At 44.5% G+C, this 72,089-nt stretch overlaps 2 protein-coding genes and 1 long non-coding RNA gene across 7 annotated transcripts in view; 1 reads left to right on the top strand and 2 right to left on the bottom strand.

The window, feature by feature from the left end:
* The window catches only part of tp63 (tumor protein p63), a 45,832-nt gene extending 35,136 nt beyond the window's left edge, over positions 1-10,696 (bottom strand). For 3 of the 5 annotated variants that reach the window (XM_027007718.2, XM_027007720.2, XM_027007725.2), the window contains exons 1-3: positions 10,456-10,696; positions 1,653-1,790; positions 1,334-1,463 (exon numbers count right to left, since the gene is read on the bottom strand). In XM_027007718.2, coding sequence (XP_026863519.1) covers positions 1,334-1,463; positions 1,653-1,790; positions 10,456-10,508 — 321 coding nt within the window. In that variant the 5' untranslated portion in view covers positions 10,509-10,696. The remainder of the gene's footprint in view (positions 1-1,333; positions 1,464-1,652; positions 1,791-10,455) is intronic. The other 2 variants (XM_027007719.2, XM_027007721.2) reach the window with 1 other exon arrangement.
* Positions 10,697-28,664: 17,968 nt separating this feature from the next.
* On the bottom strand, positions 28,665-44,911 carry tprg1 (tumor protein p63 regulated 1). The gene is made up of 6 exons (XM_027007734.2): positions 44,786-44,911; positions 44,123-44,363; positions 43,041-43,132; positions 41,034-41,210; positions 30,697-30,850; positions 28,665-29,871 (listed from the first exon to the last, which is right to left on the bottom strand). The coding sequence occupies exons 2-6, from the start codon at positions 44,360-44,362 to the stop codon at positions 29,677-29,679; spliced, it is 858 nt and encodes a 285-aa protein (XP_026863535.2). The 5' UTR covers position 44,363; positions 44,786-44,911; the 3' UTR covers positions 28,665-29,676.
* LOC113575908 lies at positions 44,375-68,376 on the top strand. The gene is made up of 3 exons (XR_003410453.2): positions 44,375-44,430; positions 47,248-47,343; positions 67,611-68,376. It is a non-coding gene; the product is annotated as an uncharacterized LOC113575908 (long non-coding RNA).
* Positions 68,377-72,089: the final 3,713 nt, after the last annotated feature.

Below are 72,089 nucleotides of genomic sequence, written 5' to 3'. Positions count from 1 at the left end.
TATTGGTCCACATGCAAACATTTCAAATCATCTTTGAATGAACCCAATCAGAAAAGTGGTTGCTAGGCAGCGGAGGCTTTCCTGACAAGGGGAACCCCACAACAAACGCCCCCAGATGTGCACATGGGTGATAACGGCTTTTACTGGAGTTTACCACTGAATTCCCCAGAAACCCAATTATGCACCTCGCTGGTCACACAAAACAAAACAGTTTCGCATGCTGCCTTCAAAGACAGATGATGGCAGGTCTCTGTTCAGTAACGTTTTCTATTCCATTAGCTGCAATCAACTTTAAAAACAGGGTAGGCTGTAAATTAATTTATGTTTTAAAATAATAGCAATACATTCCGAAAAGCAGACAGTAAATGTTTATACACACACACCTATACAAAAATATATATTTATAAAACATATCCTATACATCACTCCCATAATAGATATGAGAGGAACTGTTTTATTTTAGAAAAAGAAAGAAAAAGTGTTCTTGGCCTACATCTGCTTTACAAGTTCATGGGAATTTCTGGCTAAATTCTATATTAGAAAGTGAAAGGAACAGCATTCCTCTCCATTTCCTGTCATGGGTGCCTGAGTACCATTGCATTTTGAAACTTAAAAGTTAAAAAATGTACATTTAGGGGGTTAATGTCTGAGGAAAAGGTATACCTATAAATAATAATGTGAATAAAAGTAATAATAATAATAATAATAAATCTTTCCAACATTAAAGCTAAGCTCTTAATACTTTGACATAGGCTATGTTCATAGCAATACTGCAGATTAATCAAAAAGAATTGTAGGTGTGTTCGAAGTTGAGAAATATTTCACGTTACTATGTAGGACATCGTAATACTCACCAGCACTGATTTCTTCACTTGAGGCACTTTTTTTCAAGCCTCGTGAACAACACCCCTGCTGAATTTCCACCTTCAGTACAAATGCACACCTGCCAAATGTTCAAACAAACACCCAACCACTTCCTGTCTTGTGAAATGTTTAAAAATGCAATAGAGGTATGAATCCCGAGGACACGCTGCAAAGCACTGTGGGAACTCGTGATGCAATATGAGCGGGCACAGCCTCCAATGAGATCACAGGGTTTAACGACGCTGCCTTGGCAAGAAGTAAGGCACAGATCCTTCTGCTTCAACGATGCAGATAAACATATCCGCAAAATTTCTCTCATCATGTAAAGGCCAGAGCGGAAGGGTTTCTCTTTTAAAATGGGCTCGCCATGTCTGGACTGTCACTTGCTGCTCCAGAGTCTGGACTGGCGTGGCTGAGGCGGCGTGACTGAGTTTTGTTTGCGTGGCTTGCGCTGTTGTGCGACACTCACTGTGAGGTGTTCGTCCGACCCGTGCATGGTGATGCAGTCCATGCTGATCTGAATGGTGTTGGATGCAGAGCTGTCTGACGAGCCTTCGGAGAAGTTGAGTTCGATGGGCTGTACTGAATGGAACGCCGACCTGAGGTGAGGCAGAAGAAACAGCTGGGGAATTTTTGAGTGCACGGTACAAGTTTCATTCCTTTCACTGTGTCTCATTCCCCCCCACAATGACTGCCGTGCCCACCAATATGCGCCCCCCCCGCCCCCCCCACACGGCCGGGAGCAAACGGTTGTGCACGTGTTTTTTTGCGGCTGCGGAGGTACGCACTGGTCCAGCATCTCCAGCAGCTGGTTGAAGACATCCTGGCTGAGGATGTCTGTTCCCTGGGAGCTTGGGCTCTGGGACATGGAGGCCAGGAAGGATCCTTCAGCCCACGACAGACAAGCGGCTGGGTCCCTCAGTCTACTGAAAGAAAATTCACACACAAAACACAGCATGTGAAGAACCATGGTACAGGACAAAACAACTCTGGCTCATCTCTGTGTGGTTGAGAAGGCTTTGGAAAATACATGCAGAACCATAACAGAAATTCAGTGTCAAGGCCAGCATCAGTTCAGAGAACGCAAAGCATCTTTTAATCTCGAGTGACAAGGCTCACGGAGCCATGGCTTGTGTAGCCAGAACTGGAGCAGCCAGTGTAACGTCAATTCCAGGCTGGTGATTTATAACAAAGATGAAAGAAAAAAAACATACGGGGGGGTGGTGGAGTATAAGTGTAGGGCAACACTGCTGCTGAGCTTTACTGCTGTGTTTTAATGGCTTGTGGGAGGCACGACGTGTTCTATCAAAATGAAGACTACGATCTGATAAGAGCCAACCGGTCACAGCAGTCAACAACCACTGGGCTGGTGCAAACTCACGAGATGGTCTAGAAACTGTCTGAGGCGCAGTAATGGTGCTGATTTAAGGCACAGCGCTTTCTTCAAGCAGATATTCACCCAACTTCTAATGAGATAAGCCTAGATATCTTACTTACTAGAAGGCCTTTAATAACCAAGCCATCATAATTCTAAAGTATCAGCATCATCATCATCATTTACCTACATGAGGCAAAATTAGCTAACCATTCTCCCATAGCATTCTGATAGAGCTCCATAAACCCTTCATCACCAAACAAAGTTAAGGTGAGATCTTTAAAGACAAAAGAGAGAGTGAGTGTCAGTGCAGACATCCTGACCCCTGCGCTCTTGAAACGTTACACCAAGCGGCAGGCCAGCGACGGGCCAGCGTCTCGGCGTTCCTGCCGAGGAGCTGCGCGTGCTGGGGGCCCGGGAGGTGCGGAATTCCCCCCCGCCGTCTGGATGACAGCAGCAATTCAGGCACTGCTCTGATCTGCAGCACACCACCCCTGTGTCTGCAGCTGAACTGGGCTTGGCAGGGGGCAGAAGATTTGCGTAGGTGTGCGTGTGTGTGTGAAAGAGAGAGAGCGAGAGCGAGAGTCTGTGGCTGAGAATTGCAATGTCAAGTCATAATCTGAGGCTGGCACTTGGGTGTAGGGCTGGAATTTCCCTGCATCCTGTGTGGGAGTGATATTAATACGCTGAGCGACACACACATACCTAATGAATAACTTTGAAGCAGCATGTCAGCTTACCGCAGTCTAGGGATGAAACTCAACTACAGAGGGTTTAAGTCCAGAAATCCTGCAGTCCATTCCCTCCCACAAAGCTCCCGAAACAGATCAGAAATGCCATGCCCTCTTTTCAGCCGAAATAAGTGGAACTGATGACCACTAAACATTTTTGTATAATGTGGCTTTTCACTTAATTTAATGCCTCAGACTCATTTTCAGATAACGCAGATTTATAAAATAAGAAAGGGGGTGGGGGGTAGCTTCGTCTCAGCCCTGGGCCAAGTAAGTGTTCTACACTAGAGCATTGCCTCCTGTCAACTTTACTGCTGATCCTACAAGCACTAAAACAGAGATTTGACTGCCATTGCAACTGTCAAGAACAGCAGCATGGATGGCCCATCTGCTCTGCATTATCAAAACAATAATGAACGTACGATGACTCACACAGAGGACAAGGCATGGTTCTTTAGCAAGCTGTTTGCTGTTTCTGTTTTGTTTTCTAAGATAACATATACTGCAACTTCCTGAGCATCCCTTTAAACATACATAGAACATCCACTTCAAACAAGCCAACATCATAGAGGTAACAGCGGGACTACCCAAACCTTTACATATCTGCACGTGCATTGCAGTGGGGCATGTATACATAGCTGTCCTCTAACCCTTTCTGAAGGACAATGAAATTTCATTGGTCAAGAACATTTCATTCATGCAGGTAATTCAGAGTGATTTATTCATGCAAGGATAAAACCTAAAGGACACAAAAAATGGGAAATAAATATTTTTTATAAAGAAAAATAAATAGCTTCTGGCTGTTTGTTTGTTCCTGGATGTCAGACCACACTCAACCCAGCAGTGACACTGATGCGGGTAAAAATCCCAGACAACACTACTGTCCCTGAAAAACCTGTACCCACACCCATACAACTGCCATGTTAGAACGGTCTTCCAGTCAATCAACATCAATCAACAGCAATGGTCCTGTAACCAGAAACTATCCAGTGATGAACAGGGTAGAGTATGACTGATGAATTGTGAATGCCTACATAATGGGCTACAGTCAGTACAATTATACCCTCATAAAAATGGTGGTCAGTGAGCGTAGAAGCAAACTAGGTGCCAGACTGAACTGCCTTAGCTAAGGTTGCAGTGCTTTTCTGGCTCTGGTCAGTCACCTCATTATGGTCTGAACATATTTGAAATCATAATAGGCACATAAATGAATAATAACAAATCATAATATGCATAATATTTACATAAATGAATTAGATAGATAGATAGATAGATAGATAGATAGATAGATAGATAGATAGATAGATAGATAGATAGATAGATAGATAGATAGATAGATAGATAGATAGATAGATAGATAGATAGATAGATAGACGGACGGAAGGACGGACAGACAGACAGGTAGATATTTATTTATTTGTCTCCCCAAGCGCAACCCCTGCGGGTTGACGAAACAACTGTCGCGGCAGAACGCCAAGAATAGAGTTCTATATTACCATGGTGTGAACCTTGCACACACACACACGCACACACACACACACACACACACACACACACACACACACACACACACACACACACACACACACACACACACACACACAAACATTTCCAGACAATCCTTCTTATTGTACTTATTGCAGCAAAGAATCTTATAGCGTGTGCACGATCTGAACTTGTCAGGATATAGCAGCAACAAGAAATACATGTTCAATTCCTCCTTTTATGCTGTGCCAAAGAGGTGTGGCTCAAGCTTACAAAACTGAATTACCATTAATGCACACTGATTTTCAACCCATGTTAGTATAATATGCAGTCATGGCCGCATCTGAACGTCAGAACAGAATAAATATTAAAGGATAGTCCTAAAACCTGAATTACACCAGAATCAACACTAATATCTAAATGACGAAGACTGACAGGGCAGCTTTAGCAGCACAGTGAGATCCTCTTTTACTTAGAGTTTCCCAAGAGAAGCCCAACAGGAGTTGAGTGTTAAGTGTGGTCAGTCCCTGTTTAAGGTTGAGCCAAAGCAAAGGTATGGTGCTACTCGGCCAACCATGAGAAATAAAGCACTCCTAACGCTCACTGTTTGGTTAATAAACACTGTTTGGTTTAGTGGAGGCACAAATGCCAAACCCAGCCACATGCGTTTTGTACAGTAGGTTAGCTCGGTTACCTAGTTTTTACAGTAGACACGTTAGCTAGGTAACCACAAGTTTATTGGGATTTGCAACTAGCTCAGTTAGATAGCTAACTAACCTAAACTAGTTAATGGTCAGTTAAAATCCGGTAGCGAAGTTAACTAGTCAGTAGTTTTGGAGTGAATGTTGGTTGGTTATTCATTCATTCATTCATTCATTCATTCATTCATTCATTCATTCATTCATTCATGTATTCGTATATTTACTACGGTGACGTAGCTAGCTAGGTTAACTAGCAAGATTTCTAGCAAAAAAGAAAAAAAGCTAAGTACGCTTCTGTTCAAATCACTGAATTCAGTTAGCCAAGATTTTTCAATGTCTGTCCATGTTACTACATTCCCTAACCTGCGTATGTTCCATGTTCCGCTAAAATAGCTGCTCCGGGGAGCCGTTAGCTAGCGCGCTGTGTGTGTGGCGGATGTATAAATGTTTTATACATGTTTTGGACTTTTAATGCTATCTACCGTCACAACGAAAGCATGGCGAACAAAGTCAAACATTTAAGTGTCAAAACAGCACTGGTGCTACCTGGGTTAGTGGTTGCAGAAACACTAATGTGAAGCTAAGTAAGTACTTATGTAACCTAAAGCTATGTAGCTCAGTAAACTAGTAGATATTTGCATGGGTCTGTTGGCTATCAGATTAAGTTCCTCATTTACTGACTCAGGTTACTACCTGCTAAACGTACATAGAAAATGAACAAATTGTTGTTGTTATTATTATTATTATTATTATTATTATTATTATTATTATTATTGTTATTGTTATTGTTATTATTATTATGTGAGGGCAGTCCCTGACCATTTTTAACTAATGCACAGTGAACAGTGAACTAGCAACTTGCTAAACTTAAGGTCACATTCGATACGTTTCTTCATTGTACTGGAATATAGTATGTAGTAAAAATATGTAAATATAAGAAGTGTAGATACTTATTTGGTGCAACTGTTTGTTGGGAAAGCCAATAAATAATTTGGGTATTAAATCGAGATACTAACTTGAGTGATATCATTTAAGTTATTGTAGACAAAGATTTCTGTTTGCCTTTTAAAGTCTGTTTTTAAAAGCAATCTACTCCTAGGTTGTCACTTCATTGGCTCCCAGTAGCTGCATACATCAGATTTAAAACCTTGATGCTTGCCTACAAAGCCAAAAATGGAGCAGACCCTTCATACATGAGGTCAATGGTTAAAGCCCGATCCATACCTCAAGTACTTTGAACCTCAAGTACGGCTCGGCTTGAAATACCTTGCTTCAGGTCTCATGGACGACAAGCAACGAGACTATTTTCTGTCCTGGCTCCAAGATGGTGGAATGAACTCCCACTTGCTGTCTGGACAGCAGAGTCCCTTGCAGTCTTCAAATGCAGACTGAAGACCCATCTGTTTGCAGAATATTTAAAGGACAACTGACTCTGCTCCCATATTCACTGACTAAATTAGTACTTATTGTAGAGTATTGTTTATATTGTTTAACAAACTCTAGCACTTATTGTTATTGAACTTATCATTGTTTAAGATAGATCTTATGTATTTTGTACTTCTAGGTATCAGCATTAATCCTTGTATTTCAACAGTATTCTAGTTCATTGGTATCTTGGACTCTAACCTACTGTACTAGGATATATTCTATGAATAAATGACAAAGCACTTTTGTAAGTCGCTCTGGATAAGAGCGTCTGCTAAATGCCGTAAATGTAAAATGTTGTCACTCTTTTACATTAGTGAACAACCAAATCATAGTGTATAAACAGGTTTAAGCAACTTAAGCAGTGTTTATACTCAAGAAGGCTGGTGTTTCATTTATAGTGCACCGAAATTCTCCTGATTAGCCCTTCATTTGTACTCTGAATCAGCTCTGCCACTTACTATGGTTCCCTGTGCCACAAAATGAAATGATACTTATATGTCATAGGATGTAATGTCTATTAAATGGCATAGGCATTGGGTGTCTCTCACTTATATATAATTGAATTTAATATTGTCAACATTTCAGGGCAGTGAGAGCATGAAGATTATATAGGCCTGTAGCAGGTGCTGAGTAGCTACTCTCTCAGGTCACATATATTTAAGATTTGCTGTTGGAGATCTGAGAGCTTGACTGAACAGCCCTGTGTCATGATATCATCATCCTCAACCCTGGATGGAAAAGAGGGACCAATCAAAGGCGTGGGAGGATGCAAAGGTCCGACAGTAGGAGGAGGAGGAGGAGGAGAGAGGACAGAGCCCATCATATTATCCCCATAATGCGCTGGGAAATGGCCAGAAACGCAGTCCAGCTGACAAGGAGTGTCGGCCAAGAGCGACATCATGGTCCCACAAAAAGGTACAGAACCCACACACAGAAACATCCCAGCCTTCTTCATGCAATCCGTGTGTCAAAGCAGTGTGATTTACAAGTGCAGAAATGACAGACCTTTATGGTCAGGCTCACTATGGTCCACAGATAGCTGCTGCAGTTATAGTGTATGTCATGTATACACACCAAAAGCCAGTGTAAAAGCTGACAGCTGGATCAAATGGTTTTGATAAGACCTTATAATTCTATCAAAACAGGTGCAGCAGCTGTAACCTCCCAGTGATCTGACTGCAGCTGTCTGTGAGTGATAATGCATTAGCGTAAATGGCTGCTCCTGGGCAGTATGTTGTTCTTGCACTGTCACACATTAGGACAAACTACGGTTTCCAGTGAATTTGCCTCCTTTGGGACTGCCACCACAGTCGTCGTCTCAAATTACATCTCATCCTTGGCTTAGGCCATTACCTCCTCTTCTCTCCTCTCCGCACGAGAGAGATCAAAGTTTGGCTGAGAAATGTTTGAAGAGAGTCCTTCAATGCTCTTTAAAAACTTTCTGCTTCAGTTCTGTTTGAATTGGACTATCACTTAGAAAAAGGCTTTAAAACCTCCTTGGAGACAATAGTCATCTCCTCTATTTTTTCATTGTGGTTATTTTCTGCCTTGCTCTGCTGTGTGGTGGGTTTTATCTCTAGTGAGAGCTAGCGTGGGGCTGTGGGCGGCTGGGTGTCTGGTTTCTGAGGGAGTTATGTATTCTGCCTAAGGGGGAAGGTGCACCCTGTCCACTTAAATGCACACCGGGTCTCTCGCAGACGGGACGGGGTTAAAGGTCGCAGCTAAACAGGTCTGCCTATTGTTTCCTGACAGGTCGGGCACATCCAGCGATGAAAATGCAATCAAAACAAACAGAGCCTTGCTGATGGGGTGGGGGTATGGGGGGGGTGTTTGTGGAGGCCTTCTCCAGTGTCTTCATTAATCAAAAGGCAGCCGCTGTTCAAAGAGATCAACCCCCCCCCCCCCCCCCACACACACACCTTTTCCACTGTGCAGAACAGTGGCTTCAGGACAGACATGAAGGCGCAGACAAAGGGAGAGTAGCCTTCGAGGTTTCTCCTCACCGCTGTCGCGTGCTTTCATTGTAAAAGCGTCTGAATGATTTCAGGCGATTGCTGACGTTCACTGAGTCGGTCATGGTGCTTTACTCATAATATATGGTGTTCATCCATCAATGCAGGGTAAAGAAGCCCAACAGGGAAAGTGTAGCCTTTTTCTCAAAGCTAGAAGTCTTATATTTTTCATAGGAGCTAAAAAGCATGTTAACTATTTAATTAAAAAAGATTCCAAATAATTTCTGGTTACAAATATAAATAAAATAAGTAACAATAATTGATCATATTGCTAATAAGTATTAAAACAATCTAATATTATATATATATATATATATATATATATATATATATATATATATATATATATATATATATATATATATATTTTTTTTTTTTTTTTTTTTTCTCTGAGTTTGGGCTCAGAGAAGTTTACGTTTAACGTTTCATGTTAAATTCAGAAGGAAGCAATTTGCTATCTGCACTATATATCTAAAACATATTCAATTAAAAATTAATAATAAGACTATATTCAACGCACTCAATTACTAGGAACTAGACACATTTATTTGACAGGATATAAATCTAAAATAATTAGAAGGCAAAGCATGCCATTTAATGGCAGTGGTATGCTTTATTTTATTTTGAGGAAATTTGCTAAGACTCAGATCAGCTCGTGTGTCTGTTGTTTTCTCTGTTTTCAAGGAGGAGATAAGCCTAACGATGGCAATTGGACTAAATGCTAAAACACCAACTGCAGGTATATACACCTGTGAAAAGGGTCACATACTCTCAGTAGAGTAAACACACAGTGGAGAACGCACCTGTGTCAGTATCATGGGGCTCAGAACAGCGCATAGGAGTAAGTAGGCTCGCATTAAACGTTCATCAAACACTCATTTCTGGTTACAGAATTGCAGATCGTAACCTGTTGTTCACTGTTGGAAGTAGTTTTGTCTGGAATGTGAGAAAACTAACTCGGGCAGCAGCAATGTTTATTCCACTCACATTTTGCTTCATGCTAAAGTTTAAATTAATACTGATATAATTAAAAACTGTTAGCTATTTCAGTGGCTATGACATACAAAGTGTTGTTTCTATAAGGGTAAAAAGGGAATTGAAGCTAACGTTTGATTTCATTTTTTTTTTAAATTATCCTGAAAATAATTTACTCATGAACATTTTTAATGGTAAGATGCAGATATGACAGTGATACTTCAGGTCTCCTTCAGCTCTGGACATCACTGGCCAGTAGAACAGCTGTACCAGGAGGTCCGTTCAGCTCTGCAGCAAATTGTACCGTCCTGTTTGAATAGCAAGCAGCCCTGCATGTTCAGGGTTTCAAGTGTCTAGTCTGACTACCCTAAACCCTGGACACTCCCATACACTTGCATTGTTACCATAAGAACACGCGCCTATAAATATCAGAGCCTAGCAGCAGCTGGGCGTGTGGGAGAGGGGGGAGGGTACATACAACTGTTTTCATCTTCAGATGTGGCCCAACAGTCTCAGGTTAGATAATCATGCCTTCTGTATAACGCATGGAACAAAACTGGAAATGAACCTAGAACAGCAAGATATGGAGTTGCACAAGTTTTGGATGGATTGGTGAGGCAATCCAGTGCAGTTGTTTCCATAGCGCAAGTGAAGATACAAAAAAGGACCAAATATTAATAGCCCTGTGAGCAACGGCCTACAGGGGTTACCAGTCTGTCTTAGTTCTGCTACTGAACGAAATAGCTGCAAAAATAACCGTGTCTTCTGAGTCATCAGAATTCTCGAAACGTGCAAGCGTCGCTAAGCTCAATGACTCAGACCTAGCAGTCGGCCTCGAGCAGAAGTGACAGAGAAGTTGCAGAGAAACACAGGTCTTGTCTTACCGTTGAAAGGTGTGCTCTGGGTAGAACTGGACAGCAGCATAGGGCGATGTCATACTGCCAGAGTGTGGTCTTCTCCAGGGACTTTAAAACTATCAGCCAATGGCACAGGCACATCTAACAAGGCGAAGGAAGAGGTCAGATCTACTGTAAATATTAGAAACGAATAAAAAGACGAGAAAACATTAACAATAAAAGGTAACTTCAGACAGATTAAAGTGCAGGTAGATCAAGTGCACAGGAGTGACTCAAGTGTGGAGGATGTTTTGATTTTGGGTTATTCTTTCTACGTACCACAAGCGGAGGGGCGGCGTCAATTTCAGCATGCTGACCAATCCCTGACAACAACTGGACAGGGTATCGTACTCGCTCAGTTGCTAGGATATTAAGCAACAACCGTCACCCCCCCCACACCTCCCCCCAACCCAAATGTCCCCCACCCACTCCATTCCTGGACCGTGTCCCTAGTGATGGCTCTCAAAGTACTGTACTGAAAAGCTCATTCCAGTACCCATTTGCTGCCTGAAATTTCTTTCCGCAGACCCCAGAGCTGTCAGCCAAGTATTTACAGTTGCATCACTCTAGTTCCTAAAGCACCATCCTGAACTGGCAAGGTGGGAAAAAATCATGTCAAATGGTCTTCAGTGCCTAAGATGCTTTCCTGATCTGTCAGTAGGGCTAAATTCCAGTGCTAAAAGCTTAGCTTCATTCACCTGCCTCTTTCCTTTCGTCGCTGACATACACTTCCGCCTATAGTACTCATCAGGCACACGACCTTGCACTTCCCAATGAACAAGTATATTGTGCTGAGTTTTCCAAATTTAAAGGTTCCCTACTTTGTCTTTATGTGCCACTTTCTTCTTTCTATGTTGCATAGATCTTCTGGAGGGACAACATGGAAAGATACTTCTACATTAGCACGATGTTTTTCAATAGCCTCTAATAAAAGGGCCATATAGAAATTAAGCTCTAAACCCATATATATGAACACAGACATAAACTCAGTATGCCTCTCTGTCTCTGACCCTCTCTGATGCTGTCTTGCTTTACTGTCCAGTGGTGGCGGAAAATGTAGATGCGTTTTGCATTTTTTGTGGAAGGAACAGCGGATGAATCAGAGGGCTAAATTAAAGAACTAGGTCGCAGGGGTGAAAAGATAATAAATAGATGCTGAGTATCCAGGCAACATGAGCCATCATGCAGGACGGTTGTACCTTTCAGAAGCAGACAGTCACTCTAGCGCCCTCTCCCCTCAATGGCCACACCACCCACAATGCACCTGGAGGTCTTGATGATGTCAGCATAGTATACCAACGCAGTGAGCTCAGACTGCAGACCGGCTGTCTTTTTAATAGCCTATTCAGAGGGAAAGTGACGTGGAAAAAAATCCCCCCACGAGGAACCAACCAGCAGTGGCCACCAACCATCCACTTTGCCTCAGCTTGACCCCCTCTTGCCAAGGCAGCGGAGAGCTATTTTAGTGCGAAGCCCTCTCACCCTCCCACCATCGTCCACACCCAGGCAGATAGATGGCCCTACTAACATCTGCAAATTGTGTGTCCTCATGCTGGAAATGCCATTCCTGAATGCAGTTCAACTCAAACAGCAGGCTCTGCTGTGCTGAATCGTGCTATGCCCTAAGCCCCACTCTTAGAACGTGGAAGATTTTCTTCCATCCGCAACAATGGCAAAACACACACTTTAGAGACTTTCAGGGAACAGTGCTAAAAATCGAACTGACGTGACACATGGATAGGAAAAGCCCCACTGAAAGGAAGTGACTACAAGCACTGAAAACAACTGTAATAGTGCAGTTTGTTTCCACTGAAGATGCATGGAACTAATATACAATTAATTCTTAACTATTTCAGCTGTGGTTAGAATGTAATCATTGTATGGATCACTGTAAGGATATTCCCAGTGGCCTTCTCTTGGGAGTTGCTGAATGTTTCAGATTTACCTACACAACTACGTAAATCAAGTGAAACTAAGAAAGAGCTGTTATATATGCATGCAACATTAAATGTAATATGCCACCTTTATGGATGGAACTTATGTAAGTCAAGTAGGCGTTTAGTTCATTCAGGTGACAAAGCAGCTGTGTTCCAAGACGTTAATGTTGAGGACGTGCATGCACGTGCGTTGAACCTTGACAGAAAGACCTCCTGCATCTCCACCTCTGATTCATCCATCTGCATCTCCACCTCTGATTTCTCTGCCTGCATCCATCTCCACCTCTGATTTCTCCATCTCCATCTCCACCTCCTTTAGCCTGCGGATGAGGCCTTACGTGGCTGTCCTTCATGTGCAAGGACAAGCTCCCTTCAGACCACTGACGCAAACCAGGAGCGATTATGGCCGATATCCCTGGCGATACACGAAACCCCTTTACCTCACTGCGCCGTTAACAGTTCTCAGCAGGCAGGCACTGGATGCCAGTCACCCATTCGCTATTACTTCATCCGAGATGCATGCCCTTGTTCAGCGGGCTGGCGGTCACATCAGTGTGCCCGCTGCAAGCTTCAGCCTGCGTTCGTGCCCGCAGCTCTAATGCGCTCGTTATCCCTGCATGGTGAGGATCAGCGAGCGCTCGGGCCCTGAGCCGCAGCGTTAAGCTTGTATTCTCCTGTAATTGAATCAGCCCCGCTCAGCAGACCCTTGTGGCCAGAATCAGTGAGCGCAGCACATGCGGCCTTAAACACATCGTCTTCCCTAATTCATCTTGATGCCCGTGTCTTCCTGTGCACCATTCACTATGACAGTCTTTGGATTACGTACAGGAGGCCACCAAGCAGTTGTCAGAGGGGCAGGTGATGGTGGAGTGCTTGACACTGGCCTGCTTCACAACACAGGGTCAAGAGGACACAATAATGGGATATGCAAAAGGATGCTACTCTTCAGTCCTATGAGGGGTCATATGAGTGTGTCTGTATTCTAGTCTGTGAGTAATTGGGGCGGGGGGTGTCTGGATGAGTCAGAGAGCCCACAGTCCACTGCAGTGCTTGAGAGGCGATAATTCATGGAGCCCTTCATAGCCCTCAGACAACTCCAGAACTGCCTAGCAACTCACCATTGTTTACAGGGGCCAAACTAGTTAAACACGAGGAGAGGAAATTCCTGGTAAAGTGGAGATTGAAATACTTCACTCTTTAGATATGACATGCTCGTTGTAGCATCATGTGTTCAGGCGATAATCAATTCTGCTGTCAGAGTATATATAGGTACACGGTATAACAAGTTACTGAATCACCATGTTAAAAGGGGTGTTAAATCTAAGAGGATGTCAAAAACAATATTATATGTATTATCAAATTTCCCAATCAATAACTCATGCCTGCTGCTAAAAATAATGAGTGATGCTTCAACACAAACAGGGTAGTTATCAACCAGATCAAACTGCAGAAATGCAGAAGGTTGACTTTGCTATAGTACTGAGAAAGTGTAAGGAGGAGTCTTCCTCCTTTGTAACACTGCCATTTGAAGGTTGGATGAACCTGCGACTGCACCTTTTTTGAGGGGATAAACAATCCAGGCACAGTGGTGCATATTTTCCCACGACGTGATTCACACTTTTCTCTCCTCAATTCACTTTTGTCACGGTGACTTCTCCACCTAACACAAATTCATGGGAAAATTTCACATTGCCTACGGCGACCAATAAAAAAACGAAATGCCAGATTTTGGATAATCCTGTAGGACAACTTTTGGTGGGAACCAGATTTGTTTGTGTTCTATTTTTTTTTTGTGACTGTGCTTTGTGTCATCTGACTTGTCAAAAAGGATGAACTGGTTTTGTGAATGACTGCTGAATCATATTAGTCACTCTGGTCATAGCTGTTATTCCACAGACTAAACAGGCTGCTGTTGAAACAAACAAACAAATGAAAGCCTTTTATTTGCGAATGCTATATAAGATATAGAACACTCCGTATTCATGCGCTTTACTGTGTATCATGCAGATTAATATTCATTTAATGTGTACTTTATTTTAACGTGTAATAAGGTTACTTTCATACATTTGTGTAATGTATTTTTATGCATATGCATTTTATTTAAATATAATTTTATGCATATGCATTTTATTTAATTGTAATTTTATACATATATACATATAAATGTTGCTTTATATTTTTGATATTTATATTATATATTTGCATTCATTAGATAACAAAAAAACAAACAAACCAGGGAAACTGGAAATTGGAAATTTTTGTATTCAGTTATGTTCTAGTGCATTTTATTCTAAAATTTAGCAACGCACATTTCTCCTGTTCCGTGGTGAGGGAATGGAAAGTGAAAATGAACCGATGGAGTTCTAGCTGTTCTGTCTCGAATAGTTATTGTTTATATACATATGTATATATATGTATATATATGTATATATATGTATATGTGCAGAAACTTCTTTGCATTAAATAGAAAGCCGGTGAACAGTCATAACAGTAAATTACCTCTGGATTTATACATGCCAACAAACAGTCACTCATTGCCTCACACATAATGCTTTCACTATACAATTAACCCAAAAAACCACAACCTATCAGTTACTGAGAAGCAGTTTTAGAGTAATCTCTCTCTAACTCTTGGCAATATAGCACTGTTTGTGGTTTGTTTAGTCGTTTTCTAGATTTAGCTGGGTCGAACATTTTGTGCATACTGTCTGGATAAACAGTTTTAAATTTTACAGACTTAATTAACACGTCGCTCTTCTGTTACCCAGCGTTCAAAGCAAAGGTCAAGGGCTTCAACATCGACAGCTTAATCGTGGCGTTAAAATGTCACATTTGATTACAACGGCTCATTGTTTGATCATAAAGGCGAATCATAGGCGTATGATTGTGTAGCAGGAATGGAGGACAGCAGAACAGCCTCACTGGGAGAGTACAGTATAGAGTGTGAAGAGACACTTATTTTAACAGCTCCCGTACACATCTGAGCAGGTGTCTCAAGCTCAGCACTTCTGTGAGGTAACCCTATCTTTGATATTCTAACTTTCAGAAAAATAGCCCATGATGTAAAACTTAAGGCCTGGTGTTTAGCAACCGGGAGAGCCGTATCCAGGCAACGGAGTGACAAGTGTGATTGGTCGGCCCCCTCGACCTGTTAAAGTGGATGTATGCGTAGCACATTATGATGTTCAGTGGCATCTCGACGATATTTTATCCCATGTCCGTGAACCAGCTCCTATCCCCGCGTAATCTAAGAGAGGGTCTGAGGTGCCCTTTGTCACTGGATAGGTTTTAAAAATAAAACATGGTGAGATGATATGAACTGATGCTTGAAGCCAAGCTTGCTGAGGGCCACAGAGGCCAATAAGGAATTCTCAATTCAGGAACAAATTGTTGTGGTAATTAATCAAAGCAGTCTTTTTTTTAAAAGACATCTGTCTGTGATATCACAAGAAGCTTATGAGTCTTTGATAGTTGAAATAAAGCACTGATGCGCTGTTGTTCAGTCCAGGCCATATTAAAATACGTGTTTCCCAATAGCTTGAGTATTTATTTACACTGTTCTGTAGATCCTTCGTGAGCTTAAACACAGTTCAGTAGGACGATTGTTGAAGCCGTCTGAATCTGCTTTTCTCACAGTGTCATGTTTTTCTTTTGTATTTTCTGTTTATTCAAGAACTTGTTCTGAATAAAAAAAAGCAGTGTCACATTTGAACACAGCGTTCTACTTCTGGCATGGATGTAGTCAAGCAAATGGATTTTCAAAAATGCTAAATGCTAAAAGTCAATAAGACCTGAGAGAAAGCATGGTTTGCAGCATTTTTGGGACATCTTAAGATAAGCATATCTATACTATGAGTTTCCCATTTTTGAAAAAAGGAGATTTATCAGTTTTGAAAAAAAACAAAAGAAAAAATTGCCCTATTAGAATGTGTGAAAGCCTAAGAAGAAGATACAAGGATTTACTAAGTTTCATACTACTAAAGCTATCTACAAAATCATGTTTGCAATGGGTCAAAGAACACTGAATCTATTCTTCAAGTACTGAGTTTGAAAATTGTAAAATGTTACGCAAATGATGAAAATTAATTTGTGTTATTAATTTAGGTCCCTATTTACATTCAGAATGTTTCACAAATTTTAAACTATGCCCTCAAAGGTCGTATTAGGTAAATATTATTTGTCATTTAGCATGATGGCTGCAATTATGGCATGTTTTCACAGAAATACATGTGCAGCTGGTAGGTCAGCCACTGTGAGGATTACCTCAAGAGTCCATTGTCTCTTTGCACTTTACATTTCGGACATAGTTAAGACAACAGAATGCAGCAGTGTTAATAATTCCTTTACTTCCATTGATTCTCAGCCGGCTCTACTGGCATGAGAGAAGTAAAAGCCATGTCACTTGTAAACGCAATTAGTTTGGATTAAGAAATTTCCAGACACGACAGCGAATGAAATTTCCAGATACGACAGTAAATGAAAAATGATCTGGGGAAGTGGTGTGGCGTATGTATAAATGCATGTGTGCGTAGTGTGTGTCGTGTGGGCCAGGTTCCTAGCATATAACGTCACCTGTCAATCAGCATAGCCAGCTGCTGGCGAAATGTGTGTGTGTGGAAGGAGTCAGGGGTGAAGGTAGAGTTGGTGTGTGGGCTTCCAAACGATGTGAGGCAAGTTGTGAGAATGATGTCTTGTTTTATGCTTTCGACACATTCTTGGTGTGGGCGTCGATTCTTGCCGTACTGAAAACCTTCTCGCATAACCTCTCCTTCATCCAAAAGAGCAGGGCCTTGTTCCTCACATTTGCCAGCTCCATTTACAGATGGAGTTTGCTCGGGCAAACAGAGCCAGGTGCGTTTCTTTGAACAGGGGCCGACTTCTAAATGGGGTACGATGAATTCAGAGTTCAGAGTAATATAGACACGTCAGCTACTGTATTTACACCATGGCTCAGTAACATGGCCTGTTTCACTTGGTAAGCACTTCTATTGGGCTTAGTAGAGCCTAGCTTCCAGCAGACTCTATGATACAAACAGTCCCATTAACATATCTGCTACACACCAGACCATCACACTTTGCACCCAGATATTTCTTATTCTTATTTCCCCCATGGCCAGCTCAGTAACTTTGCAGGCCCATATCATACAGCCCTGTACTAGGTTATGAGATAAGGCAGACAGGGGTGCATTGCCAAAATAAAATGGTCAAATAGCAATACAGGAAAAGCTATGAAATCATAGTTGCATAATGTAATTAAAGTGCTCCCATTCTGCTCTCTTCCTCTCCAACTAGTTGAAACAGTTAACGAAATGGAATTCGTTTTGTTCCGTAGAGTTTTTTTGTCTGATGTCACCAGTACGAGCTTCTTGGTATGGCATGTCACAATGACATCGCTAGATCTGTGATTGGAGCCCTTCACAGTGCCGGTGAGAAGACGGGCTCTTATGCTAGAGGAGTGTAAACATCACCCGTGACCACTGGCACTACCGAGCAACATTACATTAGCTCCTGTGCAGTAAGAAGAGCAAGATATGACTGGCTGCTGCTTAATAAGACAAACAGGACTGTGTGACTCTTTCTGAATTTCATGTTGGGGACCACATGGTATATTTCCTCATTATCTGTGCTCAGAACTACCTGGAGTGTGTAGGCCACATACTACGGTTGGCAGTGAGGAGAGTATAAAGTTATGAGATTGACTTGTTTCCATGCATCACTGTGGAACTGATGACAGCAGCAATAATAATAAAGTGTAAGTATGGACTGAGTGGCAGTCTGTGGTCAGTCACTGGCTTGCCAAAAATGTCAAATGCAACTCTGCTGCGAAAGGCAGACCACTGCCTACGCTGCACGTCGTCAAAGGATACTGCACGATGTGAATGTCATAGCATGTGCGAATTTCTTTGTGTGTGTAGAGTACACACCTGTGTGTGTGTGTGTGTGCGCGCGCGTGTGTGTGTGTGTGTGTGTGTCTGTGTGTGTGTGTGTGTGTGCGCACATGTGTGTTTCAGAGCCTGATGCTCAAAGAATGCCTTATTGGAGGAGAAAGACTTAAAAAGACTATCTGAAGAACATTATAAATAAGTTCAACATCACTGAGACTCAACGCCCATTTAATTCTACAGGGAATTTGTGTTGGGCATTTTACTTACTTTTTTTATCCTACATCAAAGCTCAAGCAACACAAACAGGTAAACTAACTCTCCACTATTAAAAAAACAAAACAATTAAGCAATACAGTCATGCTAATAACATCCACCATATTATCACTGTACATTGTATTGTAGGCTTCCTCACTGGGTTCAGGCAAAATTCATTCTAATTCTGATTGAAATTCAAAATACTGTATTGTCATACAGAATGTTACCAAATGGGCCACATGGTTCATAATTTGAGCTGTGAACATGAGGCCCAGTGAACAGGGCATCATGGAGGACATCCTGTCCTGGGGCTTCCACCCTCAAGGCTCAGAGGACAAATCAGAGGCCGATAGCACCCAAAACGTGAACCTGCACCTCCTCCATCTTCAGATCCTGCACTCACCTGCACCATCCGGGGTAGGATCTGCGGCCCCGGGGTTGGTCTCCGAGGCGGTACACAGTGGGTCTGTTGCAAGCCAGTTTTGATTTGACTGGTGCCAGAGTCCCACTGCTCACGAGCACAAGGAAGCATCTGCATTTTCTGATGTTTACTGGACTGCCAGAAACGAGAACGTAATCAAGTCAAGCAAGCAAGAAATGGAGGGAAGTGAGAGAGATGAGTATGCGTGCGCACACGTATGAGAGAGAAAGAGAAAGAGAAAGCAGCGTGTGCACGTGCGTTGAGTGAGTGTGTGTGTGTGAGAGAGAGAAAGGTTTTGTTAAAATGCACCTAATGCACTAATTCTTACACATGTGAAATGTGTGTGAAAATTCGTGCATTAGGTGTATTTTATGAAAACCTTATGAAAGTGTGTAGTTTGAGCAGCAGAACAGATTTGCACGGTCTTCTAAGACTGTGGATCTTCGCTGGTCTCTCTTTCTTAGTCAGCAGCAGTGTCTGTGCTGGATGTCTGTGGGGTCGATTCCAAAGAAGAAAACTGCTATCCCAGCGACTAGCTGAGCCCCCTAAGTGTATATGCAGCTAGATGCCACAGAAACCCTGCAATAGTGGCTCAGAGCCATTACAACGATGGTCCAAAAGAGAGGGTGTTATTTAAGAAGAGGGAATTCCAGTGACTACAGTGCAGGTTGAAAGTAGGTGATATGACAACCAAGTCAGAAAACAGATTACTTACACATAGGAGTGTCAGACAATCTCTTCAAAAATGTGTGTGTGTGTGTGTGTGTGTGTGTTTGTGTGTGTATATATATATATATATATATATATATATATATATATATATATATATATATATATATATATATATATATATATAGAGAGAGAGAGAGAGAGAGAGAGAGAGAGAGAGAGAGAGAGAGAGATAAATGCCTATAAAAATGCCTTGTGTGACTCAGGAATGACTGAAGAAATGGTTGAGTTGAATGCACTGAATGCAAATACATTCATGCTTTTATGAAATCTCCTTACACCATCAGCTGTATTGTTCAGTTACTTTGGAAACTAAGTGGTTCTCCGTGCATCATGATCCAGGCACTGGGTCAAGAAATAAAATGCCGTGACGCAACAGTCTAAACAAGAGTCCTCATTCGTGCAAAAGTTGGTCCTCCCAGCATTGACTACGACAGAAAGGGCCATCAACCCTGAAGGTGCACTCTGCCAGAACTCTCCTGCTATCTCTGGGAGAAAAGGGCCACGCGCACTGACCACAAGCATCATGCACACGCACCCAGGCACAGTCCGCTGATTATGCACCAGCCGGCTGTAGCAACAACACAAAACACCCGCAAACATAGACTTGCATGAATAGAACTTGGCCCTGGATTTAATAAAACATAACTGTTCTCTAACTACATGTCAAGATCTAATCTAACCTGGTTGGCAATTCCAGAGTGATTGCTCTAGAGCACTGGCAGTGCTTCACGTTGGGTGTAAAGTGATAGGCGTACGCAGCCAGCACAGTGTGTGTGTGTGTGTGTGTGTGTGTGTGTGTGTGGGAGCAGTGCACGCTCCCCGCGCCTGGTTGCACTGCGGCTGCTGTGAGAAGGGGAGAGAGAGAGCAGGCGATGAGATCCGGGCAGACGGGAGGGGACCTCACGTGTCATCGTACGGTGGCCCCCACGGCGATCGGTGCGGCGTGCAGCAACCGTCCCGCCTGCCATTGTGCTCCTCGCCGCGAGAGAAAAACAAGCTGTCAATCAAGCACGTCTGCATTTCAGCAGGCCTTGTCACACTCGGCAGAGTCGTCTTAAAAGCGCCAGGACCGGCCGAGCACCGGCAAGAAAGCAGGACACATAAATGGGCTTCTCTGTCAGAGGTCTAAACCTTTGCTCTGAATCTGTCTGTTTTAAGGTTCCGGTTTTAATGTGGGTCAGTTCAAATCAAGTTCAAGTTCAGATAGTTCAGTTAGTTTCGTAGTGGTGCTTTTTTTGTTCTCCCCCTAAATTGGGGACATTCATGTCCTAAGGAGATTGATTTTGATTTCTCGATGAACTTAGCATCTTATGTTCAAGTCCGAAAGCCTGCAGTGAGCTAGTTCGCTGTCACTGCTACCTATGTTTCTGCCAGTCTTCAAAACCTCTGCTAAAACCCTGCTGGCAAACGAGCCTGCCACAATCATTCTGGCCCTCTTGGCCAAACCCTGGTCACCTAGTACCACAGTCCTCCACTAGGTGGCAGGTCTCTTGCTGAGTGACAAGAGCCGACAATAATCGCCCACCCCCACCGCTTACAGATGTGATTCTTCATTCTCTCTGCACCACCAAGGCCATTCATGCTAACGATGAGACTACTGTCTATCCTCCCAGTTTGCGATGTCTCAATGTGTGTTGCAATATGTCCCCCGCCTGATGAACCTCACCTTGCACTCCTGCCTTGTTGCCCCCGATTGTGCTGAAAAAATACTTACAGAGTGCCCCGAGTAAAGCCTGTCTGGGGCGAGGAGGGAGGGCAGTCGAGTGGCTCCCGTCCACCTGGGTGTTAGCACCCGACTGCGGGTCAGCACCCAAGTACGGGTCAGCACCCGACTGACATCTGGTGAAACCATAAGCCCACAGCTGTTGCCTGTCCCCTGACGTCTCCCTTGCGGACATCTGTGGGTGACATGCCGGCCATTTCGAGGAGGGTATATTTGCGTGATTGGCAAAGGGTTGCCAGGGACACAGTGGCAGAAAGGGGGCGACCAAAAAGGCAGGGTATGGAAAGAGAAGGACCAGAGGAGGGGGCGGAGCACTCTGGTATGTGCCGGGTTGACGAGGTCAGGGCGCAGCGAGAGGGAGAGAGAGAGTGGTTATGGGGGAGGGAGAGCAGGGGGATACATGTGTTGTGTTGGGCAGACATGGCTTGCAGGGAAAGCGAGCGAGGGCCATCGTAAGCAACGACCTCCCAGACCCTCGCTACACTTGCAGAGGTCAAGCCGGGAGAGGCTGGAGGGCTGGAGGAGGTGAACGCAGGGCCGTCGGGGTGTGGCGGGCGCGCACTCCGGCGTTCCTCCAGCTCACACTCAGGCTGACCTCGTTCATAAACTGTTCCACTTGTCAGGAGAGGGCCGAGCCCCTCGGGGCCCTTGGAGCGCAGGGACAGCCGCTGCTTGCGCCGAGGGCACTCAACGCCGAATAGCTGCCCTTAGCCGTTAGGTTTTATTACCATCACTTATGGGTCACATTGATTTGTTTTCTTTTGTGCGCACGCTGCGGCTGCGCTCGCAGACAGCCGTGTCGTAGGTGGTGAAGGAAGCAGGGAGATGAGAGATTGGGTTTTGCTCTCATTTCCAGGGGAGCAAAGAGAACATTCTTGAATGGTGAGCTTCTCCAGAAGAAGGGAGTAGTGTATTAGTGTCAGGAATAAGTGACAAAGTGAAAGAGAGTAACTGCTTGTTTAAATACTTGAGGGCAGAGAGCTTGTCAGCTTCTTGCTGACTAAACAGAACCTGCTGCAGGATTGCATTGCACAGGATTGCATTACATTGCTTCGGATAAAGGTATGCATCGCCCCCTGTTGGCAAACAAACACAAGCATGAAAACTGACTGGGGCACCTGACATGGTTAAAAGTTGCAAAGATGCCCCGCATATGTGCAGGTGCGAGGCGCGGAACGACAGTCATAAATTAAACGTATTTATGGAAGCGAGAGATACACGGCCTCTATATTTACCCCACAGTACATCTGCAAAAATGTTCGAGATCACTCCGGAATGCTCCGGAATGTGTTTCCATTGCAATCTGCTTGTTAGTTGCAGAATCCCAGGCACTCCAAGCAGCCCGGCATGTAGGGGTTTTTTTGGTGGGTGCATTTCCAAGGCTTGTATTACACTTGCGAAGGGGGGGGGGGGGTTGGGTGGAGGAAGGGAGATGGCTGGGAGTAACAGGAGGGATGGAGGGAGCGTGAACTGAACACACCTCTAGGGCTTAAGAAGGGCCCCTGAGAAGCATCTGCTCTTAGTCTTTCTGATAGGCCCCCTAAAGCCGCCTGTCATCAGGCCTGCCTCCCAACCCACGCCACCCCCCAGCTACTGCAGCCCGGCAGGGTTTCTGTCTCTTTTTTGTTTTTATTATTAACCCCCTTCCAATTCCCTAATCACAAAGCACACACACAAAAATCCCATGTCCATATAAAAAGATTTGATAAGTAAAACAAGTGAAATATGGAACTTTTCGAACGTGTTGTTGAAGATGGACATTAAAATGGTAAGTGCTTTTCTGTAATCATAGCAATAGTAAGGCTATAAATGGGACTGCAGATAAAACTAGACTCCTTGCATGATTTAGCTCTCAAGAAAAAGGGTGTCTGGGAGTGAGTGTGGGAGCGTGCATGAGGAAAGGAAGTGCAAACACCCATATTTGCCTTAATGTTATAGATGAGAATGATTTCTGCAGAACACAGCTACAGTTCTGACAAATAACAAACACCTCTCAAGCTTAGAGGAGATCTTTATCTAACCAAGGTGTTTTTTTTTCTTTTTTGCTCTTTTCCCGTTTTCGACCCCCACCTTAATCGACAGGTTACGCAAGCCTCCCATGATTCATGCGATCGGTTATCTCCTATTCCTAGTATGGATTACAGGAAGATTTCAGCAAAGCAAAATGAGACGGAACTGTTTCAGTTCATTTCACAGCTGCTGTTCCCCATATTACTTCCTTGTTGTAATAACGGGAAAAATTCTCTCCGTGACAAAATAAACCACACAAATAAAATTCCTGTTCCTAAACCCACCTGGCACCCAGTAGATAAAAAAACACTTTATTTACTTGGTTCATTCAAGTAAAAAAGGTCTTTGGAGGAGGAAATGCACACGGCAAGGGTTAGATAAACTATTTTTGAGTTTGCTGGATGTAGCATATGTGAACACACTTCTGCCTGCTGGCTTCTCAGTGTAATTTCGTTGTTGTAAACATTGGTCTAAGCTAAGACAGCTGTGTTGCTAGTTGAGTATGCCTTATCGCCTGCACTCATCTGTGGTAACTACTGCCAGTTTACAAGTTTACAGATTTCTATCATCCTTTCACACAGTGAAATGGATGTTTTTTCCACCTTAGTAAACTTGCTTGCTTTTTTTTTTTTCTTTTGGGTTATTATCTTCAAAACAAAGGAGCAGTTGCTATGGGACCATAACGAAGATACTGAAAAAAAGGCCCGTCATTCTTCTGAGATCAATCAAAAGAACTTGCTCTTAAAAAAAAAAAACCCCCCAAAAAACCCTAAAGAAAATAAAACATGGCTACCATTTCACGGTGACCACATTTTCGCCATAGCTATTGTTTTCCTCCAGCAGAATCCAGGGTGTGTTCTCTCTCGCCGCTGCATTCTGCATAGCTGGGAAGCTTGGCAGGCTTGTGCCCTGTCCAGGAGTCCTGCAGCTTTCCAAGTTCAGCACCACACTCCAGACACAACACCGACAGCTGGGGCAGATTCTGCCAACGAGGAGTAAAGAAAAACAAAATATCGCACCACACACACAGAGTTGGTTCCTTACACACGGCTGCATGACTGACAGATGGAAAGAGTTGAAAGGCAAAGAAAAGGAGAGGTGTCTGTGGGAGGGGTCATTAGGGGTAATAAATGGCACTGGGCAAGTCTAGCTGGCAACCTGCATTCTGCCAACAGGTGCACCATGTTTACTGAATGAACAAGTTACACCAGGAGATGCTGAAGGGACAGCGTGGCACAGGGCCGACCCAAGGACGAGTCCATATTCGAACCTCTGACCCTACCCCCCTTCCCCGAACATTGTCCCCTTGACCCTTCCTGTATGGCTGGCGTTAGGAGTCAGGCCCACTTCAGCCTTTGGCAGGCAGGATTGTTGGAGGTATGCTCAGTTGTTAAACTGATCCAATGACCGACAAAACCGCAGAGTGGCCCGCGGTGTGTGATTCTTTGCTGGGTCTACGTACCATGGAGCCTTCCCTCCAGCACTTCAGCACGCTGTCTCCAGCCAGGGCTCCGAAGAGGCAGGGGCCGTGCGCCATGCAGGGCTGGCGGGCGGCCCCTGCGCTGGGTCTAGGGTTACTCGCCCCAGGCATGCTGCGCAGCTCTGGTGTTCGTCGGGTCACTGGGGTCATGGGCGTTCTGAGACTTTTCTCAAAGCCCCTCCACCCATGTCCCACCATGCCAGTCAAATTCCTCTCCAGGGCGATGAGGAGCCTTCACTTCGGATCACAACAAACTCGGCAAAGCGCCTGTCTGGAGAGACGCAATTTCCCCTTCCACTAAAGCTTAAGAGGTGAGACAGGATGTCTGCAAGCGACAGGATAGTCAGACATGGCCCGCATTTGTCCAGGACCCAAGAACTGAAAGAAATTTGAATGTGTGTTCAACTTTGAATACCACAACTGCCATTGAGAATACCACATCCACTAATGAGAGTAACACATGTAACATTGAGAATACCACTTCTACTATTAAGAATACCACATCTAACATAAAAATGACCACATCTACCACTGAGAATACCACATCTAACATTAAAATGACCACATCTACCACTGAGAATACCACATCTAACATTAAAATGACCACATCTACCACTGAGAATACCACATCTACTAATGAGAATACCACATCTAACATTAAAATGACCACATCTACCACTGAGAATACCAGGTATACCTTTGATAATACCACATCTACCACTGAGAATACCACATCTACTAATGAGAATACCACATCTAACATTAAAATGACCACATCTACCACTGAGAATACCAGGTATACCTTTGATAATACCACATCTGCCACTGAGAATACCACAAATGAACAGGAACAGAAACTGGAGAAACCAATAAGATACTTGTTATTAGTGATGCAGATGAAAAGATGAACGAGAGGGCAAAGAACAAACAATAGCTGCATTTTTCTGGTAAGCTGATCCAGTAAACAATCAACTAATCTGTAAAAAGAAAAATGTAGAGGAAAGAATGATGTCAGAAGCCACCCTTCTGCGTGCCAGGTCGTCTTAACCCACCTCCTAAGCAGCTTGGAAAAAAAGGGAGAAAGAGAGAGAGAGAGTAATAGAGAAGGAGAGGAAGAAGGTAAAAAAAAAAAAATCAGTCAACCTGCAATGGTATTTGAGTTTAAATGATTGGCCGTAGGAGGGGCTAGAGGTAGCAATTTGTAACCTTAGGCGGTGTTTTACTGTCTCAGAGAGGAATGCGGGGAGAAGCACTTTTGGTATGGGTCCTCAGGATGATTAATCGAACACCGCAGCGCTGAATCTCGCCCAGGAAGTAACACCCCACGTATCCGTTCAGGCATTACCACGGAGGCTAAGAGGTTTAACGTGTGCGAACCAACCGGTGCATTGCTTTTGGATGTCCACATGTAGAAGGTACATCCAGTACATGTGGATTTTCTAAGCAAGTGTATAAACAAGTAAAAGAAATGTTTAAATGTGGTATTGGCTTTAAGATAAAATTATCAATCTTAGTAATATAAAATACAATATATGTCAGAACAACTGGTTTTCTAGAGATAAAATGTATTTATTAAGGGAGGAAAAAAAATCTAAGAGTTAAATAATTAAAATTCATGTTAGTCTGGAACAACCTGAACTATTCAGAGAGAAGTTTTATAAACCATGCAGAGAATTTCCAGAAAATGCCTGTGACCATTAAACTACCATGTTGAAGTCTTTATCTGTGTTAAAGATACTGAAAGTTAGTTGAATATAAATTGCCATCCATAGATGATGCTAGTGTTGGATGCCTAATTTCTTAAGCTGGATAGCAACAAGCTCTTCATAATGGTGAAGCACATCTGTAGTAGTGCCTTGGGGTTACACTCGAGCTGCTCATCCTTGGCTCTACCCGACAACCGAAACAGAACAATTCCTGTTGCTTCCATTGAAACGTCCAAAAAAATCACAACAGTGCAATTACAGAGACGGCACAAGCCTGCTGACAAAGGCCATGAGAAGGAAGAACATGAATCAGAGCCTGGCCGTGGTGAAAGAAGTGAGTTCCCATTCACGCAAAGCAAGAGCGAAACTGTCCACCGCAGGATAACATTTTTAAACCCATCCTCAGAGTGCCATGGTCATGTGTTCCCATCCTGAAGGCATCCAGTCCTCCCTGTTTGGCTAACAGCTCTCTGTATGGGACATGGGGGAGCGAAAGACAACAAACTGTGCAGTTAAAGGGATCTTTTAGTGGAAAAGGCTAACAGACAACTGCCAGTGAAAGCTAGCAGGACATAAGACGCAAAGATCCCAACCACGGACCACCACAGCACCTGATCACTGTTCGTCCCACTGGCTGGCAGGTCGCCCAGCTTCTTCTGCGCAAAAGCGCCTCTATGAGTTGGAGCTCAACAGCAAACACGCACCTCACTGCCTGCAGAGCGCTGCCATTCCTGATCCTGGATTATGAGATGCCTCCCTGCTCTAGCCAGAGCTGCATAAACCCTTAGGGAACTGTGACACATACAAAATAAAAGGCCCTTTATCCTACTTTTTACACCAAAGTTTATGAAGCAGATAAAACAACGAAGCTGTGCTTCTGGTGAAGGGTTGCTAAGGAGATTTCAACCAGCCTCTTTCTCTGCCCCAGTCCTGTAGAATCACAGATCTGCACAGTTTAGGCTCCCCTGGCTCTAACAACTGGCAATTTGTTAAATGAAATGCATTAGAGGAGAGAACAATACCAGACAATGCACCTTACTTACTACGAGAGAGATGGTAGACGAGGTAGGTCACATATGTTCAGACCGGGTCGAGATGTAAGCACTCGTAACAAGGTGGCAGTTTGTCAGTATATCAGCCTACTAAAGGGTTAGTAAATATAAGCCAGGGCTGGCATCTGAACCCTACGAGAGCCGCCCTAGAACCATCCCTGTAGTCTCTGCTGATTGTCTGCTCATCACTACATTTGGATATGCAGGATATCTGGCAATATCCTAATAAACACAGGAAAGAAAGAAACATTACAGTGGTTGCTAGACGGAGTGATGACGCTTACGACTACACTACAGACGCTACACCAAAGCAGCAGGGCTTTCAGTTTGGGTGTGTGTGGCAGGTAGAGTAGGCCACATGCATGTAAACCGATGCCGTGGGAGGCAGCTGAATGGGAGGAATGCACACATTTGCAGGGTGTCTGGCCTGAAATCTGGTAGCAGTGCACATTAACAGGGCACCATTGTGTGGAGTCCATAACATAATCAGATAAACAGGAGCTTAACACAACATGCAGCAGGCCAGGCGTATGGTGAACATACCTTCAGTCAGGATCCTTTTCACCCGCTGAGCCAGGAGAGCACCGCTTTCACACTCACACACACACACACACACACACACACGGACTGAAATACTGGGAAAAATCATAGCTTTTTTTTTTTTTTTAATATCTGAGCCATGTGCTACCAAGCAAAATAGTCAAGATTTATAAAAATGTATCCGTTCTAATTCATATTTTAAAAGTGAAAACTTGCTGGAAGAGAAACGTGATTCATTTGAAGCTGGTTGTTCTGTAGAAGCTGAGAAACTGTTTCATTCCCTGCATCTGCCAAGGAATCACACATGAGTGAAATCCACCAACCACGATGGAATTCAGTAATGATTACTGCTCCGAGATGACACAGCTCCATTATGTGACAGCGTGTTAGAGTGCAATATGAGCTCAATAGAAACTTACATTTTTTTTTAAATAAAAGGGCTAGAAAATACAAGACAATGATACACCATTATTTTAATAAAATGATATGTATGGCTTGAACAAGAACACCATGCCCATATAAGCGTTAAAAGCATTATTAGAAAACATTTAAAAATTTTTAAGAGTCACAATCAGCACCGCTAACAAATAAAAAACCAAGACTATGACTCCCTAAGCTGTGTGTCCACACTGAGGAGGACTTTACTTAACGTGGCCTCTTCAGGGAGGCAACTGTGCTGTGCCGACAGCAAGCTGCAGTTTCAGATTCGGGGGAATTCCAGCGCTCAACTGTTCTAACACACAGCAAACCATCAAACAAATATGACATGCGCACCTCCACGCTTCAGAGCGCTTGTATGGAGCATGGCCTGGGGTGGGGGGGCTTGTTGACAGAGCGGTTATAGTGGAGAAGAAATGGGAAGATGCTGGAACGTGAGTAATAAACTGCCATCATAAAGACTCCCCGTCCACGGGCCCCCGTCACACTCGCGAGGGATTCAACCTGCGGCTGCCGCTGATGGTAGAGCACGGCGCAAAAGGGCCAGTGACGACATGGACAGTCGGGATTTTTAGAAACCTTCTTGCGGACGGGTTGAGAAGAGATGTTACAGTTGTCTTGTGCAATGAGTCATGTCAAGGAAATGACAGCGTATGAAAGTCAGACTGATTATAAAGAACATTCTGATGACAAAATAAAAAGAAATAAAAAAAAACACTTATTTCAACAAAAAAATCAAAAAGCACACAGCTTAACAATAACCTTATTCACACTGAAGTGGATAATGACACAATTTAAAGGTGTCAGTAATCACACTGCTTTTATTATGTGAGATCTTAAAGCACCTTGTGTCCAGAAACCTAAACAAAGTATCCACCAATGTAATCAAAAAATTCCAAACAAAATGATAAAATCATTTCAAAACTAGCATAATGATCTTCAATTGTCCATGTGATTACAAATCATTTGTGTTCGGGGCTCCGGTTCTGTCTCCGTCAGAGCAGAGTGTGGTGCCGGAGCTGATCTCCGTTCAGAAACCGATGTTGCCCCTAGCCAAGCAGTAACCCAGCTTGTTCTGGTTTCCTATGACAGACATGACCCCCACGTAGGCCTCGATGACAAGGGGCTGGTTCAGAACCAGAACCCCGTTGGCTTTTCCTGGTACTGGATTTTCAGCATGAACCTTCTGTGCCACCATGGCCAGCTGCTCCCTGAAGCTGTGGATCTGAGAGGGGAAAGTGGACCAAAGAGAATTAAAGCTCAGTGCAATCGGAGCCCTCGCCTCTGGTGGCTCTGACCTGACTGCACTGCACATTTAGAAAAGAGATGGACTGCTTTTGAAAGCAAAATAAGTTTCAACGGTCAAATCCTTAATTTCTTCCAAAAGTACCCATTCAAGTCAATTCTCATTGTATGCATTATCTCTCTCTCTCTGTCTCCCCCCCCCAACCTGCTGCTCACCTCTATGGGCGTGATGGTATGTGTGGAATGGGATAGGGGCCAGGAGGGTTGACACCTTGCCTCTCTAAATGAGTGGTTATGTGATCTACAGGGTTACTGGTACCGAGGCCCCCACCCCCACCCACAGCCATCGTGACCTGCTAAAGAAGTGTGATCAATGCAAACCCCCCCACCCTAACCCCACCCTAACCCCACCCCAGCCCGAAGCCAGACTCACAGGGTCATGGGGCTGACAAACTGTTACTTGGTTTATATGCTGAAAAAGATAATCATCTCATCTCAGCCTTTTGCTTGGGTCATTTTGAAAGGTCCTTGGAGCTAAAAGATTACATAAAAAAAAAAAGAAAAGAAAAAAGTTCGCATTTAACTCTCCAGACATGCCTATTTATTGTAAATAAATTTAATCCCTTAAAAATAGTAACAAAGGATATTCATGTGGGGCAAATATGACTAACGTCTTCCACAGGCAATTTTCAAAGGAACGGTAAGGATGAAGATCGAGTAGTCTGTGAAAACATCTCCACTCATGTAAGTGGGTCCACCTCTGAGTCATCGTCCTGCTTGGCGCGGCACAGTTAATTTATCTCACCTCACACATTCTGGCCAGCCTGTCATTGGCATTGTAGACCGGGTGGTAGGTCAGGGTGGTGTAGGGGTAGTCCAAAGCGAACGGGTTCCAGCGAGACATGAAAGAGGGCTCCCGGAGTCTGTCCCAAAAGATCCGCACACCCTCTCCATCTCGCCTGAAACAGAGGGAGAGACAGCGCACGGCACTTCAGCACACATCCATCTACGTGAACAAGAGCAAAGTGTCCTGGCTGAGTGACAGCAAATCACTCATAACTGAACAGTACTGGTTTATATCTGGGGAAACCGAGTATGATCTCACTGTTAAAAGGGCTTTATTCTTTCTGGGGCGTTTTGTGGGAGTTTTGGGGGCATATTCTAAATGTAATGTTTGAAACATGCTGATCCTCGCTAAACAGACTCTAATATTGGGAAAGTGTGTGATGTTTAATATTTCTAGCATTGAATGTGTTTATTTTGCCCATAGTGTCGACAAGTGCATATCATATAAAGGTGATTAATTAATAGATTTTGATATCAACTGTATATTTTTGGAGGACTGAAAATAAAACAAAAGAATATCCAAAAAAACCCCCATAAAACAAAACAGTAAGTAACAGAAGTCATTTAAAGAGAATCACACAGATGCAGCTTCACTGAGGCTTTTGGCAACAACTGCCCTGGCACTAATGCACATGCCCAGCGTCTGAGTTGGACATAATTCGGGTTGAACAAGTAAACCATGTGCCACAGCCTGCATGCCGGCGTTCGCCATCAGCCCGCACTGACCGCGCTCACTTGTGTCTGCAAATAGGTCAGCTTGACCTCCCGAACCCCTCCGTTCCTGTCCAGCAGTGCTCCCTTGCTGCCGGACCCGGGCTCCTCTCCTCTGTAGGTCATCTTCTTTTTGTCCAGGCCAATCTAATGTTTACTAAGCTTAAAGGCATTTCCCCGCGTTTGTCAGATTTTCTTTCACTCCGCGCCATTTGCTTTTCTCTTAAGTAAGTAAACAGATTTTAATGAAACCCCCAGAGGCCATGTCTTTATTTTCCTGGCTGATGAAACCCCACAAGACAACTGAGCGCCTTTCAGATGAGAGCCATCTTAAAAAAAACCCTCTCCACATTCAGGCTTTGAAATGACGCTGGAACTCTTCCATTTTCAGCGAGATCTTTCTGAATGTTTACAAGTTGTTCATCAATCACGCTGGTGAGGGGGTCAGATTTCCATGATGTGGTATAACACACTCCAGCAGCATGGGGCCGGGACACCCTTTGTGCTGCTGATTTTGTATTTGCCCTATTGATGGCGTACTTGAACACTCGTTACATTTTAACACACTGATCCAACAAACACTAGATTAAGGAGAACAGTCGTCAACAATCGTGAGGAACTGTTTATAATATCGCCCTTCATTCACACTCGTTCATTTAGAATTACTTCTCCTGGACATCCTAAAGCCAACTGTCAGTTCCGTGGATGTTTTGTACCTGTTTCTTTGTTTAATGAAGGCGAAACCTGATCAATAGCACTAGTTATTGCACACACATTCGGACTGCAATTTTGGTTCATCAACCCTGCATAGTTTCCTATCAGGTAGTTACCCGATCAGGTAGACCTCTCCAGCCATGTCAGGACCAACCCCCCACCCCCACGCCCTCCAACCCCTGGGCCTCTACCATTAACTGAAACACCTCCTCTGAGGACAGACATGCCCTTCAGTCGTGAGCGGTTGCCAACTGAGCCCGTGTAGTGTCTGAGTGCTATGGGTCACCTCTTGCCCTCCCTCAGACAGACGGGACCCCAGGGAAACCCTGCAGCGTGTAGTGGTATCACTACTAGGAGCTGACAAGCCAGCCACAGGATAGCGAGAGGACTAGGAGTCGGTTGTTTTTAAAGCAGGATGACAAGCATCACTCACTCTCTCTCTCTCTCTCTCTCTCTCTCTCTCTCTCTCTCTCTCTCTCTCTCTCTCTCTCTCTCTCTCTCTCTCTCTCTCTCTCTCTCTCTCTCTCTCTCTCTCTCTCTCTCTCTCTCTCTCTCTCTCTCTCTCTCTCTCTCTCTCCCTCCCTCCTGCCCTGTGTGTCACTCCCCTGCCCTGACACTACGATCCTGGAGGAACTAACAAGAGTAAGAGCTTCCATGCAGCCCCAGGATTTCACCAACATGACTGATGAAATAACACACCGCATGCTCCTCACTGGCTAAGAGACATCCTCTCCTCTTCCTCATTCAACATTAATATTATATAAGCTCGCTTAGAAACAGCGACCTCCTTTAAGCTTCCTAGAACGTAAACCCGGGCAAACGCACGTAAACTGCTTGACCTTAAAAACCTCAGGTACATTTATCTCACCCAAGCAACAGACCGGGTCGTTTTCACCCGTGTTTAACGACGGCGGAGCAGGCGATTTATTTCCCTGCTGTGTCATGCGCTCGTAAGCCTTTTGTTGTGTGCAGCGCACACAGAGCGCAGGCAGGGCGCCAGCCGATCTGTCCAGCCCCTCCTAGACACGGATGAAGATGGATTCGTTGCCGCTGGCGCACAGTGGCCAGCCACCACGAGCCTGCGATGGGCAGGGGGGAAGTCGCAGCCCTGGCAGCCTGGGCCAGGCCAGAACCGACGCCCGTCCCAAACGCGCCTTAAGGGGGAGCTTTCTCCTGCCTGAGCAAAGCCATGGCTCAGGGCTACAGATGGAGCCGGATGGGAGCACGACGTGAGACTCTGCTCCTCCTGCTGTTTACACTGGCGCTTTCAGTGTTGACAATGACTGCTGTAGCGGCTCCACCCTGATGAATAAGCCCACCCCCGCCTCCCCCGTACTGGGAGGAGAAATGGGCGAAAGGTGAGTGGGGAGAGAAGACACAAAGGCCCGCGCAACCGACTGTTAACTTGGCACCGAGGGTTGTGGTACGAGAAAGTTTCCGGTCAAGAGAATGGGAGTGTTCGTTGGAAGTGAATGTGCAAACAAACGTGAAGCAATGTGTGTGTGTGTGTGTGTGTGTGTGTGTGCGTGCATGGTTTTGTGAGATCCAATGCACAACTGCACACGTGGATAAATGATAAGTGTGTAGCCTGAGGGGTGTGTGTGCGCGACTGTGTGTGTGTGTGAAGATTTCCAGATGATTCCAGGTAAGCTATCAGAATAAGAGGGCTAGTTGAGACAGGCTGTACAGGGCTGGGCTGGAGTCCACAGAGCTCTTACACACTCACTGTTTATGGTACAGAACAGCGCTTTCACTGAGCCTGGTCATAAGTCACATGGGCACGTGTGCACGCACACACACACAGAGACTGACTTTCCCTAATGCATACACAGCCTCTCAGTCACACGCTCACACTGACTCTTTTATTCCAATAGTCTGTTGGACTGAGAGGTAAACGGATGACAGAAGGTGGAAGATAAAAGATACAAAGATGGAGAGAAAGGGGGAAAAGAGAAGGTGTGAATGAGCTTCCAGAACCTTCTCCGTATACAGGGTTCATAATCACGTACTGCAAACATTCCTGTTGCCCATAAAACCAAGCTGATATTCCCTTCATCACCCTCGCGCGCACGCACACACACACACACACACACACACACACACACACACGTACACACACACACACACGTACACACACACACACAAACACGCACACACACAAACTCCAGTGTATTCTTAGCTAAGCTTCGGGACGGCGTCTTGAAATTCCTGCAGCGGTTGACTGCTCTCTGTGGGCTGGGGACGAGTAAGTCAACACAGCAGATAAATATCAGCGTTGGGCCGCAGCTGTCACAGCGAGCGGCCCAAGCAGGGTCTGGGCCAGCTAGCAAATTCCCCGATTGCTCAACGGACCCCGGGAGCGAGGTGCGCAGCCACCCCCGTTCGCAGGATGGCCGCAGCCTGGGACTGCGTCCACCTTCGGGCCGCAGAAGCTCGAAGCAGCCCCGTCGTTTTCTTGCGCAAAAACGACGATGCAGCACATTTCAAACACCTTTCCTAGCTCCACTTATTATGCATTTCTGCAAAACCTCGGTTTCACCGTGTCTGGTGTCACGTTTGTGTCGTTGTAAAACGTGCTTCTGGACGTCAGCCTCATGTAACCCGCCACTTCACCTAGTCAGAGTTGGGACATCCCCACCCCAGCACAACAGACACGCTTCAATACCATGAAATGGATGACAAGCAGATGCCTGCTGAAAAGAAGTGGTTAACAAATCCAAACACAAGCAAGGCTAATCCCTCCCTTCCATATCAGGAAGTTGGGAGCATTCAGTGCAGCAGGACGGCGCTTTTGTTGGTTTTTGTTCAAACTCCACCTACACACTTTGTGTGAACAGTACAGATTGACTTCACGGTCAGAAAGAATCCACAAAACTGTCACAGAATGATTCAACAGCTCTGGACATCATCACTGGTACGATATAACGCATGCAGGGTGGCTTCTGGTTACTCTGCAAGCTGCATGAGAAGAAAAGTACAAGTGTATGTATGTAAAACATTGCCCCCTGCTGGCTGAATAGGGAATTGCCACAGTTGCCAAGGCTGTGAACGGCCATGGTTTTTGGAGAAACACTGCAGCATTGGCTGAGTTGGGTTGAACATGCTTTTAGCCAAATCGCAAATGTTCTGAAGCATCAGCAGTGTATGCCACCCAACACCACTGTGTGTACTGTCACCATTTAAAACATTTCTGTCTCACATTTCTGAGGACTTTGTTGGAAAACATGATCTTAACTTAGTGGAGTGAAAACTGATGAGCTGGATGTTTTCAGTGTTCAGCTGGTTCCAACGGTGTTTGTGTGTGTTTGTTGGCACCGAAAGGCCAATTCTTTGGTCCTTGGTGACGAAGGCCATGCAATGCTGAGTACAGTCACTATAAATTTATGTTTACGAAGAACACATTCCATTAGAACACAACACCAGGGGATTCTTGGGTCAAAAAGTTTCTCTGAGTACATAACAGTAGCTTTTCCTAAAAAAGCCACAACTTCACCCATTAGTGCCTGAATCTGCATTCCATTGATAATTACGACGCATAAAAGAATTACACTGTTTTTGCAGAAACAGCAAAAGCAGAACTTTTTTTTTTGCCATCTTGTGCGACTTCACCCAACACCCCCTGCAACGCTCCCAGCTTACTCACTCAGGAGCATACGGGAGAGGTGGAGAGTCCCAGTGCCGGGCGGAGGGGGGAGGCGGAGCCACTGTTTGGAGGGGGGAGGGCTTTCTTGAGTCAGTGCCGGTGGATGTTCAGCCTGCCGCTAATATATGAATCAGGGCAGGCTCCCTGTTCCCATGCTGCACCTGACCTAGCTGGCTGGTCGAATCAAAATGAAACATTCTCATAAAGACCGCAGACCCCATGGAGACGGCAGCTGCTGGTCTGAAAGTGAAATTGAATAAAAGTTGTTAAAACAACCTTACTATATCGCACTGTAACAGCCAAACATCAAACACGCAGCATAATAGAACAGAAACGCAGACTCCGTTATGTGTAGCTAGCATAAGGCCTGTTACTGTCTGATACGCACACTTTAGGAAAGCACACTCTGCGCCTAATACGAGGGGTGGAAGAGAGAGAAAGAGAGAGCCGAGCGTTTCAAACTCAATCTGCTGAAAACCTTTCAGGCAGAACTGAGACTCTCGCAACACGCTCTCCTCAGTAGGCACAAAAGGAGACAGCAGTGATATGCAGGATAACCGGGGGGTAATTACCTCGTCTAGACAGATAGAGAGAAAAGCATTTTTCCAAAACACATCTCTGACTCTCACCCTCCCATCCACTGTCAGACCCTGCTACCTCACGCCCATGCAGTGACTGCCTCCAAACCACAGCGAGACGTTCTCCCAACATTTAAGATATGTTATAGAAGTGTTTCCGGGGGCACTGAAGGATGTGTGGTAAAACCTTACCATAAACCACTGACTGACTAGAGCATGATGGGAGTGCAATCCTAAAGCAACCATTTTGCTTTGCAGTAAACAAATGAGATTAGGGACAGAAACACCACGTGCTTCTTTCATTCTGTGAAGTCACTGAGGTGTAGGTCTGTCACCATGACTCACATGGATACATGCGGAGAAGGAGAACAAACACACACACACACACACACACACACACACACACACACACACACACACACACACACACACACACACACACACTCCCTCGAGTACTACTCATGTATGATTTGCCATTATACTTTACCTGAAAATGAGTAACTAATCAAACAAAACAATTCGCAGCCAACAGCTATAGCAAGCGATTCCTCTCTCCTAATCTCCTTGAGTGAGCATCTCAGAAGAACGGCACGGATAGGACACGGGGACCCATCGGGTTGGCTTAGAAACAGAGCAAGAGAACATACGCACAGAGAGTACGTAGACAGATTAGTTTATACACGCTGACTCACTGCGGAAGGGAGCGGGGAACAAAGAGGCGTTCTAGTCACTGAATTATTCATGTGAGTGAGGTTGGCTGCTGGAATGATGGTGTCACTGTGGAGCTGCAGGTGTTCTACCCAGTCATAAGAGCAGCTATATGTCCTGCACGGGTTATGGCAGTGAGCTCTATACCTGATCAATAACATCATTATGAAGCTTTTATCAATCAGTATGATTGGTAGGGGTTGGATTCTAGGTGTCAGGATAGGGGGTACACAGATCAATAAAGATGATTAGTGTGAGCTGTGAGTTCTGACTGGCTGTGATGTTTTGCAGCCTGAAAGACTTGAGACGAGTGGAATTCACTCGAGAAAGACAGAGTGCAAAAGACACGGAAATAGGAGGAGATGGAGGAGGTGAGAGAGTGCCTACGGTGTGAGGGGAGCGGGAGTAAGAGGGGGAGGTGAGAGTGTGCCTCGGGTGTGAGGGGAGCGGGAGTAAGAGGAGGAGGTGAGAGAGTGCCTCGGGTGTGAGGGGAGCGCGAGTAAGAGGAGGAGGTGAGAGTGTGCCTCGGGTGTGAGGGGAGCGCGAGTAAGAGGAGGAGGTGAGAGAGTGCCTCAGGTGTGAGGGGAGCGCGAGTAAGAGGAGGAGGTGAGAGAGTGCCTCGGGTGTGAGGGGAGCGGGAGTAAGAGGAGGAGGTGAGAGTGTGCCTCGGGTGTGAGGGGAGCGGGAGTAAGAGGAGGAGGTGAGAGAGTGCCTCGGGTGTGAGGGGAGCGCGAGTAAGAGGAGGAGGTGAGAGTGTGCCTTCAGTGTGAGGGGCGCAGGACTAAGAGGAGGAGGTGAGAGAGCGTCTCCAGCACAACGGCAGCTTTTCCTTTCAGCACTTTCGGGTGGCTTCCGCCTGCGTTTTATTTATAATTGAATGTAATGTGTGGAGATAAAGCACTTCACTTCCTAAGCACTTCACGCCACATTACGTTTTATTCATCAAATTAGTCTTACTTGGGTTGGTGTCCCCTGAGCCAGTTTTAAAAGGTTCGGATAAAAGGCCGACATTAATTTCTGCCACTAATCACTTACATAAGTGTGTGGCAGGCCAGCCCATTCACAGACAGCTCCCTCACCCCCTCACTCTGTCTGATAAAAGGCCTCCTCACATCCTAATCCTCGTCCGGCAAAAAGGGGAAGCCACTTAAGAAAAGGAAGGCACTGGTTTTCCTCCGCATGCTCTGACTGGTTGCACCCTTTGCACTGTACCCACTGGCAGCCCTCAGTACTGTTCGGGGCAAATCGCTCAGGACATTCTTCAGCACACATCTCAGTTCTGGGAAGGATGAAATCTACTGCATAGAGAGCACATATGAATCAGGCCAAGGTTAGCCAGGGCATCTGTGAAGTCCAATTGGTTATAACTTGTTGGACTTGAGTCATTTAGTGTAATATAGAAGGAGAACACAATGTACATCATCCATACTGCTGTAAAGGAAATCAGCAATTATCGCATTGTCAAAGATATGATCATAGATGTTCATCAATGCAGGGACAATTCAACTGAGCCTTTAATCAGTGTCCACCAGTCAGAAGGCTTACAGTAACGAATACAATTATTAGTGAATTATCCAGTATGGTGTGTTCACCGGCGCAGGATGTGAGTCACTCCTGTTTCTTGGAAGTCCTTTCTTCAACTGCACTTCTCTGAAGTGACCTCTGTGTGTGCTGGCTTTCCAAACTCAGCCACTGGTGTCTGCTCGTAGCATTCGAGAGTTACTTTAGCATGGACCACAAAAGGCAAAGAGGAATTTACCAAAGAATAGCGAACCCACCAGCAGACCTTCGGGTGGTGGTGTTGAACTCGTGCTCAGCTGGGCACAATATCTTTGTCTCTGTTTCTGTAGTTGGCATGTCCACCATCACCTCAATGTATGTAGCCTCAGTATACCAACATTCAACTCCAGGGGGGAAAAAGCTGTCGTCTCTTACCATAATGTTACATCTATTGATCCAAATGATTTTCCACCTCTCTTCACTCTTCACTTCTAACTGACTCTTCTGCAATTTCGTGTCCTGCTTCCATGACGTCACACTGCAGCAGTGTAATTTCTCACTCATTCAATGATTATGCCCAATTCAAGACCAGTCTGGTTCCGGCAACACTCTCCTGAGGTTAGATTTCTACTGGCTGCCGTCTTGAGCAAAGAAAATTGGCCTTTTCGTATCGAAGAGGTTTGTTCTGGCCATGTGCCTAAATACAGGGATATCCTACATTAGTACAGGGATATCCACCATATCCCCTTTGCTTCTCAATTCACAAGAAACTCCTGATCGCAGACAAATGGTTCGCAGTAGTTTCTCTCCAGTAGATTCTATCACGGTCTCTGAATTCATTACTAAATCTAGCTCTTCATCCTGTCGGCTGACCCTGCCCCAACCTTTCTTCTAAAGATCGTGTGATATAATGTAATAAATTCATATCTTGTCTTTCTGGTTCTGTTTCCTTCCTCTCTTAAACTGCCATTATAACAGCCCTCATGGAGGAACCTGGCCTTGATCTCTATTTCCTTGCCAATAGCAGACTAATCTCCAACCTCCCATTCCTAGCTAAAATGATGGATAGAGTGGGTGCCATGCAACTTTGTCTTTCTCACTGCAGATGGCCATGCCCTATATGCCCTTTCAGTCTGGTTTTCATTTATTTCACAGTACAGAATCCGCTCTCGAGTGATGTCAACGACCTTTTAGTTTCTGCTGACGCTGGTTCACACAAGGATTTAGATACCATAAATCACAGTGTGCCTCTCCGCCTTTCCTCTACAGAGATGGTACAGCAACCATGGATGTTGCATGAGCCACAGCTAGAAAACATGCAATGTTTGCCTTGGAGGAATATGCCTGGTTGGCAGCTGTCATGTGACAGGGGAGAATTACCTAAAAGGTAGGAGTTGGCTATTACTAGAATAGGAAATTTGTAGGGACCACACACACACACACACACACACACACACACACACACACGCACACACACACGCACGCACACACGCACAAACACACGCACACACACACAAACACACACACGCGCGCGACACGGCACACGCACACACAGGCACACACACAGTCACTCATGGTGATGTACCCCAAGGATTCATTCTTGGTCCTCTTCTGTTTTTCAGATACACATCACTCCTGCGACAAATCATCTGTCATCATGGCCTTATCTTTCATTGTTATAGTCATGTATCTCAGTAGTCATTCCACCACTCCCATGACACTGACTGCTTACAGTTCGGAGCTGAAGCGCTGGAAGGATCCAAAAGTTGAGATGGATGCTTAGAATCTTCTTTTTCCTGACTGCACACTTTCACCTGAATCTCACATGATCTCACTGAATTTTTGCATTTTTGTAACACTGCCCATCTTTTCTGTTTCTCAACATGAAATATGTTGAAACTTTACTTACCAAAACACTAACGAACTTCTGTACTTTCAAAACTCCCACCTGGACTCTCCCCATGTTTACACTGTTCCTTATTACATTCATAGCCTTTCATGGTCTTACTTCTGGTTATGTTTTCTGAAACTCTCCACCCTGACACCCCATCTTACATCCTTAGGTCCTTAAGCAGCAGAACTCTTGCAATGCCACACACCAGGCTGTCCTCGGTGGCCTCTGACCTTTGGAATGCACCACTCTTCCTATCTCTCTGTGACTGCACGTCAAATCTCAGTTTTAAAACTTTCCTCTTCACACAGATTCCTTCCTCATCGCCTTCTTTCTAGATATTCCTTCATTTGTTTTAACATGCTTTGAAAAGTGACATTTTCAACGTGTCAGGTGTCAGAAAAGTGCTATATATCTAAAACGTACGATTGTGATTATAATGGGAAAGTCCTGTGAACGCTGTTTGCTTCAGTGGACAAGCGAGACACCACTTCTCCTTCTGATGAAGGAGGAGATCCCACGAGCGCCTGGAACCCGGGGGAGCTACTCACGTGAGAAGGGAGTGAGGGGGGAAGGTGAAGGCACCATATGCAATGCGGTCCACAAGGTTGAGGGGAATTCTCTGGATCTGCTCGCAGTTGAGCATGATGAAGTCGTACTTGCAGAGAAGGAGCGACTTCTCTGTGATGAACACCAGTCGTTCTTTCTCATTGTTCCAGTGATCGATTCTGCAGAGAAAGACAGAGAGACAAAGAAGGAAAGCAAGAGACAAAGAACTTACGCCTTCATTGAAAGACGTACTTAATTAAAAAAAAAAAAACTGGATAGCGACTCCTATCATGGGGAATAAAAGCAAAGTGTTAGGGGACACTTTTGAGGACTCTTGGCTTCTTTAACAGGGTTTAGCTCTCCGTGGGCAGGATATTAAATGGGGTCCCTGTGATTTCTGCAGGGATGATGTGATGAAGAGCTCTCCTTAGAATCTACACTCTACTCAGCTCTCCATAGCACAGGAACTAACAGAATGACAAATTAGGTAACCATGGTGACAGCTAGTGGACCGAAAGAATGAAACCTGCATGACGTGAAGTTTCAGTCTGTTCAGCCTTCAACAATTACTGAGCTCTGTGGTATCTTTGGGAACATTCGTAATAAATTCATCACAAACAGCACGATTACATTTCTAGCGATATTCCCAGTCACTGGTCTCCGATTGTGTTTCTAGCCTCCTCTTTGTATGTCTTTGTTGTTGTTTGCATTGCTGTTGTTTGTTTGCTTGAGCAGTTTGCACAGATGCCTGAATCTACAGTTGTGGGTGGCACATTTTGATGAAAACAAATGAATTATTTTGAGGTAGAACATAAGCTACAGGGGCAGAAACGGCTTCTCACTAATCTTAGCATTCGCCATCCAGGGAGCCTTTCCATGGTTTAAAGGTAAGACAAGTTATACCACCAGCCTTTAATGGGCATCACTACTTCTCAAAATGATTGTTTTATGACAAATAAAGGTCTAATGAGCATATTATGTTATATGCAGTTATCTACATTACACTGTTGTGCATTATGCATTATTCTCAGCATAAACATCAATTATCCAATTATTTAAACAATTAACCTTTAAACAAACACATAATTCAGTGCAAATAAGGTGAATAAAATCTGAATATATTATTATTATTATTATTATTATTCCACATTCAGTCATCTTACAGATGCATGTGTGTGGCATGTGCACATGTTTGTATGTCGGGCCAAGAAAATTACATGCATTATTCTCCATTATTCATTCTGATGTGGTAGGTTCTTAAAAGCCTGTGTGGTCAGACAGGCGCCGACCTCCGCAAGAACATTCAGCCAAAAGTCCTCCTCTGAGCTTGTTTTGCTGCCTGCATAATTTGCTTTAATCATTTCCTGCAAATCGCATTTATTTCCAGAACATCAGCTGTAGCAATTCTGCAGTTTGAGATTTCTAAGACACTTATATACATTGGGCTCCTAATTACTCCGCATTTGTAAATAGGATGTTCGCGTGTTAGTCCACGTTGGTCCACGTCGGTCCATATGTGGACTTGGCTGAATCTGTTGTAGGTGGAAGGTTTAGCAGGGCTTTTTATTTGTAAAATAGTTCTTGGCACATGCAGGAATTCATTTGTTTACCATTTACATATGTGTGACTACCCGACCAGACCACATACAGCAGAGAATGTTTTAAAATAATATCAAAGTAAGAAAGAGGAAGTCATCTACAAACATCAGTTAGTTAACAGACAGTTCCCAACTAGGAACAATGCAATAGCTGGTTTTTCAGGGATCTAATGAAACAAAGCAAATAGAGTCTTCATCTGGGCATTGTAATTATGTGTCAAGAGTCATAATCATAAACATTTGGTTTTGGAAAAACCAAAAACACTAACTGCCATGTGAACTGGTCTATACAGTGCAAACTGAAAAAGAAAAAAAATCCTCATTACAAAGATCTTAAAATTAGCAAATTTATCTTGTTGACATTACATCTAGTATACATGAATAATTGATAAGAACAAATGAAACACATACTCAGCCATTAACCAAACACTCTGGACGGCGCCATCTTCCTTTGGGTCGACCAGGGATTTGATGTCCTCGATAGCATGATCTAGGGTCCCAAGCTAAACCAGGAACCAAACACAGCATAGAGTTACCCTTATACTGTACACAGGGTTATAGGATATAAACCTGGTGTGATTACCTCTAGGTCAAAGATTCTCAATCCAATCATCACAGACCCACAATCAATCTAGATTTTTAAAATCTATTATAGTTCCTAACACACCACATCCAAGGAAGAACTACTAAACTCTCAATCGCCTCTGGCTTGTGTATGTTAAAGACCTAAAACAGGACAAAAGATTTGTACTTGCTGGGGAGTCAGAAAATCTGGACTGAGAACTTCTGCTCTAGATAATCCAAGGACAGATAAATGAGTATCAACCCGCCATGGTTTTGTCCTCGTATGTCTGATCAGTGCCAAGATGTAACTAATAATGGCTTTTCATGCTGCCATAGAAATGGCTCAGGTGCAGTAACAGGGATGGCATTGTCATCCTGACTTTGCTGTGCACACCATACAATACAATGAATAAATGTTTCCAGGTCACTGTGGAGAAACACCCGCCTCTGCTTTCTGTAGAAGTGGACGTGTTCGACAAACAACAGAACAAAAGACCACAATGCTGGAGAAAGTATATGAGCTTTTCACTGCTAGTTTTGCAACATGTTTGCGGTGGGTGTGGTGAGGTGCCCTCCATTGTTAGAACTCAACAATCTTCTGTGTTTACAATAACGACATTCTAATACAATCAGTTACAACGCACAATGAGAATAAGTGGATTACTGAGCGCTGCTTCAGGTTTGTAGTTTGCTGTGAGGGCTAGTGAGAGCTGGCAACGATCAGAAAACCGAGCCGAGATCAGTGCAAAACATCACAGGTTTGCATCCTGCTGGCAGAATTCTGCTATTCTGTGACACTAAACTTTATGCTGCATGGGATACAAGTTCCCGAGTCCGCTTTGCATCAAGGCCTCATGCATAACATAATAGCATAACCTCGAAGAAAACACGACACAGCTGAGCCCCAACGAGAACGACGTGTCATATACCCGCAGGACAAAAAACCTCCGAAGCTTGAACTGCTCAACCGCAGAGGACCTCTTCCCTCCTCGAGCCAGTGGATCGGACTGTACGTGCGCGCTCCGATCGCTCGTCCCCGCGTCCTCGTTGCCAGGCGTATCCGCCCCACCTGAGCGCGGTCGGCCCGCTCCCGCCCCGGGCGCCGGCGACTCCACGCTGTCCTGCTCGAGCTGCACGGCGCGGAACGATGCCTCGTCCGCATCGGTCATTCTGTTTATCGTGGGAAGGGTTGGCAAACGTGAGATCTTACAAGATCACAGACCATGCACTATACAAGGTACATGCTTAAAGTATGCACATGTCCAAGAAATAATAATAATAATAATAATAATAATAATAATAATAGTAATAATAATAATAATAATAATAATAATAATAATAATAATAATAATAATAATAATAATAATACAAAAACCGACTAAAATCAAACGTGCAGGCAAACGTTAATTCAGGTTCCGAGGGAAAGAAACTAAAATGAAACTGAAACGCTTCCTGGGCAAAATTAATATGTCACAACTGCAGTGAAGTTTCCAGAGAAACGGGCCGTTTCGGACAGAGATCCTTCATCAGCTGTAATAATAACCCCCCGCCACCTTTTTAAATTAATGATGCGATGAGAACTGACGGCTTACCTGCGACTGGGAGAGAGTGCTTTACCGATACCGAAGACTAGACCGCTTGAGTAAGCAACAGATGCACCAGGCAGTTTCCTGCTTCCGTGATTTTCGGAGCAGCTTTAAACAAGTAGGCGTTGGAGAAGAAAAAGAAGAAGAAGAAGAAGAAGAAGAAGAAGAAGAAGAAGAAGAAGAAGAAGAAGAAGAAGAGAAACAAACAAGAGGCCTGCCTCTCGCAACCGGATAACCCGATTACAAACACCAGACTTCACCGTAGCAGTCCCTGGCTCTGTGGAGCTGTCACTGTGGCATGGCATCCACTGCTAGAAAGCAAATAAGCAATGCCTCTACGCACAGATCAGGCCAGGCAGTAAAGATGTGCATGCGTCTGTACTTTTCTAGACTGCCCTGTCCTAACACCCAGCCCGGGTTGTGAAGAGAGATGGGTGGAATTTAGGAAGTTTGTCCGACATATCGGGCGCAACTTTCCAAGCCTTGCCTCACACAGCAAACGGCTTTTAAATGTTACCGCCAACAGTGGGAGGCTGCAGATTGTTTTAGTAGAATTACAGTCTTTTCCACCCGCTTTCTGATCGTCTAATCGTCTCTGACACGCTTCAAGGCCACGGATGCTCCGAGAGACATGCAATGTACAAAAAAAAAGCATGCATAATTCCTCTTCATCAAAGGAGGAAAAAAAAACCCACGAAAAAACCGGGAGCCGCCTCTGAAATTGATCCTTTCTTCAGTGCCAAAAACCACGACGCTTTCAAACACTATTTTCAGACCGCATCTTTAGCGCTAATACCCTCGGCATCAATCACCGAGCAGCTTACGGAAAGCGTGATCTCTGGCACGTGCCCAGTCAGACAGCGCATTTTATTAGTCTGCAAGCCTCGCCACTCAATATCTTGTTAATAGTGCTCTTTTGTGCTAGGCATCCTAATACGCTAACGGGGCAATCTGTCAAGCTCATGCAACTTCGTGCTTTTGCAGAACGAAGGCCTGCGAGAACAACCAACCGCCCCTCTCGTGCTGTCTACTGCAGGATCGTCGCACGTGCGCCCTGATATGAAGCCCAACTCGCGGAAGCGTGTAATTAGGCGTTCTAATGGTGGCTAATGCGCTTCACTGGTGGTCGGTATTGTTGCGTTTCTTTCTAGGTATTGGCCAGTGGTGTAAGGGAGGGTCACTCGGACACGCACTGCCCTGCAGGGGGTCGGGTGGGGGGTGGGAGGGTGTCTCGAGCTGGGGGGCAGGAGGGGATCATAAATAATAATAATTTTTTTGCTTTAAAAAAAGGGCCTCCATCCAGCCTCTTGGGATGTGGCCCAAGAATTTTTGCGCTATACCAGTGATATCAGCGGCGAGTCCTGTATCATGCAGTATGCTAGTTCGATAGTTCACTTGGGTTCTAACCTGCTGTACTGGCTAGGATGCATTATATGAGTAGATGACAAAGCACTTTTGTAAGTCGGTCTGGATAAGAGCACCTGCTAAATGTCCTAAATGTAATGTGAATGTAAATGTAGTTGAGGACTATTGTGGATAACTGCTGTGATGCGGCTGTGCGTGCTTCTGATGTGGTCACTGAGAGACAGACAGCGGCTGTATATGCTGATGGATAATTACATGCTGTCATGGTTGTGTTATGCGAATCTTTGCGTGTGGGCAGAGCTGTTTACTGCAAATGTAATAACTGCTTCCAGAGTTTGTTTTTCTATATGCATGATGTAAATTATGGATCTAAACTTAACTCACTAATAATAACTTTCAAATATACAATTACTACCTACTTTATTTATTAGAAACACATGGTAGGTGTAGAGTTAGAGAATATAAGTTCATTACCATGCACAATTTGCCTTAGGTTTTCTTCCACATTTCATCGGTGGTCACTTTCTAACCACGGAAACCACGTTCTAGATGGCAGTCCACTCTCAACCCAACACTGTCAACCTGCTGTACCAGATACATGCCCTCCAGCACAACACCTACAATATCAGTGTGACTGCTGTGTTGGCAATAGTCTGTGGCCCAAACAATATCCTATGAGTGATGGTCCTGTGGAGAGAAACAGCAAAAATGAACAGGGTAGAGGTGGCCTGACCAGTAGTGCCTGTTGGACTATAGTCTGTGGTTATATGCATATAAAATGTCCCTATTAAAGACACCAGAGTGCAGGTGCAAAGTTTGTGTTTCTAACAAAGTGGCTGGTGAAGATATATAGATAAACTCCGATAAATGTGTCTTCCGGGAAAATTTCATCGGTACATGTAGTGCACAGCAGGGAAGTTGAACATGACATGAAGGGACTCTTCAATGCTCGTTCAGCAAGGCTCAGTGGAGCCAAGTGATCTCTGGCATTGCGCACTGAAGCTTGGATTTCTATCTGTCCGCTGCGGCCATGAAGGATTTCCGGGTCGTCAGCTTGGGCGGTGACATCATAGTTGCTCAGACGCGTGTGCATGTGCCAACAGGATTGCAGTGCAGCCATGCTGAAACACGAGACGCCTGCCGCCAGTTGCAAACCAACCCTTTCATGTCCCGAGTTTGCACGTGTGTCGACCATGACGGTACGTAATTCCACAACCTTCCCCTGGAGAAATCGCTTGGTTGCAGAGAGATGTAGGCTGGTTGCATTTAAATGCATTGTTATATTGTGTGGAGTAAGCAGATAATATAACGATAGAAGCTATGCCAAAGCATGGAAGATCGATGTGAAACAGAATGCTGTTTGTATCTCTCTCCAGATAAAAAGAGAATGTGTAAATTAGTTAAGCTTTGGCCCATGAATATGTATTGGGCAAGCCTTCAGACAGTGAAGTGGATCAGCAGACGATTCAACATCTGTCTGTGTGCGTGTGTGTGTACATGTTTGTGCTTGTGTGTTTTTGTGTGGCTGTGAATGTGTCACAGGTGTGTGTGTGTGTGTGTGTGTTACTGATGGTATATAAGTGTACTGTCATGTCAGTGAGGTGTATGCTTGAGGTAGTATATGTACTGTATGAGCATATTCCAGTATTTGTGAACGTTGTGTGTGCGTGCATGTGTGAGTATATAATTGTGAAAGCAGAGCTACTTTGTCAGATCACTGCAGTGCGTTTGTGCTCAGGATGGGTGGTGAAGACCGTGTGTGTGTGTGTGTGTGTGTGTGTGTGTGTGTGTGTGTGTGATGTGACAGTGGAGCAATCATCTGGAAAACACTCCGAAAGGCCAGCAATAACATCCCTCTTCCCTTCAAGGCAATAAGCGCTCCTTGTTTAACGCTGCGGTTCATGGCAGTAGCAGCATGATGCAACCAGTCCGAAAAGCTCCCAGCTCCCCTGCTCTGTCTGGCTGGGTGATTTAGCCACTGCTCTCTAAGCACAGATACAGTGTTCTGCTGAGGCAGGACTTTTTGAATGAAAGTGCACCACAACATGACTCAGCACTTTTCCTAGAGAGAGTGTTGTGTCTGTGTGTGTGTGTGTGTGTGTGTGTGTGTGTGTGTGAGAGAGAGAGAGAGAAAGTGTGTGTGTGTGTCCGTGTGTCCCTGTGGGGGAGTGTAGTCATCCACACTGGCAATGAAGAACAGAGTACCGGAGAGCTGGGTGGTGTTCTTGCTAAAATATTTCTGAGACTCTTTGGAAATTACAAAGAAAAACACTTTAAACTTGAGAGCAAACAGCTGAGGCCCTTGACCCTGGCCACGCTGACCCCGAGGGGCACGCTCTGAATACCTGCCAACAACTGCTCCTGACAGCTTCTCTTCTGAGTTCGTCTAAATGCTTCTCAGGGCTCTATGACATTACAGAAGGCCCGTTGAGGCAAAATTAGGTCAAATGATCACAACAAGAAGAGAAAGTATTTAGTCTAATCACTTACCGTAATAGCTTCCTTGGTACTGCATTCAGTGTCCCATGGTTATACTCGGGTGGGGGAGAAGCACTGGCAGAACATTTTTTAACTGAACTGACAGTCTACTTCTTTTCTCTTGTATTATTAAAAGATTTCCTAAGAAAAGCAATTGCACATTGTGGACCAAACCCCATGAGGAGACGTCATGCCGATATTAAAAGAACAGTCTGTTACCATTTAGATCAAAAGATTAAAGAATAGAAAAACCCTGACACACTTTTCCACTCTCACTGATCTAGTCTTCACAGAAAGCCACTTCAGGGGGTGGAACTGTGAAGTCAGCAGTACTGAAAGGACACCTAATACTTTCTGTTTTTACCACGACCTATGCCTAGAACTTTACTGGACCCGTGCTCGAAAATGCAGGCGAAACCCTGCCGTCCAGGATGGGGACGCACCGCAGCTCGTGTCATTTCTGACATCTGTTGAGAGGCGACCCTTGCGACATACCGTCCAGTTTCGCCACAAGGTGGCAGTATCCTACCAAGATTCATCAGCGGAGCGCCGGTGCTGAAAGGGTCTGGCAGGCGTCTGCTCAGCCGTTCCTCTGAAATCCTACGGTGCTGCCTGCAGTCGTGAACGCTGCCTCTCGTTGACCTCGTTGGATCAAACGGCTTCTGTGATGATTGGCTTTGATTCGCTGGGAAGCCGCGGTGGGGAGCTGGAGGTGGGTCAAAGGAATCCATGCGTGGAGCATACCTTTACATCAGCGATGATACTCTTCTCATCAGAATGTTGGATGACGTATAGATTACTGCAAGCTCTGATGATAAGCCTGCTCAGGAAGGATGAAAGCGAGGGAGAGCGTGCACGAGAGAGAGAGAGAGAGAGAGAGAGAGAGAGAGAGAGAGAGACAGGGTAACAGAAAGATGGGGCTCACATGGCTGTGTATGTTTACCTTTTTAAGGCAATATAGGCCTAAATGCTGCATTGTAACAGAGTACTCCACTGAGGTGTATCCTAATTAGGGATGCCATGTATTTCACTTCCATTCTAAATCACAATTGCTGTTTGAGATCAGTGACTGATCCGAGATCCGAGAGCTGCCTTTCAGTAGCAGTATCCAGGTAGTTGGTTAAAGGCAACTGCTGCTTTAAGTTAAATGTCTGAGGTTCCTTAGCTAAGCAGCGAAAAGTTGTTTTAAGCAGCAAAAATGGTTTAAATGGTTAATATACTTTGTATATTTAAAAAAGAAAAAAATTTGCTGCTTAAAGATTTAGTCCTGTATCTTTCTAGTTATTACTAATTACAAGAAATATTCAGTCCTTTTAGCCAGCAGAGTTTGTGGTGATTTGGCTACATATTTCATATGTATTTGGAGAAATCTGACTTTGGAAGTGTACAGACTGGAATCTGATTGATTCGAGTATAATACTATACTTTTAATATACATTTATGCTGTACTTTTACCAACTTTTACCCAGTGCTGATTGCCAGGCAGTAGAATCACCTAGGCATGTTTCACCAACAAACTAATTTCAGCCCTTCTGTTTTAGCGACATCAAGTCTGTCTTCCAGCACATTAAAATAACCTCAGGTGTATTGTGAGGCAAAAAATATCCTTGTCACTTCAAAAAGTTTATGTCCAATCGGATTCACCCTTCACAGTTCCACACTTTGCAGAACCCGTGACAGCAAGGGGCTGCTGTTAAAATTTTCATCTCAAGTGTTTTTGACTACTTGCTCCACTTGGTTTTCTCTCAGGAAGTAGTGACGTTCACACTGACGTGTCCAGACTCTCCAGTTTTGTTCGGGTATAGCTCACAGGGACCTCCCGACAGTACTTATCATGATTCCTTTTTAGCTATGAGCCAAACTCTCTCCTTTCTAGACTGGATCCTATCAGGTCTCCCTTACTATGATTTTTTTCCTTTTTCCTGTAAGTAAAACACATCATATGCTTCTTGGAGAGCAGAGACCTGGCTTGTCCCTGCCATGAAATTCCGTGGGCTCTGGAGGGGCACTAGTGTCCGACTCCCTGTAGTCTCTATTGGAGAATGGCAGAGGCTTCAGTCTGACCTCACGCCCAACGTGGTGTACTGCGGTCTTTCCGTCACTGGCTCCTTAGTGCTTTGCCCCATATAATCTCAGTGGAGTCATGCCTCCAGCCCAGAAAATCCTGTCACGAGGGGTGAGATTCCACACACACACACACACACACACACACACACACACACACACACACACACTCCTTCTTGTGTCTCTTTAGGGACAGCTGATGCTCTCTTTGTGTTGTATGAGTCTCGTTGTGTTTTTCTGGGCAAAATAAACACCTTTAAGAAAACAGATTGGCCAGACGGTTGCGAGGCAGAGGGACGTTTTGTGATTGCGAGATCTTTTTATTGAGAAAGGCTCATTTGACCGCTCTTCTCTGGTCCATACTTGACCTGCTCTGAGCTCGATTGGATTTGATGCGTGTGATTTTTCTTGAAGTGAGCTGAAAGCTGGCCTTTTCTTTCTCCCTTGTTCTAGATTTTTAATGCATATGTACACAGCCTTCTTGCCGTGAGTGAACACATGCGCGTGCGTGCACACAGCTTGTGTGAACCGGGTTCCTGTCTGCTTCCATTAGCTGAGGTCAAAGGTCGTACATCCTTAGATACCCTCATATCGTAAAACAAGTGGCTACACTCCTGTATTCCAGCTTCTTTAAAGGCTCGTGCTATGTCTTCTCCTTCAGAGGGGTGTTTCAGGACACACGCTTTGTGCTGAAAATAAGTGAGTATTTCAAAACCCTTTTTCCCTTGTGCCTTTTGTACGTGGCAGCTGCTGAGGAATCCAGGAATTCCTCCAGAAGGCTCTGTCCGTGGCACGCCAGCGCCTCTATGGTTATCCCAGGATGTATGCCCATTTGCCGCACGTCGCTTGTAAGATTACAGTGCATTTCCCGCCTGGCTGCGTGCCGCGTACCTGGACCACGGCGGTCCGGGGTGGCGCAGGACTGCGCGACTGCTCACTTGCTGAGCTGCCGGGGACCTGCCAGAGAATGCTGCGTTCCTTCACCTCTGCTACAGCCCACCGTAGCAGTCGGAGCGAAGAAAATAAAAACCCCATCCCTGTCGATAATCTATTTCTCTAAGAGGTCTGCGTGCACGCGTGTCTGAAAGCGTGACGTGCTAAATCTCTCCCTGTGCCACCCTCAGGTTTTAGGGACTGCCCGACAACACCCACCTCCATTTTCTTACAGCTTCGTGTAGTGTGAGCGAAAGGGTAGGAAGCACTATTCTTCCATAAATGAGCACATTTATTGGCTTAACTATTCTAGCTCCATGAACAGAGGACATTTCGCAGTAACAGTTGAGTGGCCTAAGTGGAGTGTTTTCCAACAGGAAAAAGGGCCATAACTTCAAGGGCCATAACTTCTCTCTACAGCAAATATTTTGTTAACATGGTGTACTGGTGTCACTTAAAAACTTGGAAGAGACGGAGAATAAAGCGTCTCCCTTTAAAACACAGTAAGTGGGAGAGTTATTATAACATGTCAGTGGTAAAGGGGTCCAGGGGGCCAATGAAACAGGACTCAGAACAGAGGGCTTAGCGAATCCTGACATGTCTCTCAGCTCTCTCTTCCAAGACAATCCACAAGTCAAACCCCCTTCCCTAAAACCCCCTTCCCCAAACACACACCAAACAGAGACACGGCCTCTCATTCCCACCGGAGGACAATGAAATTTGAAGTCAGATTTACAGGTCCCTCGGCCTGTGAGCAAACAGAACATGTCGACTTGCTGCCTGTTTGCCTGACGCAGATGGGTGAGGTCTCACCAAGAAAGTGTCTCCGGTTGCCCATTTGTTAACTGTGCGTGTTGGTTCTAAATATAGTCCCTCGATGATCTACTTTTCCCATTAGGACTCGAGCATTGTTTGGTAGAACAGAAGAATGAAAAGGAGGGGGTTGTTTCATTAAGATAATTGATTCAGGAAATCAGACATGATCTGTAAACTGTTGGCTTGTGCTGTTGGGGAACTGCAGGGATGAGAGTGGTGTGAGGCAGTCTGGGTGGGGTCAAGGCATCGGGAGAGGTGGAGAGGTGTTTGTTGTCGGTTTGTTTTAAGCCCTCTGGGACCAGGTGCAGAGCGAAGGGAAATGCAGGCCGGCAGTACCAGGGATGTCAGAGATACGGGTGCGGAAGAGATTGGGCCAGCATGCTTGTCGGATTCCGTTCTGGCCGACCAGGTCACCCCGGGCAATGTGAAATGAGTCCTTCTCGCCCGCCAACTCCATCATGTTTGTATATACATCAAGTGTAAGTAGCAATCTGAATACTGGCAGAGGGTCCCTGCATTTAGGTTCATACACACAAACACACAGATATACTCTGTGATGTGGCTGTGGTGTGTTGCGAGAGTACACTGCCCACAGGAAGACGAGCTGCTAAATATTCAAGGCTTACAGGTAGTGAATACATTTACTCAGTGACTGACGGCCCTGGTCTTAAAGTCCATCTGTGAAATGAAATAAGGGAATTTCAAATAATTTAGCTCAACTAAGCAACCCAATAGCTAACAAAACAACTGTTTTTAGTATAAAAAGTATATATGATGAACTAGTATTCATAATAGACATGCTATGTGGTCATTTTGTTATAGATCAACTATAAAACACAAAAAATAAATGGAAAAAAAAAATTACATTGTAAAATTAAAACTGTGATTGTGAAATATTTGAAATATAGTTCTGTCTGAAAGACCCAGTGACCTCATCTGTGATACGCTCAGTTAGATTACTGTAGGTCCTCTGGGTGCTAACAGCTATGAAACAGGACCATCCGCCGAGCAGACCAGGGGCTTTGGACGCTGCCGGCCATGGCATGTACTCTGCAGTTGCTGTTCGTGAGGATATTGTTTGGTATGAAGAAGATGAAATCAAAAGCAAGCTCTGTGTGACAACACGAAACCTTAATATACCAAGAATCTCCTCGAGTTCCTCTGCTTAAGGGGCAGAAACAGTGCGAAACACAAGCTGCACTTTATTGCTGTGCTTCCAGCTGGACCTGAGAAAGGGCGCTGTTTTAATATTGAAACCTCAAGTGCTTTTTGGCTGTCCTGCACACGATATGACCTTCAAACCTAAACAGAGATTGTAACACCACTCTGTTTCATTATGAGTCGGACAATAATAATAACTGCAAAGAAAGAACTGGCAGTGCAGGGCTATATTTTGAGACAGCGCTCCGTCTTTCCAAGAGTCAGGAATTGTGGGCTCGCGTTCTACTTATTTATTTATTAGATGTGGCTATATTTTGGTCATTCCCTGGACAGACACATTAGAACAACAATTGCGTCGATTTATTTCCGTATTACTTGTATCGGGCAGACAATTCTTGAGAAGTTCTATGTAAAAGAAAAAGCCCATAAAGGCTGTAGTTCTACTTCTACAAGGGCAGGCCATTTACATTTAGCTGATGCTTTTATCCAAAGCAACTTACAATTATATCTGAATACAATGCGAACAACTGAGGGTTAAGGGCCTTGCTCAGGGGCCCAACAGAGGCTACTTGGCAGTGGTGGGGCTTGAACCAGCAACCTTCTGATTAAAAGTTAAGCACCTCGGCCACTGAGCTACCACTGCACTGAAACGGAGCAGCCATGCAGCATGTCTCAGGAGTGCATGCGTACACCACACGGCGTTTCCATTTTGTGCACTACAGGTCCTGAACTTTTTTTTTTTTAACTAAATTTGCGAAACAATAAAAAGGGAACTACACATGAGGGACAATGTGCCACTGCATTTCTTAACAACTATAAGAATAAATATAAAAACATTACTGGCTAAAATGGCCTAACAATTTCAAACAAGTCCAACAGTTCAGACTGTTTAGTGTTTTGTTTTGTTTTTTCATTTTTCTTGTGATGTTTGAAATGCCCGAAAGACAAACATGGGCCAGATAGACACAGAGACAGGTAAAGAGAGAGAGATCAAACTGTCAAAAAATAGTGATATGAAGTTTGCTTCCAACAGTCACAATCGATTCCCCTGTTCTCCTTTCATATAGGACTGAAGTGTTGGTCTCAACCCTGATTTAGTACATATGTGTCACCCTCTGACAAGGACACTTTGTAGTGCTAACAGTTTCATTAAATAAAGTATGTTCCTATAGCAACAGGAGAAAAAAAACCCCTGCTTAAATAATCACAAATAGTAAGTCTTTGAACCTCCACCTACATGCCTGCTTGAAAACAGCAACCTTTCAGAAACTCATCAGCAGAGCAACTTTGTGAAGTCTCTCAGTGGCTAATGGCTAAAGGTACTTAAACAGGTCACGGTGCGGGAAAAGTTATATGAGCTGTGCTGTGCAAATAGAGCAGGAATCCAGCAGCAGTGCAGGCTTTTCCTAGAGGAAAAACACATTAGAACAGTATTAGGTCAGAAGGACAGAAAGGTAGAAATGGATATAGAAAAAAACCCACACAAACAAAGGAGCTTGGATTCAATAATACACGGAGGATAATGACATTATGAAAATGGTTCTTAGAGAATAAAGCACTCCAGCTAAAGTTCAGAAGGGAACTTTGATAGCCTCGCAAACAAAACTCATTCCAGCAATGAAATTTTTGGCCCTAGTCAAATTTATTTATTTATTATTTTTTTAAATTCATGAAACATTTAGCTGCCAAGCATGTGACACATAAATCGTTTGAAGAAATACCACAAACATGCTCTAATGTTCATATGCACAGAAGAAACGAGAGAGAGAGGGAGAGAAAGCTGCTGGGGTAACTGATCATGTTGTTGGTGTCATTTGCCAGTGGCTGCCTGCTCTGGGTGTTTTATGGATGTCATGGTTCAGTCCTCCTCTCTGGCCAAGGACACGCTGTACTCTACAGCAGAGCCAAACCTCAGAGCAGGAGACCTCAGTGGGGAGAGCCAGACTCTGCAGACACCCTCGTACTGGGCCACGCCACAAACACATTGATGGAGAAGTGAACACACACATACACACACACACACAACACATTGCCAAAGAATTTATGCTTTACTCGACAGTGCCTTAAGCTTTCTCTCTCTCGCTCAGACACACGCACACACATACACACACACACATACACATACACAGAGAGAGAGACAGTACAGTTTTCTCTTTCCCTGACTCAACTGTGCATTCCTTGTCTAAAGGAGTAATGGCCTGCTCTCTCGCTCTCTGTGTGTGTCTCTCTGTCTCTGTCTCTCTCTCACTCTCTCTCACCCTGACAGGCTTGTGAGGTGTTTCCTAAATGTTTGCACAGATGGCTTACAAAAATGTTGGAAGTCAAAATGAAAACATGAACTTAACGCCAGCACGCACGCACACACACACACACACACGCACGCACGCACACACACACACACACACCACACACACACACACACACACACACACACACACGTACAAACAGATGTGTGTGAGCTAGGAAGAATTATGCAGCATTCTCATATCAGTTCTCTCATCTGGCCACTGTGCCCGAGACTCCTCTCTTCTCCTATTGGCCGACACGTCACGAACTGTCAAAGAATCACCCAAACTCTCGGGAGGCCTTTGGAGTTCACATCACAAACATTCCTCCACAGGCATCCCAGCAACGTAAAGAACATCAACTGTGAGTGAGGAAAACAGGCTGTTTTAAATTAAGATGATCAAAAACTCCCCTCAGTGCAGGTGACACCACCGGAGCCTTGGAAGCGACGGACCCGAAGAAGAAAATCAATATCCTCCGTTAGTCGCTACGGCAAATAAACACGAAGGAACGGAGGCGTCCGTGGCTGGATGATGAAAAGGTATTGTCCTATTTTGAATCATCTCTGACAGTTCTCTTCCTGCAGCTTCCCAAGCCCACTGGCGTCGAGCGCTTTTAAAACATTTTTTTTATATATCCCACGGTGCCGTTTCATGTCGTATTTTTCACATGTGGCGTGCTGCATGGACTTGCTTGTTATTAACAAGGCCTCTGGTACGTCTGTCAATCTGCTCCGCCGTGTGAATGAAGAAGTGAGGCCCCTGTGAAGGTGCTTCCTGCTGGGGTCTGGCAAGGGCCCCTTCTTCTCCGCCTGCTTCATCCAGAGAGATCCACCGAAACACAACAAGCAAGCCTGTGACACCAGCAGCAAACAGACCTTGTGAGGAGGTGGGATATGTACATGGAGTGGGCTCCAAGAAGACATGAGGCTTGGAATAATTCATTCATTTTTCATATTCATTCCATACTGCATTGTGCCGCCATTTTTGGCATGCACAGAAGCTACTGCGTGTGTAAGGGAAACTAATGCACGCATGCGGTCCGTTAAAACTGTCATTAGCACAGCTGCCATGGGAGAACTGTGCTGGTATTACCTCACATCCTCCGGGGTTCTGGCTCTTCCTCAGATTCTGCCAGTCCTTCAGTCTTCTTTTCATATAAACACACCAAGAGTCTTGATCATACGCACACAATCTTATTAATCACTGACTTCATTTTTATCTCAGTCCAATTTACATTTACAGCATTTAGCTGATACCTTTATTCAAAGCGACTTACAATTATGTCTGAATACAACTTGAGGGTTAAGGGCCGTGCTCAGGGGACCCAACAGAGGCAACGTGACGGTTGTGGGGCTTGAACCGTCAACCTTCTGATGGCTAGTCAAGTACCTTAACCACTGAGCTACCACTGCCACAGATTAGGAGTTTCTGTACATTCTTTTACTCAATTATTAAGTATTTCTTCAAGAGAGAAACTTTTCTCTTTTCCTCTTTCTCTGCCGGAGAGTGGCATATTCCCAGATGTGGAGTTGAATCTACAGCTTTGTATTTTCCCGCTAGAAGTCTGCTCGGGCGGCCTGGAATAGGGGAGCATGCCCAAAGCGAGAGCGCGAGAAACTATCATGAAAAAAAAAAAAAAAGAAGCTGAACGGCGCAGTACATCTTCAGAAGCCTTTGATCGTACACCTTCTGAATCATTTACTGCGAAGACGAGGAGCGTACCAAACACGCATGGCCGGCAAGGGATACGAATAACCACTGTAACATGGAAAACAGGATCGCTCCCATGAGGGGTCATTAAACATTAACAAGGTAAAAGTTTAAAGGGGGATGTTGGCTGTTGGGTTGAGCTCGCGCAGAGGAAGTCCATTTAAATCCGTGGGAACAAAGAAGGATAATCTTCGCCAGAACTCCCAACGTGGACATTGCCGGCAAACCTTTCGTTCGTTACACACGGAACAAGGTGACAGATAAAAAATGGCGAGAGGCTGTCGGAGTGATCAGGGATGTGACGTGAACCGTGTTGGTGAAGCTCAGTTTGTCGCTTGTAAAACCGCAAGACTTGACAGCTGACGGGTCTTCGGCACAAGTGATGCATCCTTTTAGGACACGTAGGTGCGCCTCTGGTCTGGTGGATAAAAGGTGTCAGCGATGCCTAAGCAAGACTTCTCTCAAACGCTGACAGCACCAGAAGAAGGGTGGGAACCAGTTAGGATCTCTTAAAGCTTTCACACTGTACACCCTCATCTATGGTTGGTATCCCCCCCTCCCACATCCTTTAAACATTCTATGTTTTACTCATAATCAGTTATGCTAATTGGATTTAACATAAAATCATCTTGATCTGACATAAACAGCTCAAAGTGTCAGCGCTGGCTCATAACGGTCCATCTATTTTTAACGTCGAGTGTTTTGTACCTGCTCGGGCCTGCTGTGTACTCACAGCCATCAGAAAATTGTCTTTCATCATTCCCATGGAAACAGGCACATTCGTGACTACTAACCAGATAGGCTATATCATAAAATGAAGAAGTTTAGTTTTGAACCTCTACAATCCGGAATCGAGGGGGCTGTACAGAAACGGTCTGCCCTTGTCGGCTATGACAGACGTAAAGTTAGGATCATGCGTCATGTATTATATCATATGTGTAGAAGTCTTCTATGGCTACCATCCATGTCTCTCCTGTTGTATTTGAGAAATACCGTAGTGAGTAATAACACTTATTACATGCATACAACAGAAAAGTATTTTCCAAGGAATGCGGCGAATACACTGGTAGTAACAACGGGTTACTGCCTGTTAACACCTGGTAAGATGTCACTAATGTAACAAATCTGTTTCACGAACAGGAAGTTGCTTTAATAATGTCTCAACTTTATGCGCCTGTGCTAGAAAAAGTTGCGGATGACAACCGAAGTATATGCGTGTATATGTGATTTGCAAACAAAAACTGAAAGACTGCTCGTCCATCTCCAAAGAGGCCTGGGAAGCTTTGAACACGAACGGTGCATTCCAGTCGCCCAGGCGGTTGCCTGCAAAGTGGACTACATAAGGAATTTGGCAATTTTAAGAGCGATTCCAAACCACAGGGAGTTAAAACATCCAGTTTGAAGGGATCTTGAAACTGTGCAGGGAGTAGTGTTTATCTCCACACAGGAAGTTAACATTAAAGTTTACCCATCAATCACTGCGTGTCTCGTCAAGATGTTCTGGCAGGTTGAGCTTGCCGTCTGGCTGATTATCAGGAAAGCAGGAAACAATCAGGATTTTTTCAGAGTTCACGTGTGTGTGTGAGTGCTTATAATACTTAACAGGTTTTTGCTGAAAACCATCAATGATGTGGAAGCAACCTATTCGGAAAAGCTGCCAATTAGACTGAAAAACAAATGTTATCCTGAGGTAAATATTGGCCACAGCAAAGTGTTTAGCCAACATCAACCAGATATTGGCTTTATATGCAAAGTGCGGTCATCATTGTAGACACGCAGTTCGGTAGTTGGCCAGCCACAGTAGCAAACAAAGGAATTGTCTAATGGCCCAGCAGTCAAGATAAACAAATAACCAAACCAACAAACAAACAACCAAACCATGACACGCATGTCTTCTGTATGATGACGTTGCAGGGCATTTTGCAGTTCCCTTGACCTACATCACATGATTATTGTGTAGGGAATATAAGGGCACTGCTTAGGTACCCTGTGGAATAGGGGGAAATTATATAAGGATTATATTGGAGGGTTGAGGTGAGCAGCGGTTGGCGGTCTGCACGGAACAACGTGTTTTTCTTCTGTCTCACTGTAACATCACTGGGTAGTTGCTTTCTTGCGGAGTGAGAGAAAGGAAAAAAAAACAGAAATTCAATACTTATTACTTACCTATTTATTTTTAATTATTTTATTTATTATGTAGAACAATTATTGTCTTCAAACACCGGGAGTTAAGTTTGCATCACGGTTTACCTGTGAGCATTTGGCACGTATGTTGGACTCAGTGAAAAGAAGTTTCCATGGAATTCACTTAGTCAAAGCAAGCTTAACGGCCAACCAGTCATGATGGCCAAATTTAGACATAAATATAGCATGTAATGTAATGACTTAATCCGCGACAACCTGCAGCAGAGTCGTGGGAACTGGAGTGCAAAATATCTTTTGTAAATAAGGATTTCACATATAGGTGAGTGGGAGATGTAAAAGCAAAATTAACAATGGAAATACTGAGCTCTTATCTTGCTACCAGTGAAAGAAAAAGCATGTTTAAGCCAGTCTGGACATGCTGACAGACCCAGGATCTGAGCACACGTGAGACAAGCATGAAGAAAGTGGAGGTTATTAATGACCCGTCGCTGAAAGAAGAAAAATGGAGCCTCGTGTCTCTCTCCCTTCCCCCATTCACTGTTTTCCCCCTTTCACTCTCTCTATCTTTATAGCTACTGAGATCATGGTGGGATGAGCTAATGCCCACCACTGTGAAAAAAAAACCCAAAAAACAAACTAGCAGCGAGCAGCCGGAGATGTCAGCGCGGGAGAGCGCGGCTGAACGCACGAGAGCGGGAGTTAAGGATGCAAGTGGCAGATTAGAACAGCGCGGAACAACGTGCTATCGATCGGGCCAGTGCGTCAGCGCTGCTTGCCGAGTCTGCGGGTTGTCATAGTTACATATTAGAATTAACAGTGCACCCTAGCAACTGAAAGGTCAAAGCAATTCAGTGGAGAGATGCACGGATGTGATTTGGTGCAGGAGCACGCTTGCTTGTTGGTGCCCGCGCTCACATGGGCTGCGGTTCTACTAGAGGGGGCCTGGCTTGACTCCTCTGATCTGTTTTTCTTTCCTTTGCTGGTAAGCACTGGCTGCACAACACAGACACGCGAATGTGTTAATGAGACTAAATGTAATATTTGGAAAATAACAATCTCATGAGACTAATTAATCTAGCGTGCTGTGTAGCCTACCAACTTTTCAACTTTTACTGACTAACTTAACAGGTGACCTTGTGTTGCAACAATATTTTGAATGAACACACACACACACACAGACGAAACGTGCATCAAGGCAAGAAAGGCAACCCCCCCCCCCCCCCAACATCTCGTACACGTGTGGTTGATATGTGAACCATTTTCTGATACAAGTTCACTCTCATTGTGTCTTTGTATTCCTTCACATATGTGGTTGCAAAGTTTGAACAGAAAACCTTTCTTAGAGTACTGTTAATGAGCCATAAATCGTTCAAATGAACAATTCAAATTAAACTAATATCCCACGTTTGTTCGGGGAGGATGGGCGCTGTGTGTTTACATTCTGTGGATGTGAACTTCACTTAAATAAACCAACAGTTTCAAAGTACATCAGCATGATGGGCTGCCCCATGGTAACTGTGTACACAAGCAAGCAGTTCGCCATCTGCTTCCAGGAGCTCCAGCTATACGGCATAACCCCAGATCTGCAGCTCTGCACCTCGCTTAAACACAGCCACGGTCCTCTTACTGATCTCCTAAATCAGAACAGATGTGTGTATTTAGACAGGAGAAGGTTACGTCAGTCGCTCTCCCAGCATCGATCAGGCCACAAAACCAAACATACAGCACGCCATCCAAGCAACCTTGTGCCGAACGAGTTAAAAATGACATCCTGCCGCATGTCAGCAGTGCGTTTTTAGGGGGCTGTTAAAAAAAAATCGTCACTTCACGGGTGTGTGCCTCAGCTTCCACGTGCCTCTCTGTGGTGTGGTGTGGTTTTAAGCCTGGCGCAAAGATTCAAAAAGGGAAACAATTGTAAAGTATCATTCAAAACATTGAAACGGAAACTGCACAAACTGTCAGTCAAAAAACAATTCTACACCCCATAGTTAAAAACCTTAACATACAAAACCTACAATTCTGTCCAGTGTTATAATGACTTGCACCGTTTTTTGGATGCATTACACTCACTACAAGGCAACTGGGGCACACGACTGTGCCCCAAGGTGTGCAGCTATTCTGCAACCAGCACGTGCTACAAAACTCAATCATGTAAGAAAACACCAGGTGCTTGCAAAGGGCGGAGCAAGCAGCTGGCCCACACCGACATCCACAGCCTGCTCCGCCTGCGTGTGCCGATGTGCCGATACTGACCGATAGCAGGCCCTTTGTTGCTGTGGCAACATTCGTTGTGAATTGTAAAAAAGCCTGACAGTGAATGGCTTTAATCAGTTCTAAACCATTTTTGCAGATTCATGGAGAATTAATTTAGGATGATCAAAGACAGGGCACGAAGAGCGGGGGGGGGGGTGGGTTTGGAAAAGATTGGTGCTATCCGTTTAGCTTCACTCAAAGGTTTGGTAGCGTGAGAATTCATAGAGACACAGATGTGAGGGTTTATCCTTCGGTAGGGTGTGTTTGGGAGATGAACAAATGAGGTAGCTCATGTGTGAGAGGAACATGTATGACCTAGATAGAGCGTACTGGGGTGACTGACTGACAGTGGGGTCCGCAACACTACAGGGTTTATCAGAGAGAAGCAGCCTAGAACAGCACCAGAAAGAAATTCAAATGATTCCGACAAAACGGCTCTGGAAAAATGGTTTAGGGAAAACGGAGGGAAGAACTGAGCGGAGATATCCTCGGGGAAGTGCCGCCTTTCCTCTGGCGGACACCCTTCCCCTGCCGTGTGCCCATCACACACCACGCGCTCTGATACCTTTCAGAGTGAACCTCGTGTGTTGAGAGGTTACTATAAAAGAGACGTCAACAACAAACCGTCTCGCTGCCAACTGCCTTGTAAAAACAGTAAGCAAGCAAACAGTAAATAAATGCCAGTCATACCACACGACTTCTTGCCCACCAAAGGTGGTTTTGAACATCCTCCCTGAATCCAGTGAGTGCCGTAGGGCCGCCGTTAGAGAGAACAGGGCGCCTGAGTGGTCATGTGGCCCATCAAAAACGGCTTCGAGCAAGGCTCCAGGGGACGGCTCGCTGTACTCTGCCACGATCCAGGACCTCCGTGAGGGAGCTCAGGCTAACAAGGCTCCCGCACAGATTCACTGACAACACCCTTAAATGGCGCGGAGGCCGTAGAAGGCGGACTGGGCTCAGACTTGTTACAGTGCTTTCTCCCGAGGAGTCTCTCTTCCATTCACTATACAGAGGGAGAAAAAAAAAAACAAAACGATGGATGAGGATGGTGGTTGGTAATATCCTTCTCAAAGATAGCTATGTTACAAGATCCTCGGGCATCTCCTTTTCAAAACAGGATACAGAATAAGTAAGCAAGTAAATAAGTAAGTAAGTAAATAAATAAAGCAAGCAAGCAACAAAGCGGAATCCTGGAAGCCAAAGATTGGGTGGGTAGGGTTTGTTTGTGAGAAGTTGGGAAATAAGTGTCGGAGTAGGATTTTAGGGAAAATTCCGCCTGAAAAGCCTCTCGAGTAAATGAATGGCCGGTTGCTGCAACCAGATGTTCACCTCCCAAGCACTCTGGGCTGCGGGGAACAGTCAGAACTGTAGTAGAGGTTAATGTGTGAAACGCCAGCAAAGCGTGGTTCTGGGTACGCAGTCCTAAAAGCTGAGAATTGCATTCTGGGTCTTCAGTGATGTACTGTAATCAAAAACAACTTAATCAAAAAAACAAAAAAACAAGAAAAGTGAATTTTTATTTACACCACCACCACCACCACAGCAGCTTATGTGATGTTTCTCTTTCGCGTTGACACCCTCCTGTTCCGTTGTGCAGATGGTGTAGTCGGTCTCTTCATGGATCATCATTCATTTTGCTGCTTTTACCAGTCGGGCACTAGGACTGTGATAAATGCTGACTTTTTGTGTGAATCAAAACACAACAAAGTAATATTCATTCATTATGGCTTATCTGTCCAACAAATAAAATGCCAACCCATATCCATACTTCCATACACGAACCAGCTAATGTAATAGATGCTTCTGACTTACTAAGGCTAGTTTAAAAGGTTGTTTTTTTGTTTTTTTTTACTTTATGCAACCGCAAGCCAATTCAAGTGTAATATCACTTAAAGTATAATAACTTCAGCAAGCAAACTTAAAGTTTGATCACGTACTTTCTATTTTTTGTCTGAAACTTCTAAAAACTAGGACGGCCACCCATACACAAACTGCACCTTGTGTCTTACTGATGCAATGACTAAGCAACAGACTCTACACAGCAGTTTTTGCACAAACCTCATTCCGAGCTCCCATGAAACATAGGGGGAAAAACACCTGCCATCTTTAATTTATTAATTGATTAGCAGAGCAATTTACTGATTAACACATCCAGCTAATTATATTCATGACCTGCATGAGCTCAAGTTAAATTCAGATTTACAAATTCACCCATCCCCTGTAATACCAGCTGAACCCTCGCGAAACCGTCAGTGAGAACGTTCAGGCCAGGAGAACACGTCCCTTTTTAAAGATTAAAAGGGTCCACGGAAATGCGGCAGTCACTTCTTATGCTAAACACATATCCTACAGACATCCAGGTGATCTATGGGTAACCCACATTAGAATAATTCTAGACCGACAGCTCCAGTACAGTCTCTGTGAACTGCACCGTCTATCACTGTAGTGTCCATTATGTGACGTGTTCACGTCATACAGAGAGAGACAAACCATGAAGCTTCTGGAATGGATGGGCAGGGCCGGATGAACCTAAAATACACACACCCCCTTCTAAACATGGAGCAGGAGGAAAGTTTGACAAGTCTGATGTGAATAATTTATCGCACCGGTGTTTTGATTCCCTTTGTTCTCGGTCCAAAGGATATGCATTTGAAGGTTTAACGGCATTTGTGGCTGGACTTATTATGTATTATGTGTGATCAAATAATTCTCCGTCCAGGGATTTTTCACAGGATTCTTGTTTTATTTCTCTCAGCTGTGGAAGCTACTGAGGCCACATGGGTATGTTGTTTTTTGTCTCCTTTCCCCATCCTTATTTTAAAATTACAAATATATAGATGTGTCCTGGGTCTTCATAAAAATAAAATAAAAAACTTCCTTCATAAGAAAGGCCTAAATTATTCATAGCGTTAAACATTTATTTTATTAGAGTCTCTCACTATCAAAGCCAGCAGTCTTCCAACAAATGCATGCATTCAGTTCATATCATAGTAATGTTTCCTAAAATAATCTCTCTGTGTGATGAGTTATTTAAGGTTATTGGTTAAAGAGTCTCCAGGAACCTGACCTAGATTTAATCCCACAGTTTGCTCAAGATACATGCATAAAGCAGAATACTACAACTTCGTCCCTGAATTAACCAGTGGTGAAACCGACCGGACAAATATGACTTCCACTGAAAATAAACAGAAGTTGAAAAAGCAGCTAAGTTCGCGTGGGCCGGCGCACGCCCTCATTGTTACGCCCCAGGAACCCCTGTACGGGCCTCTTACCTACCACATGCTCTGCACAGCTAGTGCTCATTCATCCAGCAGCGGTGAAGTCTATGTATTCTCACCGTGTCTCTTTATCGCTCTCGTCGAGTTCTCCACGCATCCGGAGTCCTCCTTTTTAAGACCTTGCTGTTGTTGGTCAGTTTGAGTTTGAATTTGCCTGATTCTTGCATGGACTATTAACAATCTGTGTAAATCGCTGTGTCCTTGCATAGCGTGAATACCCAAAAATATTAGATTCAGACACTTGAGTTAATTGTATTTCATAGAACTGATGAATATTTATGGTTGCCCTAACAACCTCAAGCAGACAATCTCCACCCGACACTGAGTGATTGTGCAGAAAGTTAATTATCCCACATATTTATGTCTTGCCATTCAATATTCATAAGCTTAATAAATAGAGTCTTTATTGAGGGAACAGGGGGCAATTAATAATCCCCACTGCAGTTAACCTCAGACTTGTGTTTTAGATTGGCAGAAGACTATGGAGCGGAGGATCCCTGACAATTCCGTTAGCATTACAGAGGGTCGGACCAGATGTCTCCAAGAGCTTTTTGGGATTTGGGAAGATTCGGCAGGTTGGCCTGTGATGCATATATAACAAGCAACAGTCCAAACTGTCTTATCGCTCAAGGTTCCTCAGCCAGCACATCCATCCTAAGCAGCAAGGGAGCCTCCAGAACTCCCTTGATTTGTGATAGATGGGAATGACTCCGTTTAGTGCATCTGCTGACCAGCGCGGAGACCATGTGCGTCTCTCGTTCGGGTTTGGCACGTGTTCCTAAGGGCAGATGAGAGTGAACGCTTGCAACATAACACAGTGACAGAAGCAAACACACATGACTTTCTTAGAGTAGGAGCAGAAACACATCATAGGCCCGGCTAGGAGAGGTCAGGACAGAACAGGGACCCTGCTTGGCTGAACAAATCTCAATGGCTGATCTGTGGACACGTCCTTCGTCTCACAAGAAACAAGCCGCTTGAGGGCGCATCTTTGGACTTTGATGAGAAGCTGCGAAGAATTCAGAATCGATCCTAGACGAGTGTGGCCAAAGAAGAGGGCTGCATGATGGTCACTTTTGTTCTGAGAGAAATGGAGAGCATGGTGCCCACACACAAGGCTCTGAAGGTTCAGTCCACACATTTTAATCTCAGTAACCCAGCCCAGTCTGGAGCAGGTGTGAGAACTCTCTACTGACCAGGAGACAAGCCATCCTACCATTGAGGTTGCTAAGTGCTACAGGTAAAAGTGAAAACAGACGAGCTCCATGCGGAAGAAATCAAACGGTGTTTAAAGGTTACTCACCACTAAAAAACCTCTATAAAAGTGAAGAGCCACTATTACACACTCAGTAAAATGTTGACTTCATTCCTACAGTCTTTTGGTTCACCTTCAGTCCTTCAAAAGCCTTTTAGCTTTCGTATGATATAAAAGTTTATAAAACAGTGCAGCTTTCTAATCATCGAAAATAGCAAACAGTCATGGAGTCAGGAGCAGGCAGAAAGTAAACAAACAAACAAACAGCCCAACCCCCCCCCCTCCCCCCCTTCCCATTGGGTGCTTGGCTTTTCCGCTCCGAGTGGTGAGGAAAGGCTGCAAAGGTAATGGTGCCATAAAAAAAGAGCGATTCCTTTGATAGGATGCTGGCATCTTTCCACAGTGCCTGCCTGAATTACAAAGGTATGAGGCTGTGAATATTTTTGTGGGCACAGGCCGTGTTGGTAATTGATTAATGGTTGTCAGGTCCAAGCAGACAGCCGAAGGCCCCCGGGCGCAGAAAATGAGAGTAAACGCTCGCACACTTAGCAAATGACGTGCAAGTGTGCTCCAGGTATGCAGTCGTCAAATCGGCAAACGCGGCAGGGCACAAAACTATTCCTGGTCCTCCACTGGATTGGTAAGCAAATGCAACAGGTGGCGAGGAGTTAAAGCCGGAAAACTGGAATATCTGTGAGATATAAGAATCTGCCAGGATTACCTTTAAGTCTCTCTCTCTCAGGTTGTGTAACCTTCCATGAGGTTAACAGTTAGCAAGGCAGACTCAAAGTGAGTTTTCACACAATGTAGCCCTTATGGATGCCTGAGTTCATCATACAGCTCTGGTTTAGAGTCAGTGTTGGTATTATCTGTTTTTTGTTTTTTTGAAAGCATACGTAAATTACTGCTATGATGGTTTGCCTTAACTCTGGAACGCAGCCCACCCGATACAACCTTTCACTCCTAGGAGGAGACAAACACACATGGCTGCACGGTGCAGACCAGCAACGCCAAAGATAAACTCGCTCTTCGGCATGAATGGCTTAATTACCTGACAAAATCTCATCGTTTTGTTTTCTAAACAGACTAATGAAGATCCTGCCAGCTGTGCAAGGAGAGGGAGGCATTGAGATGGGAAGTGATGCCATCCGCACCCGGACTGAAATAACACCTCCGGGCCACCCAGGTCACTTTCCTGCTCGTGTCTCACCAAACACCACAGCTCACAACTCCATAGGAAACACGAAGGAAAAACCTCCCTGCGCACGCCAGATAAGTAGGACATGTGAGACACTGCGTGAACACTGGGAATTGCAGCAATTTACCGACATTGAAAAATGCATTTGTTCAGGCACTGCTTCTTCTGGATCACTATAGTCACTTTCATCTGTAGTTACCAGAAAATCTCCCCTGTGATCGTGTTTTCCTTCTTTTTTTGATCACGTGGTCTTCTGGTCGCCTATTTTTACTAAAGCAATCGTTTCACATGGGGGGAAGTGCATGTCCACAGAAGGCCTCAAACACAGATAGTAAAAACAGTACATGTTTAAAGATATAGATTCTTGGTGTGTTTGTGGATAATATACCCATATCATACTCTGTCCTTGAGAAATGAAATAGTGCTACTTCAGATCTCAGTGTGAATGGTGAGCAATCCAGTGTCATGATAATATCGAAAGGGACAATTAGCTCTCTAAGAATCAAGCTCAAGGGAAGTAAAGGTGCTTTTGTGTACTGCCACACGTTACTGGAAGAGCTGAGTTCTGATCAGCGATCCTCTTGAATTGAGCATTTACAGGTCACATTATAAGTTTGTTAAATGTACGTGTAAACCATGTGTAAACAATCCAATTGCTTGTTTGGTGTTTTTTCCTCAAACTACTGATTTTGAGTCTTTAGGCCTCCTTCCCAGTCAAGGGCCAACTTTTGAAATGTGTAACTGACCAACCAATCAATCAAATAAACCCAAAGAGCAATTTGCAGCTGACGCGTCAGAACTGCGGGGCCCAAATCTGTCTGTATACAGCGCCGTTTGGAAATATACCTGCTCAGACACTCCATAAACCGAGGAGTTGAATTAGTCTGGTCCAGGAAGTTCACTAAATGGCGGGATTCCAGCCTTCTACAGCCGAAGTGGAGAACTTCTGGTTGAGGACAATCAGTCGCTCTTTCCCCGTCATGTACTCTCACACACATGCTCGACATATCCAGGGTGTTCTACTCATGAACCCACCCACCCCCTACCCCTGCTGGTGTGTTCATTCCTAGAATAGGGATGGAGTGACCAGCGTGGGCATGGCAGGGCCCATTGCCACTGGGCAGCACATGACGGCCCGTCTCTCCGACGGCTCGCTCTGCTCCTGGCTGTTTTGACATTTCCTGCAATATCGGTGCGCATTATTCAAACAGCAGTCTTAATAATCCCCCCCGCACACAGCCAGAATTCGTGAATTCCCATGTATGTCACTGTGAGATAAAGACAAATCCACGTACCACCGGTCACGAGTTACACAGTAGTACCTTCCCTCACCCAACTAAACGCATTGTTTTGTGCTGATCGACGGCAGCGTTCAGCACCACGGACAGTGCAGAAGGTAACGCATGGTCTTAGGTGTACGCAGAAAAAGGGCCCATTTCAGAGAGAAAAATGATTTATCAGCATGAGGTTTTGTATCCTTTCACTTTTTCTTTTCTCAATGGGGAACTTTAAGAACGAAGGCGATAGATGCGTTTCCTTTGATTTGCCTTGCCTTTGTTTTTACATGCTCTCATACCTTCAGTGGAACATAAGCAGTGTCAAGGTACTGAGGCCACTGTAACTGTAATCGGTGTCGAACATTTTATATAAGAGCTACACCATATGTTCATACGGCATCCTAAAATTCCCCTTGCGGTTGCTTTTTGATCCTTCACAAATGCGTCTTTGGGGCTCAGGCGACTCATTACAGCCCATTCCTGGACAGAGCCACGGAGCTGTAAAATACAGCCCATTCCTGGACAGAGCCACGGGGCTGTAAAATCAAAGCCACCGACAGCAGTGCTCCCTAAAGCTTGAAAGCAAACGATGACGCCAAACTCCGGGCGCCACGCCGCCCAGGACAGCATTGACCCACATTGCAACGTCATGCAAACCTGACCTAACAACCATTTCATTTTGGACAAATGGGCAAGATTACCCACCAACGTCCACTCGTCTCGCACACTCACCGCACTTCACGGAAAAGAATTAAGCCCTTCAATTCCACATACCAGGGCCAGAGATATTGAAATGCCCCACAGCTCATACCACAGCATCACGTTGGCCATAGGGACTTGTACTCATCAGTTTGTTGGTAAATCGCAGATTAGAACAGAAAGCCAAGTCCCTTTCTGAGACACTGCAGGACACACGCGGAGCACCTCCTCTTTGTCGGGGTCTTCAAGTTAGCTGCTCTGTCCCACTGAAAAGCAGTCAAACCCAACAGCGTGCGCAGAGTGTGTTCAGACGGCGGCTCCCAGGATCCTCGCACGCACCAACACGAGGTTATCACGTTTGATCTGCTCTTCCACCCCTTCGTTGATTGTCCTTGTGATTTTATCCACAGGACCTTTTTAAAATATTGCTTTAGCTTATAACACATCTCTCCACCTTGGCGAAATGACTGTTAGATCAGCTAAACCACTCACGCCATCAAACGGGAATCTCATCCCAGCAATGCCGCTGAAGAGAGTCTTAGTACTGAGTTCTGGAATTCCTGGGAAAACCTGAGAGCCCTTTAACACACAGGTTTTTAAATGCATCAGGAAACACACTTGGGATGGGAGCTCTAGTCTATTGTGGCCATTTCATTTTACTTTATGGATGACTGAAGCCCCTGGACCTTTTAGTGCGCCCTTTAACTTTCTTAGCACCGCAACACCTTCTCTTTATTTGTCGGCTTTACGACAAATTCTCTTTTTATTTTTAGCTCTCTGTGCTTTAATTATAGTTTTGGAGTTTTTCACACTCCATAAAAGACTTTGTAAACTTGTCTTTAAGAAGTTGTTATAAAGTGTACTTCACTACTCAGACTTTCCAGAGCACATGCCATATTTCTCCAGACATATGAACACAGTTTGCCCCTGATGAATACAAACACTCTAGTCCGTACATATGCCGACTGTGGTGAAACAAATTATATATTGCATGCAATCATTTTACATTGGTCAATCCTTTCCTTTAGGTATATACTAAAAATCTGACTAAATTAGGCAAAATCCATACATCAAAAATATTTTTAAGAAGTGTCTTGGAATGTTTCTAGGCATTAGCTAAAGCTGGATGGTACCCCCAAAGATTTTTTACTTTACCTCTTTGAACTCAAAAACAGCTTCACTATGATTTCAGGCTGTGAAAACACAAAACAAACAAGTCTAAGATTGTTACGAGGCCTTTTTATTTTATTTTTTATTTCTCTATCAATTATTAACATGGACTGTTTCGGCTTCATCCTCTGGGATCGCTTTCCTCCGGATTGTTGGTCCAATTTAGTAATCTGAAGAAAACACTAAAATGCCTGTTGAGTTACTGCCAGCTCTCAGGGTGCAAGTGAAGATGACAAATTGAAAGGATTAAATCAAAGGGCCGAGAAGGCACCGGTTAAAAGTCCTTTCTGGGGGCCCTTAAATTATTTTAAGGACTCCATCCAGTGGATTCCAGCAGCGTGCCTGGGTGGAAGAAACTGAGGAAAAACATCACAGAAGGAAACCACCGTCAAACAACGACAAAGATCTGATGTTTCCGGAGAGGTCTGTAAATAAAGGGGTCATTCTCGAGAGGTATCAAGAGAAATGAATTAGAACTCCTATGAAAATAATTCTTCATAGGTAACTAAGCAACCCGGGGCAGCTGAGTGGGCTATGAATGAGCTACCGAGAGCATGTGTTTGGTTCAGCAACTTTTTACCAAGGAACCAATAACAGTTCAACAATATGATGGAGATTTTTCTTGTTACCTGGGCAACAAGCCAAGTAAAAAAGATCTGAATATTATGACCCCTGGTTTCATGTGACCTTGTGTTTTGATTCAAGACAAACATACAAGAGTACCAATTTTAAAAGTAAAAAAAATGTAAAGGCTAAGGCGAAAACTTTTTATTTAATCTCAGTACAAATATGGAAATAAATATAAAATATAACCAATGTAACCACACGACAAACAAGTAGACAAACTCTTATGCAAAGAAGTTTTATTAAAGCCAGAGATAATGATACAGAGTGTGGGGCAGGAATGCTTGAAAATACAAGTGAAAAGTTCACAATATACTGGTGTCAGCAAACATGGATGAGTTATTCTCCTGCACAAATTTGAAAAATGGCTTCATAATAATGCATCTCCATCTCCCTTTTTTTTCTTCTTTTTGCACAATGTTTAGTTGAGACAAGGCACAACATTAAACGGTTTCCACGGCAGCTTCGAGGTATGCCTCCGAGGTACTTTACGGCCATACAGTAATCATTGGTGTGTTACTGCTCAACGGAGGTGCTAGTATGCTTTGTTTTGGCCAAGTTTTGTTACCTGAAATATCCCTTAAAAAGCCCTACAG

This window comes from Electrophorus electricus, chromosome 3, assembly GCF_013358815.1.
Source record: "Electrophorus electricus isolate fEleEle1 chromosome 3, fEleEle1.pri, whole genome shotgun sequence".
NCBI classification, from domain to species: domain Eukaryota; kingdom Metazoa; phylum Chordata; class Actinopteri; order Gymnotiformes; family Gymnotidae; genus Electrophorus; species Electrophorus electricus.
The sequence above is the reverse complement of the archived record's forward strand: the minus strand, read 5'-3'. Positions and strand labels throughout refer to the sequence as shown.

Excerpts from the sequence above, each read along its gene's own strand:
- tprg1 (XM_027007734.2), bottom strand. The coding sequence starts at position 44,362 with ATGACCGATGCGGACGAGGCATCGTTCCGCGCCGTGCAGCTCGAGCAG. Across the intron at positions 43,133-44,122 it reads GGAGGTTTTTTGTCCTGCGG|CTTGGGACCCTAGATCATGC; the intron begins GTATATGACACG and ends TTCCTGGTTTAG. Across the intron at positions 29,872-30,696 it reads GGCTGGCCAGAATGTGTGAG|ATCCACAGCTTCAGGGAGCA; the intron begins GTGAGATAAATT and ends TTCCCCTCTCAG.